Source organism: Pholis gunnellus, assembly GCF_910591455.1.
Source record: "Pholis gunnellus genome assembly, chromosome: 6".
In the NCBI taxonomy this organism is placed as follows: domain Eukaryota; kingdom Metazoa; phylum Chordata; class Actinopteri; order Perciformes; family Pholidae; genus Pholis; species Pholis gunnellus.
In genome coordinates this window covers 20241022-20312796 of record NC_136532.1, presented here as the reverse complement: position 1 = coordinate 20312796, position 71775 = coordinate 20241022, and the positions used below count along the sequence as shown (strand labels likewise).

The window sequence follows — 71775 nt, the reverse complement described above, 5'->3', positions numbered from 1 at the left end:
AGCGGGGATTCGGGATTGTATAAAGTGGGTGCCCAGTGGGAACGGCAGAGGAGCCACCAGAGAGGTGAGAGTTAAAGAGCTCGAGCAACAGCTGAGGGCTCCTCCCCCTTCTCTTTCCATTCATTTTTTATTAACTGCGGCACCAGGCGGCCGGCATCCTCCCAACGACATCAAACACAGATGCCGCCACCGATGCCAACAAGCCACCAACCACAACTCGTCGTCCCATGCAGGGTATCGATCCAGTCCAGTTACCTGGTGCAAGGCCGAGTCCGGTCATGTTCACGGGCACATGCGGGGCGGTAGAAAGCAGGACACACAGTGCCGAGGCAAACGTCTGCTAATTGTCATTAATTAGAGATGAAAGCTGACAAGAGTGCAGAGCCTGGCAAGTCCCTATATATTAATAAATATACATTAAAACGTCACCTGAAATCCCGTGAGGTTTTATGAGATGTAAATGTGTTCAAGTCCTTGGGGTGTTTGTCATAAAATGGTTCTTTTAGAAGGTGACAACTCATTTAACATGATTCACTGTAGATATAAGAGCTGCCTGGTGGCAGCCGACTCATCCTGGGTTTGCATGCAGGGTTGCAGTTGAGGTTAAATTGGTTATGACAACTGTTCACATTGCACGTAGCTCATATAATCAGTGCTATCAGGCTGCTGAAAAATCTATGTAAAGATATAGAAGTATCACGTTAAGGACACGGAATAAATTAATGCTTTTCTGGACATTTTTGACCACAAAATACCTTTAATCATAATCCAGTATATTTAAACAAGGAGTATTATAGGAGAATAAGATGCGTCTTTTAACATCTAACTAAATGTGAGAGATAGTCAAGACCAAAGCAAGATGACTCCAAGATCAAAAAGGAAGATCTGTGCATCTTGAGACCCAAAACCCAGATAACTGGTATAAATGTGTATATATACGTCACGGTGAAATCCATTCGATTACTAGTTGCGCGTCAAGGCACACGGGAAACAAAGCTGCAGTTCTTTACTGACTGAGTGGAAACCTCACAGAGCAGTAAATACATCGAAAGCCAACGCTGAATGGAACAGGTGATGTCAAACCCTCCACTTCCTGTACTACATACCAAGCCACTTACTACACACACACACACACACACACACACACACACACACACACACACACACAGACACACACACATGTGGTAGCCTGCTAGTTGGTCACGTGACCAACCTTGGACGGCCCGGACTTGAGCTAAAATTAAAGCAATGATATCATCAGACGTTCAGTGTTGCCACGGAAACTAGGTCAGTGTTAACCCTTAGCGAGCGGGGATTCCACGCGAGGCTGAACATATGATGAACAAACGTTCCATCTGCCGTCACGCACGGTTCGAGTGTTTCTGCTCTGCTTCTGACTCTTTCCCAGCATTGTACTGTGTGACGTTCATCTCGCGTAGAGGAGAGGAAATCCTGTGTATATAAAAAAAAAAAAATCCCGCGAGTGCAGTCTGTCTGTTACCTGTTGTGGTAAACTCTTAATTCTGCTTCCTGAACAGCAAAAAATGATTGAAAGTGCAGCCCGACTGGCTTTGCGCCGTGTCTACTGTCACACAGTGTTTAAATGTTCCAACATCTTTGAGCTGACGTTGAGATTTTATGAAAATACTGTATGACTGCTTGTGAAAATTGTCAGAAATAGCGCCGGTCCCACAAGACGGACGCTCCATCAAGGACCATGACCTTCTACAAAGAGGAGCCTGAGAAGGCCACAAAGGCAGAGAGCACAAACTTGTTAAACACAGTCTCCAGCTTTTCTCACGAATGGACAGTTGAGTGATTTTCTTTCCCTTTAACTTCCCAGATGGTCGTATGTATCTTGTAGATAAAGAGATTGTCTACACATGGACGGGGATCAGAGCCGGCTTAGAGGTAAGTCAGAGTGTGTCAGTGAGCTAAACCCATTCAACCCGCATTTGAAACTGATTAACTCATGTATATATTTCCTCACTGTAGAGACACGGCTGCATGTATCTGCTGACATAAATGTCCTTGAGTCATATCTTAACACTTCCACCTGTCTAGGTTTACAACACTGAACAACGTTTCGCTGCGCTTGTGCCGGCAAGTCGCATCAGAGCCTTCTTTCATCTACTTGAGGAGCACATCGCACCATTGTTAGAACTCGAACCGCTTGTTTGGTGCTCAATAAATCTTTTCTCTATGAAGCCTCGCCGCTCAAACTTCCGTTTCACATAAACACACACGCGTGCCCCGACTCGGCAAGCTGTAGAACAGCAGCTCTCAGCGGCCACACGCCACAGGTTACTACGCAATCAAACACGTACGCATGCGTGACCCACTAACTTTTACTCCCTTTACCTCATTTGACTCCAGAACCTACGAGAAGAAGGACAGCCCCCCCTGGCTCCTGAGCCAGCACGAAGGCTTCCTCTTCTTCCTCCTCCTCCTCCTCCTCCTCCCTCCTCCTCTCCCTGGTCGCTTGTATCTACACATGCCTGGCTCTGGCACCAATCAGCGGGCAGCGTGGGGCGCTTTAAACTGAGGATGCCGCCACTTCCTCACTGAGGCACTCAGCTCGCTACGGCTTGAAAATAAAAGCCGAAGTTTACTATCGCCAGCTTCCGAGCAGGGCGACTCAGATGGGAAGGCAGATGCCTAAAGAGGTCTACTACACCTTTATTCCACTCCGCGATGATAACCCGGTGAATATAATGAGCTCGTGTGTTCGCCGGAGAGAGAGCAGCAAATACACAAATGACAACCTAGCGACACAGCGGTGACAATCACAGCCTTTTCTGTGTAATATGTCTTTATGCTTAAACCTATTCACACACATACATAACATATTTAACAGAGCGTTGAGGTATTATAAGAATGCACGCGCAGACAGACGGACAGAAAGAGTCGTGCACCTGGTCGTTGATCAACCGCCACATTTACACCTCGCAAGAGCCTCGCTGCACGGATGATCCTACAGCTGAGGGTCACAGCATCACGGACAGAGATCACACATAGATGACAGAGATGATGTGACACATACGCACAACGAAACAGAGACCCAGTGGGCTTTCTTACCTCAGCTGCCAGTTCAGGGTTTCCCAAGCAGCCTCGTCGGTTGTCTTCAAAATATTCCACCTGTATAGCCATTCAACAGAACAAGAGAGGGGGGAGAGGAAGAGAGACAGAGAGAGAGAGATGGGAGGGGGTGAGAATAACAATCAATAGAATAATGCGACAAGGGCCTTTTCAAAAAGACTCGTCATTAAGGACAGTAGAACCACCTTTTGTATGCCTTTTCACACACAATTCCCTCATCGTTCCTGTCATCCTCCACAACCATCAAAAAGCAGCCGTGCGCAAAAAATGTCTTTTCTTTCATTTGGGTTCAACCAGTGAGCCGGCACTTCCCTCTACTGCTGGGACAGAGAATGAGAGACAGCATAGAGACAGATTCAAATTTCAATTATAGAATTATGTAATGTCTGTGTACCGACCTGGCGCAGCCTTCCTAATATATGCATCAGACTAAGTCTGCATAAGCCAGTTTTTTTTAAAGGCTAAATTGGCAAAACATGCACAAGTGTCAGTGAATAGGTTAGCTGAGAGTGAGATGCAATAGATGGTTCATCAAAGCAGGGCTGACTATTGTAAAACAACAGCATCCTCTTATTTGGCACAGCATGTCCCCCTTGTCTACATGGCCCTGGATGTCTCAATGTTAAATTATGTGTTTTGTCTCGAGCTGTTCCCCAGTCCCGCCAACCTAATCTCTCCCCCTCTCCACCCCCACCCCCCCCCCCCCCCCCAACCCACCCACCTATCAATCCTAAAATAGTCTGGAGTGATGAATATTTACCCTCTAAGCCTCTGAGCTGCCTCGGTTTGTACTCCTCCGTCCGCTGGCCGAATCCCCATCAGAAGACTCAGGCTTCCTCTTGTCCTCACCTCTATCCCTTTATCCCTTTCTTCTCGCACTCTCTTTCTCTCTCTCTCTACCTCTCCACTCTTCTTTCTCGGTCTCTCTCTCTCTCTCGTCTGTGTTCCAGCAGCCCATTCAGGAAGCCATCTTGTGTTTTTAATCTGGTTTTACATGAGCCCTCGTACACACGCTCTCTCTCTCTCTCTCTCTCTCTCTCTCTCTCTCTCTCTCTCTGTCGCTTGCTCTCTTGCTCTACCCCCCTCCCTCTCTCCTGCTAGTATGCCAATAGGTCTACCGCACACACGCTCATACACACACACACACGCAAGGGATTTTTTTCTTCTCTGTGATCGCTATCACTCCTTCCTCCCACTCGTTCAGTTCTTTTTCTTTCGTCCTTCTGCATACATGATGTAAATGCACCATCAACCACATACTCCCCCCCTCTCTTTCTTCAAACAAATACAAATGCACACACACACACACACACACACACACACATACACACACAGAGCTCGCCGGAGAGACGTCACGCTAGAGATAGCACACAAAGGCAGTCCGTCCACCAATCAGACGCCGGTGCTGGGCTCTGCTGCTAGGGTGAAATAGAAGGAGAGTGAGGGCGGCGAGAGAGAGAGAGAGAGAGAGAGAGAGAGAGAGAGAGAGAAAGAGAGAGAGAGAGAGAGAAAGAGAGAGAGAGAAAGAGAGAGAGAGAGAGAGAGAGAGAGAGAAAGAGAGAGGAGAGGGGGAGAGAGAGAAGAGAAATTGAAGCTAGTAAAAAGAGGAGGTTAAAATAAAAAGAGAAAGGGTCTGTGCATGTGTGTGTGTGTGTGTGTGCAGCACCATAAAAGAGAGGCTGACATAAAGGGACGGAGTGAAGGTGGACGGGAGGTGTATGTGTGTTGGGGGGGGATGGGTCCTCTCTATGCCTGTCAATTATCTCCTCGAACTCGCCTTCCCTAAACAATGCCTCTGGTATGTGGTATCACTGAGCACCATCTGTGTCAGGGCTGCCTGCAATAACTGGACTGGACTGGACTGCACACATGCGCACACACACACACACACACCTACACACACAAATGCACACAGCCCCTTTCAAACTGCCTCCCAACCACTGACAGGCAAAATGCACAATTACACAGCAAAGCCCAACATGCTGACTCAAAGCAAGTGAAGACACCAAAACTGAGCACAGTTCCGCTAATAGGAGTACACACTACAGCTACACCAGTGCCACAAGCAACGTTGTCATGTCACAAATCATCAGCTGTAATCACGTTCATGTATACAAATCAGTGATCTCCGAGGCATACACGTGCATGTACACCATCTAAGCTGCACAGTCTGTGCGAGAATGACACACGGAGCATATTGTGGTTGATAATGTTTTACATTCTGAGCGATAGAGATCATCTGCAGCTTGTACCTTTTCAAACCAGACATCAGCGCTTCACGTATTTTTTTTTTGCCAGCGTGCTGAACATAAACACGAAAGCCAAAGGGAAATGGTTTTGTCCAAAACAGCAACCGGGTGCCCGCTGCCTAGATGCGTTTCCCATTTCTAACGAAGCCCTCAAATGATCAGCTTATGTGAAAAGGGGTACGTTTTTAAAAAAACAAATTAAGATTAAGATGTTAAAAAAAAAAAACAGCAAAGACTTGCCCGAGTGCATACGGCAGCTGAATTAGGAACCGCCGCAAGACGGGACAAAGTCAGCGAAAGTTCATGCGGGCTGGCCAAGACACGGCGGATGGAGGCGGAATGGACAGACCGCGAGAGGCACAGAAACAGAGAGAGAGAATCGAAAAGAGAGAGGGAGCTGAAGAGCGGCACGGCGAGGCGAGGCGGCCACAGGGTGACACAGCATTTGTGGTGTCTGTCTGACGCTCTCGTATGGCTTGGGAAATCCCCTCTGCTGACGTCAGATGGGGGCACGTGTGTGTATGAAAGTGTGTGAGTGTGTGTGTGTGTTTATGTGTGAGCAGAGGCGTGTTTATGGTAAGCTGGTGAGCGCGAGCGGCTGCTTGGCTTCTATGTGCTTCGTTACAGGTGGCCGGGGTAGTCGCCGGCACTTGAAGCGGTAGTCGTACCGACATTGTAGTCGCAGCAATGGTTTCAGCAAAGGCAGCAGCAACACTAAGAGTAGTTGTGGATTATAATAATAGTTGTGTAAATCTAACACAGCTGGGAACCACCTGTCAAGGGAGGATGGTTAGAAATAGCTGCCTTTGCGGGAGAAACTGATGCAAAATGGAGAGGAAGAAGCGTAATCTAGCGCATCGCACCTTCAACCAAACCTCATCATTCAGCCACTCACAGCCTTCAATGGACACTTTGCGATCAGTGACGGAGCGCGTTCCCTCACAGACGCAAATCCCATCTACTCCTCGCCGGCGTCATAATCCCGACGTACACGTGCCTTCATTCAACCTCATTTCATTCACAAATACGACTCATACTCAAGACATTCAACAAGAGTCTCCCCACAGACCTGCAAACTAACTAACGCCGCACACAAACACTCACAAGGGAGGGAGGCTCATCACAGCCGGTCTGATGGCGTGTTGAGAAAACGTGCATTTGGTTTCAGGAGGATGGACAGAGGAAGAGGATGCTGGGGAAGCTGGCCTGCAATTGGACTATTTAGTCTAAATAATTGTATTGATTAAGCTAGTCTGCCCTGCTCTTTATACTGCACTGTCATTCACATGAGCAGTTACAGACTCATCTTGTCTGTATGGAATCTCACCCTGGCTGATAAGTAAGAAAAGGATGTAAAGGCTCGTGAGTTAAACACATATTTCACGGTCATATTTAGGCCGTTTACTGGGCATTTAATAGATCGCATGAAAGTGGATAGTGGTGGATATTTTGAACAGCCAGAGGTGGAGTTGCTGCCCATATTCACAGCAGTGAGCTGTTGTCATGGGAGAAAATGGAGGATATAGTTGCCAGGCAATAAGGGACTCAGCTGCTTCATCCATACAGGTCGGAGGGCAGAGATGAAGGGAGTGTGGGGGAGGGTTATGGATGCATGGATAGACGGAGGGACGCTTAGTTAAGAGCTTATGGAGATAAGCTACTGAACGCCTCCTGATGCTGCAACACTATATTCACCGTTGTCAATAGTGGACCAGTAAAGATCTTTGTCGGCCATATTTGGTATTGTGGAATGAAGCTGTAGATAGTTATCATTCTGTAACAATATCTAAATAAATACCAGTACAGTGTCAGAGGCAGGGTGAGGCCACAAGGAGGTTTGGCCTCAATCTCCATTATGTCCAATTAATTTTTTTAAATCCCTGTAATTGCAATAACCTTTGCTTCACTGCCTACATTTATTGAATTTGGGGATATATGGTCAATAAGAAATATGACTGACTAAGGGTCTAGTGAAACATAACGACAACAAATTTGGTAAAATGCCTTTTGCCCATGTTACATTTAGGTTATTTATCTGACTGCAACGAAAAATAACCCGTTCCTATGTTGCTCCAATATTATAAATGACAATATTGACATGCTGATCTGTAGCATGGTATAGTGTTTACCATGATAACGATCTTAGTTTAGCATGTTAGCATGCTAACATTCGCTCATTAGTGCTAAACAAAAAGTACAGCTGAGGGTGGTGGGAATGTCTATAGTTTTGCAGGTATTTGGTCATAAACCAAAGCATACTAATAGAAAGATTTGATCTGATGACTGTCTGTACTACATTTCATGGCAAACCATCCAATAGTTTTGAAGACATTTCACTCAAAACCAGACATGTGAACATCACTAGCGCTAGAGGAACAGTCAGAGGAACACTATAGTCTGTAGGGTTCGTTCTCTGGGCACCATGAATGTCTGTACAAACTTTTGTGCCAATCCATCGGGTAGATGTTGTGTACTATAGTCGGACTATTTGGCAAATCAAAAGAAGGGTTAAACTGAGTTTGAGTGGGTTTGCCCTAAAAAGCCACAGCTAGCTTGAAACAGCAGTAACAAACATCCCTGCATCCCTAGAACGGCCTGAGAGGCAGTGTAGATAGATGCTGCTTGAAGAATAAGAATTGGGGGGTAAAGGTTTGGTTGAATAGGGGTCGAGGTTCCCTCAGGGGTCGGGGGTTTTGAAATATGGCGGCTGTAAATGTCTATTACCACTCAACAACACAAGAGACTTTCTGTCCCATAAACCACAAATGTAATACTAAAATTGTGTTACTATAAACTATTCTCACTTTGCAGGAGAACCCTCTTGTGTGGTTGCTGTCACTTAAGAAACAAAAGACAGTCCTCAACAATGCCGTCAGAAACCCTGACTTCCTGTTTGTGGCTAAACAAACCGTGCGCCTGTTCCTCTTGACTTTAGCTTGACTCTTCAACACCAACACGTCATGTCTCTGCAAAGTCATCTGCATCTCTGATCTTCTTCTTCTGGGCATACTAAGTGGTGGGGAAGGTGTCCAGCATGTGTCAGAACAACAGTCCAGACCACTTCACAGCAACTTCTGATTTTGCTAATTGAACACAATGGCGAGGCAGGCAGTAAATGGCCTGTTATCACAAACCCAGGTGATGGACAAGATGCAGCTTAATGACTACATTCTGATCCTTGTGTTTACTTGATCAATACCACTTTAATATGAGACGCTCTGAATCTGAATTGATTCTTGTAATACAAATTTGAACCAGCATTTTATTGTGGCGTTGTCATGGTCTATATGGGTTTTCCGAAGCATAACTATTTAGAAATTCTTTGCAAGACAGTGAATAATTAAAAAAATATTTTAGCATGGAAATTGTTGTGCTTTGGAAACAGTTTCAAATGTCATGGCTTACACGTTTCATTTCAGAAATATTAGAAATATTATTTCCCCTTAAATAAACTCTCACAACCCTATAAATATCATATAGCAGCTCCTGCCCTTTGAAGTTCTGGGCATTACAAAGAAAGATTGAATACCGTTTAGTCCTAATTTTGTGTGATAAAGTCGGTAAGTATAGGAATATTGGTAACAGACACAGTGGCCATGTGTTGTGCTGGCTGACAGCCCTCTGAGGAGCAGTAAGCGTCCATTTCTCGGTCATGCTTTAGAAGCAGAGACTGGTTCTTCCTGCTTCCTTCTCCTCCTCCAACACTGCATCTTCCCGTCCTCCTCCTTGACTTTACAGCCCTTCCCCCGCCTTTAAGACGCTGATGCACGTACAAACACACAAAGCCACACACACACACACACACACACACACACATGCACACGTGCACTTCCATTAACACATAAGTGCACAACCTAAAAAAGAAAAGCACTCTTTCTCTATCTTCACACACCCACACACACAAATACACACACTGGCCTAAGGTTAACCCCCCACTCTCATTGGAAGCCTCAGAGGTCAAAGGACAAAGCCCAGGCAACTGCAGGAATTCTCCACTGCTGCTGTTTGGGAGCCCTCGCACTCTCTCAACCATGCAAAGCACACAAACACTCACAGTCTGTCCAAACAGACGAAAACTCTTCCACCGCTTTATCTTGAGGGCAATATTTAAGTTGGCTCGATAACCACGATTGGAAGGTTACCCATCTGTATCCTCAGCACACAAGCAAATACTCTCTTTATTTATTAACTACATTAACCGCATCTATGGTTTTCTGACTGTTCAAGGCAAAGTTCAGATTCTTTCAACACATTGAAGTGTGTGGGGACAGCCTCACTAGGGGCTTTAGTACACAGCTGCAGCTCTGTGCGGGACATCGTCATAGCCTGCAGAATATACGGATCCATTACTGGCAGCACTCAAGCAAGACCAAGATGAACCTACATAAAGGTGAGGTGAGTGACTGACTATTTTCATGATTTGACGATTTCTTTCGTTTGATCTATAAAATGTCAGAAAAATAGCGTGAAATATTTTACAATCACAATTTCCCGGAGCCCAAACGGATGTCGTGTTTCGTTGGAGCAACAGTCCTAAACCCAAAGATACTCACTTCACTGTGTATTGAAAACAGAGACGAGTAGAAAATCATCACGCTGGAGAAACTGGAACTTAAGAAAAATGATAAATGGATGGTCCAAGTAGTCGGCAAATTGTTTTCACAATCGACTTAATCGATTAATTGAGCTCTAAAAGAAACCATTGAGAAAGGGAAACCATTCAATTCCCAACATAAGTGTTTCTCTTTGGCAATCCCATCAACAAATAAAAACACTTCCACAAAGCTTCACGCAGTTCAGTGAACTATCCCCAGATATCACTAAAGGCATGTTGCCTTCCTGCTGCGAGTGTTTGCACTAGACAGGATTTAACCTGTGATCGTAATCAGACAAGTGTAACTCCAGGAGTCAGATCAGTGACAATGAAGCTGAAGCATGCTTTATAATTGGATCTTCTAATGTACTATTTGTTTTAGCAGTTATAATATAACCAGTCGTTGTTTAACTAATGTTTGTAAAACACACATTGTATAACGAGCCCTCTATGAAGATATTTTAGTTGGCAGAACGTTGTGGTTGTTAAACAGAAGTTAATGTTCACATGCAGAAGCTGAGGAGAGTCAAATATTAAACTTGAGTTTGGGAATCTAACACGTTATTTGCCATTTGGGTAAATACTATATATATATACACTTTGCACACATGGCACGTGTAACTGACACGCCCTCTAAACCCAGCCTGAGGACCAACAGGTCCAGACTTGACAGATTAGGAATGCAATTAGTGGCAGCAGCAGCCACAAAGCTTGATGCTATCTTTCTGAATGGACATCTCCAACAAGGTGTTTGTGACATATCTGTACGGGCCTTGAGCATGGCACTACAACCACAACCAGCTGACCATGCAAACACCTCCAGTGTGAGTCTCTGAGACAGCGTGGGCCATGTGACTCCAGAACTACCTTTAAACATAAACAATAAATGTACTATGGTTGTACGATAAACATATCAGTATCCACGCTCACCTCCCACTCCTCCCGTCTCCTCTTCAGCTGATCACATTTGCGCAGCTTGCAGATCTGCTTGCCCGTCTTGCGGTTCAGGCAGTTTGCGCAGCTACCGCAGTTCTCTCTGCGGAGGCAGGGAGTGCAGTCGCCGCATTTCTTCCTCCTTCTTTTCTGCAGGTCGACGGCGGCGTCCGGGGAGCCGTCGAAGGGGGGCAGAGAGAAGAGCCCCGCTTGCTGGTGTTCAGTGTCAATGTATTTGCTGAGAGGAGACGTCTTCTCTGAGGATTTCCTGTGCTGGTGTGGCGACTGAGCCTCCTCCGCGTCCATGGACAACGTGTCCTCGGGTGGCGGACCAGGCCCTTCCCTTGGCCTGGGCATGGTAACTGTCCTCACCTATGTCTATTCTGTCTGTTAATTAGCAAGATTGAAAAACACAAATAAACACATTGGGAGTTTTAAAAAAAATTGAGCTAAAAATCAACACCATCCAAATATACGATGAATATTTGGCTGCACTTGGTGGAAGTTTGGCGGGTCTTAAAAACAGGTAGATAACTTGTCTCGGATCAGTCTGTGCTGTGGACTATACCCAATCCATTTGACTCTGTGGGCTGTTACCAAAGAAAGTTAGCGTTTATCTTGTCTTGTAGTCTGAGCCCTCCAGGGACAGCTTGATTGTCATCGTGTGTTCTTGGTCACCCAGGTGGCCCTGGAGAATCCTGCTTGTAACTTGCAGTATGGAGACCATTTTTCCCAGCTACCCTTTGGGATGGTACACGGTCCACGAAAGTCTGGGTAGCATAGCTGGAGCCTGGGGAGTCATGGAGGCTTCTGCACAGGCTGAGCGCAGTCTGTAAAGACAAAGGGATGAAACAAAACATGTTTTAATCAATGCTAAAATGCCCAAAATAAAGTATTCATACACATTTCTTTTCAACACCATTTTTTCTGAGTGCATGTAAAGGGCATATGTTTTTGATGTACCCCACATTAAAGATCCACAAACATAACACTACTGAAAGTAGTCACTATGACATCAAGATTGCATCACCACTTATCTTGTGAGGAGATCTGACAACAGATTTCTTTCTGTGCCACTTGCTGGTGTGGGCGTGTACCATAGCTTGTGTGTCCGTGGAAGCGAGTCTTTAATGGCAGACTTCCACATTAGTTGCTCATTTAGATTACACCCATCAAATACATTTGGTTGGTTTGGGGGGGTTGGTTAAATATGCATATCTTTGTCCACTACAGGCCTCAGGGTAAACGTGTTCTATGGCCATTTTTCTAAAACTACGTGATTAAGAAAGACCGATAAGATTGGAGGCACTTGTAGGGAAAACCCCTCATGTGTCCATTACAAAGGTAATAACATCCACTAAGAATTAAAGCTTAAGCAAATTTGAAAACTCACACAATGGACTATTTAAGGCAATAGTTTACTGATTTATCATTTATCAGATTGACTAAATATTATCTGGATGTACTTTAAATGGTGTAGCAGTTGATAAAACTAGATGCTTTTGCCTTAGAGTTCAGTCTGACGCCACTGATCGCTGTCTGGATACTGTCTGGTTTCCAAACACAGCTGTCAGTGCTGTGCATGCAGTTGGCTCATAGCCATGCAGGCCTACGTGAGCAGTTTGAGAAGATAGTGTTTTAATGGCAGAGCCCACATGGACGGGAGGCTTATGTCTCCCTGAATGAAAGACGGGTGGGGGGAGTGGGGGGGTGATAAGTCGATGCCAGGGACAGTCCTCTTTGTCTCGTGGTCACACGCTCCAGTCAACCGTCAATAAAGTGAATTGTGCTCAGAAAACCCAATGTTTCTTTGCTACTGCCTGGTTTTACAGCCTGCACTGAAGATTTCTCTTTTTTTTGTCAACAGCAATGCAGAGGAGGGCAAAATCCACTATGAAATATGAAGGCTACTTTAATTCACTTTAATATTACTCTATGGGCTGCATTAACATGCATTTAAAATGAATATGGGTTTAAAAATGTAAACCTTGCAGCTCTGGCGGGAAAATCACGACTTGGCTCATATTGCAGTAGAATTAACTGTTGCTAATGTTTGGGGTTGTTTTACTTTCTGATGAAAAGAGCAAAACTGCTACTTTGTAAAAGAATAAATAAAAGAGACTTATTCAAAACAAATAATCTCCCCAAAACGCTGGGATGAAACAAACTGTGTTAACACCAGCTAATGTTAACACTTTTACTTTTACTTAACTGTTTGCAGCTTTGCTAGTAAGCTAATGTTAAGGTGTGACCTGTTTCAACAATTAGCAGCATAGCACTTTTGCCTCACGACCTTAATTTTGTTTGTTTGTAACGTTACATGTAAGTATCACTTATCTTACCAAATGGCGGTCCATGGTGTAATGCTAGCTTATTTGAAGTATTTTGCTGTGAATATGAAACGTTAGCCGTTCCTAGACCTGTTCACTGTGACACTGCTTCAATTAAAAGGTGACCTAAGCCCACAGATAAAGTAACGTTAGCTAATGAAATCTCTGAAACATGTATGTTCCTATTTGTCCCTTCACCACGTGGCTAATTGCACAACTAAACCTCAGCTAAAGTTATCTTCAGGAAATTGACATTGCCTAGCAACAGCACGCGCTCTGCCGGCTCCGCACGTGGTGTAATCGCGTGGCAGTAGTGTAAACGAGCTCCCCTCTGCCTCTGTTGTGACTTTTACTGTATGTCCACGTGGTTACCCACGGGGGAACTTCTAAAACGTCGCGAGGTGAGCCCGGCCAGGCCACAACAATCAAAAGCAATCAGATAAAAGCTAACAGGCTTAGATTTACATTAAGATAATCCTCATTAAAGCACAATACACAACACACATCAGGGCTGTGAGGACACGGGATAATTGCTTTAGGTGACAAAAACAGCACTTCAACCAGGTGTTGAATACACACTTTAATTTACATCCACGTGACAATCCTCGAGCTATTGCAGAGGTGTCTCTCGGTGGTTGTCCTATACGTCAGATGGCGACCAAGAAAAGTCTTCATATTCATATTTTAGTAAAATAATTGATGATTTCATCCATAAATAACACCTTTACTTAACTTACAGCTGTTTGATATTAAAGGCCAATGGCTAAATAATGCAGCTCAGACACTTTTGTTACTTAAAGTTGTGCAAACAAATAAAGAAAAGTGGGTCAATATTCGACTCAATATGTCTGAAAAAAAAAAAAACATTCATAATATTCACAAGGAAGAGAAACAACGTACCACCCGCGATGCGGTCTCTCAGCTTCAGCCTTCAGACCGCTTTGCAAAATGAAAGGAAATTATAAAAATCTAACAAAAAGAACCTGCACGGCACAACAACACAAACGGAGAGCTAGAAATGCGCACATTTCCACTCGTGCACCAACGTGGAGACGACGGGGTAAAAAGTTCTACCATAGTGACATAACTGGTCAATGGAGCCAGAGGTGAGAGAGGGAGGGAGGGGGAGGGTGGGGGAGAGAGAGAGCGAGAGAGAGGTCGTATCGTTTTTTGGGGGGGGGTTCAAGTCATCAGTAAATTATGGAGTGGAGTCCTGCTAGCTGGATCAGAGGGTGGGGTTAGGGTGGGGTTTTTGTGGGGTAATTATTTAAAACTGCTCTTAAGATGTTGTAATGGCATTATTTATTTGGTAGCTCGATAGTTTAAGAGCGGGTTATAAATAAGATTCCTGTGATGTCACGCGTGGGGTCTGAACCAGATGTTGTGACATCATGAAGGGACTGAGGATCAGGACCTCTTTAGGTCTGAAGTCCCGTCTCACTCCTGCACACATGTGGGTTTCCGTGCTCCGCTCAGGAGAAGGGGGAGCAGAGACCCCGGCTGACAGAGCTCCAGTATCTCTGCTGCCTTTTATCTCAATACAAGTAAGGGTCGGTGTTGTGATCCACTGCTCTCCACTGTGTGGGGCTGTGGAAGTGCAATAGATGGAGGTTTAGATGAAGACATAAGTGCCTGTGTACATTACACAATGAAGAACCAGAGACAGAACCCAGACAGCCAACATTGTTATTAATTTGTGACCAGTCTATAGTCAAAAGTTATTCTAAAAAAAACAATATTTCAGCCATCACTAATCTAACAAAAGGTTGTAAATAGTTCCCCGCATTATAGCTGAAATATGTTCCTCTTTATATTCATATGAGAGTTCAGTTAAGAACCTGTTGTAAGTCACTGTGTATAAAGTTTAGAGTCAGAACGAAATAGAAACCATTGTGGCTTCACTTGTCTGGTGATTATGGCTGCACATTAGTTCCCTGGTGGCGTATTAGATCATAACTCTCAGATGGGTCCTCACACCACAAGGTATCTGAGGCTCACAGCCCGCTTTGCATCCATTTGTAGTTCTTTGACCAGGAAACGTTTGTGTGTTTCATCTCACGATGACTCCTCAGACATGTACAGGAAGTAATAACACATGACATTAGTCTGTGCCTAAAAACATAAAAAAATACACATTTAATTGCAATTATGAACTTTCATTAAAAATGTTGCTTCACAATATGTTTAAATATTGAAACTGAAATAAAAAATACTTCACAGCGTCACACATTGAATAATTATCACTCAGTTTTCACACATCAAATCTTTATTGTTTTCACCAGTGTAACACTCCATTGGAGGCTGTTGAACAAACAAACAAAATGCTGTAAACACAAAATGCAAACCGTCAACATTTCTTCTGAGGTACCTGGCCATTACACCATAATATACATATATATTCTGTTTATTTTGAGTTGTTTTAAATATATATTGATGCACAGTGTGATGCACTGAGGAAATCATGTTGGATAATTTGGACCACATTGACGGGATTGAAAATATTAATTCTTGGCCACGTTTCTATATGTTGAGAACAAAACCTGATACTGTTTGGTCATAAAATGGTCAAATGACAAGCTGCTGTAGAGTTGAAGCTTTGAAGAAGAATGTAATGTCAGTATGCAGAAACAAGAAACACTGTAAGACATTATCCTTTGTTTTGATTCATAAATAATAATAAAAACAGGTGAACATGTACCCGAAATTCTCTCAGAAACCGTCATAGTAATAAATAGATAAAACAGCTCAAGTGGCTCTACATCAATCTCACTTGCTTTAAAAAGGAAACGTTAGTACCAGCAGATTGAGGACGGTTCCACATGTCGGTGTGTGGACTCCAGTGCTGCCGACAGAATGATCAAACTACTGAGACGAGGAGGAGAGGAGCACAAGAACAGAGCAAAACAGGAAGCAAACAGAAGACAGGAGAGGAATGAAATACAGTGATATCAGTGTCTGTGGGTAGGTTGCAATGAGAACTCTTTAATAAGGATCAGAGAAAAGTAGCGCAGGACCAACTTCTATTCCATTTAGGAACAAGTTTTGTAAAAAAAAAAAAAAGGTAATTTGTTTCTTTAATATAGCTTCTTTTAATCAATTGTTGAGGTCCTTTGACATGGAAAAACACAGAGTTTCTGCCATTCCATACAGCTCAGGCTATCTCAACATATTAAAAGGTCACGAAAGCAGTCACGAGCGCACATCTTTCCAGACAAACATGCCACAGACGATGCCGTGTGGAGAGGTGGAGGATCCCTACAGCTGGAGCAGCAGATTTTGGCCTGTTGATACTGAAAGAGTTTGAAATGTTTGAACCCGATGAAGGCCGTATTAACACAAACGTCTCATGTAACTGGGTTTTGATTTGGGCTCAAGATTAGAATCATGAGTGGAAATGTAAATGGGAGGAGAGTCGTGTTGGGCCTGAGGTTCACACTCTCTCGACGCTCTCACTGGTCCATTCTTAACCGCTACATGGAGCCTCCTTTTTGTTAAATCCTGAAATGCATATACACAGGGAATGTACCAACTCCCCCTTTCCCCCGTCACGTCGCCCCCCTCAGTCTCATGGTGGTTTGGTCCAGTGGTCACAGAGCAGTAGTCTTTATGTCCGCACCTGAAACTTGCCGGCCTTCGTCATGTATTTGATGCCTTTAAAAGGTTTATACTTCTCACCGTACATGTCCAGTCGATTCACCTTCAGCCCTGTTGGAGGGAAATAAAATATGATTTTTTTTTTTCTCCATTTACATTTCACAACACAAACTTTGTGCACCGTACTTGTGTTATTGGACAAGAGCAAACACCGGCACCAAAACAAATGTGACCTGAATGTTTGAGGACGGTGGGAGGCTCATTTATGGACCTTTTTAGGCTAAAACTACTACAGAACTCAGATCAGTATGACAGCATCAGGCATCGGATTGTCCTATAAAGATATACCTGGTGAAATATTAAAAAGATGATTTAGTTTTATACTATCAACCGTTCTGAAGGCATTTCCAGAATCCTTAACCCTCGTGCATCCCTTTAAAAAAACTTCAGTCCTGATTATAACCACCAAATATACATCATTTTCTAAATGTTAACCCTTTAAATTCGTTAACGTTTGTTTACGTAATGCCGCTGTTGTTATGGAGAAAAGAAAATTATTTTCTGTATACTAAACACAACATTCACTTTGATGCATTTTTATTTTTTGTGCATTCTCAGATTAAAGAAAAAAAAAATCTAACTGGACACCTTAGAGGACATAAAAGTTCCATTCCTAAAAATATAATGTAAAATGCTAGACATTAATCATATTTTTCCACTTTCACCGACTTAACTACCAAATATTCGACACCTTACAGAATATTAACCCTTTAAATGTTTACATACTAACTGTTGTTTTTGAAGACATCAAACACAAAAGTTGAATTATGTTCTGTATAATAAATAAGAGGGGATATTTTCTTTATACACGTCAATTATGATCAACGACATTGATTTTGATGCATTGCATCAAACACTGCAGTGCTCCACAGTACAGCAGCAACAACCCTAGTGGTGAGCAGGGAAATAACGTGTGTGAGAAAACAGCTCAGTCTGGTGGAGAACAGGAAAAACTACAAGTTATAAATCCGGCTCTAGATTGAAAGTCTGATACAACAGAATGCTTCATGTCATGCTGTAATGGCCGTGGGATAAAACATTGTGGTTTCAATGGGAATATCTTGAGTGCTTGTATTTTGGCTATACAGTTTATTATAGACTTATTTTAGGAGCTGAGGTTGAACTTACAATATTTTATTTTAAAGAGACAAAAATGTCCCCAAAGGTTAAAGACTCCGAACCTTCTGGATCAAGAAATATTTTTATCTGCTGCATGATCACAAAAGATGGTACTTGTTTCCCAAATTCTGCCACTTAATGCTAACAGAGGTAGTAGCCGGAAATGACATACGTTTGTGACGAACAAAGTATTTGCATTAGCATTTTTAATCAAGAAATGTTGGGAAATATTGCTTTGATGTATACTAATACATGTTAATACACTAAGTTAACAATAATGAATACAATGAGTACATAAATCTGCCTACAGAGTACTTTCTGATGTCATGTGAGGAGGCGTATTCATGCATTCGGCACCACCTAGTGGGCATCGTGTCACTGTGCTCACAGACAGTCAGGTGGTTGTCAGCTGAGCCGGCCATGTGATGAAAGCTTCTGTTGTGTGTTGGGGGTTGAGGTCAAATATTTATCAATGCAAAATATAGAAACATGACTCTAACTCACTGAAACTGGCCACTGAGTGCGACAGGCTAGCAGGATTGTAAACGTGATATTTCACAGAGAATCTCAATAATGAAAAACTATTCCAGCAAGAAATTAAGGAATCCTTTGAATGATGCAATTATGACCGCGTGAGGATAAGCGCTGTCACGACACCTCGGTTATGACTTTAATACGATGCAATGCCTAAATGTCTACGACACTGAAACAATACCACAGCAAAAACCTAAAACATCAAAGTGATGGAATAATAGAGGACAGAACTAGACGGTATAAAACATGGACGTGGTCTCCGGGACTTCACCCAAAGGTTTCTGAGGAGCCTAAGTGAAGCTTATAAGCGGGTGGTTCCGGCAGTCACCATCTTGGTTTTTCAGAACCAGAAGTGACCATATTTGGATGAGAGGGTGGAGTTGTAAAAGAGCGACTGAACATTTGCAAAGAGCTCCTCACCTCAGTGGAGTAGTTTCTTTCCCTTTCATGAGTCTGGAGCCAAGAGATCTCCATGTTTAAATCTTGAATAAGATGTAAGTAGTAGTAAAACAGCACCCTGGACGGGGCATCAGTAAGAGTGGTACTGAGGGTGGTACTGAGGGTGGTACTGAGGGTGGTACTGCAGCACGGGAGCTGGTAAACTAGTGAGAGTGAGTGGCGAGGATAGTGAGACTAAATGTGTGAGTGTGTACCTGAGATGGCCATCTGTTGGATCTTGAGCTGGATGTTGATGGTGGGGTTCTCGTCAGGTTTGGAGGCCCCGGCCTGCAGGCTCATGGTGCCTTTGAGACTGGGAAGCTTCTGTGGGTTGATCTTGCCGACATCCCATGTCAACATCTAGCCAAAACAACAAAACATTTAGACGCCAATGTGGGATCACTACAGTGCATCAAATCAAATGACGGCATCGTTGAACCTGGAGAGGATCGCTGTAAATTAACATGCACACTTCCTTTCTTCCAGGCATTAAAAAACACACTCAGAGACAGTTTTGAGGTACCTTTGTGACTGGATCAAAGGTGTGTGTTCCCTGGGAGGAGTTGAGGTTGGCGTTCAGGACGCCCCGGGGCAGCTGGCTGCTGACTAGGACCGCCTCCACGGCCTTGCCCATGGTCTGTTTGGGCCCCAGAGTCAGGTCAAAGCGTCCCTGGGAGCTTCCCTCTCGGAAGGTGATGTTGTGCTTGACGTACACCGGGATCGCCACCAGGCTGAAGTAGAAGCAGGCCAACAAACAACATCATAGTGGAATACATTTTATATATACCGTATTTTTAACTCTTGAAAAAAAAACACATGGATAAATTTAATTGTATGCGTCTTTGCCATTAAGAAACTTAAAATGATCCTGGAGGAAAAAGTACTGACTTCTGAGAGCTGACGTGGTAGGAGAGCAACCGGAAGTTTCCATCCGGGGGAATGAAGGAGAGGATCCGCTCAGCTTCCCAGCGCTTGAACCGAACACACGGGTGGAAGCTGACGTCATCCAGCAGCCGAGGATTCTGGGAAAGCGGGGCAGAGGGATGGTTTGGGGATAAAGATCATTACATTGCTTTGGATGGCTTTTGTATTTCCTGCTGTTTGAACAATTCTGACTTCTTGTGCAAAGTCATTTCTTTTCTAAGTAAAAAGGATTATAATAGCTTTATAGAAAGAAATAAAATCTTCTCAGCAACACATGAGGTACTCTCTAGATTTGACCTGCGGTTATGTATCTATTTACAAAATGAAAATGTGAGTATGATGTGGATCCACTGAGTACATAAAAAGAGTTAGTGCATTTTTATAAAATTACACAAGAGGCTTGGAACTCACCATAAATGAGAGAGTGAGGTCGGGCATGCCTGTCAGTTTTACACAGGCGTCAATAACTCCCTGAATTTCTGCTGTAATAGTGGAGCCTGAGGAGGAGGAGCAGGAGGGTTGATATAAGACATTTACAGAGAGCAAACAACTTAGCGCATTAAATTAGACATAACTAAGTTGCAGAGTGTATTATTTGACCGGCAGGATGTTCAGAGCAAATACCTGATTTATCGATGATGGCGTCGATCTCCTCCACCACGTCAAAATAGGCCTCGTTGTTGGTGTATTTGACTCCGGTACGTCGCCACGGCACCACTGACAGCTGGCCTGTGGGGAGCTGTTCACCGACATTGGTGCTGCCTGAAAAACAGACATAAAGTAAAATAATAATAAAAGAAGTGCTTTTACACCAGAACCCATTCACACACGTTGTTGCAATAGTTCTGCCATAACACAGACTGATGGCCGATGCTGAGCTACAGTGTTGTTTTGGTGCATTTTATTCTCACATTATGTGAACGGGATCACAGTCTAGGTACTTTGAATGGATGCTAATAGATTAACCCAGGTGAACAGGGTAAAAAAATAAATAATATAGATACAGTATCACCATCAAGTTTTCTGAATAATGCATGTTTAAATATGCAAATGAGTAATTCTATGGGGTAATTTTCATGAATGTCCTGAACAGATAAACATTGGATAAAGTCAGATTAAAAACTCTTATTTCATTTTGATGACATATTAGAGTCAAAGGTTTCTACAGAGGGAATCAGTATCACTCCATGAATCAGAAAATAAGCCATACTCAGCATGTTTTTAGGGGTAAAATGTTTAATAAATGTTTAATAAATGACACTATGAATGATCCATGAACAACCCTCTCTGTAAGAACCTTCAGGTTGTAGATAGGAATGAAACTGGAACGTTTGGTTTATGTATTTGCTACTGAAGAAGAGATTTATGGCTCGGAGTGAGAACAAACTAATTATGAGAAACGAGCCTTTAAAGATATGTTTTATGAAATTCCATTCATTCTGAAACACCCTACAGGTGAATAGGGTAAAAAAAAGACTAATAGATATCACCACGAGACTTCCCCAGTTGATTACGTACATTAAGAGAATTATATTTCTGTATTTAAGTTATGTTAATAGAACACCTTATGTTCTGAACTCCAGTTATCCGGACTAATTTGTCCGGCACACATTATATCTGACATCACTATCATTGTTTCACGTAATGCTCGGACCGTTTAGAGGACTACTAAATGTTTAAAGTGTTTTTACAGGCCCTGTGGGCAACACAAACATGGATTGTACCTGTGATGGTGTTGACCATCGTGCGGAGGATGGTGGGAGGCTTTATGAGCTCTTTTAGGATGTTGGACTCTGTGGCCAGCGGAAAGCCGTTGTCCAGCATCTCCTCCAGTAGCTCGTAGACCACCACCACATTGTCCTTGATAGCAGCCTCTGTACACACTCCAAAATAGTCCTGAGAAGAAAAAACAACAGGTAGGATATGGGTATTTAAAATCAGATATGAATTATTTAACTGAACTAACCGCTAAAAGTGAGACTGGGAGTCCAAACCTGGAACGTGTCAACGACTCTGTGCAGAAACTCGATGACGAAGAGCGGCGGCACTTCACTCTGGATGACGGCAACAAAGTAGATGCGATGCCTGAGCACGCTGATAAGGTAGTGGTGCGGCGTGGGGATCACCGGCGGGACGTTCTCCGGCTCGGTGGCGCGTTCCTGCGCCTCAAAGAAGTAGTCGCACACGGAGCGGCTGACCACGCTCTTCCAGTGCTTCTCCAGGAAAATGTCTCCGGAGGAGTTGACTAGGAACAGGCTGTGGATCATGTTGGCTGGAGGCTAACGGAAAAAAAGAAGAAGAGAGAAAACCAAAGCAGTTCAAATGAGAGAAAGTTGAGATAACGTTAAATAAACGGTAAGAAAGTGCTTCCAGAATTAAGGGTTAAGCTTCTAGCGAAGAAGGGGGCTAGTGATGTGGAAGTCTTTGTCACAGCAGATATTTTGACTATCATTGTAGGCAGAGCACAGGTGTTACTAATAACATTAACGACAGCTCTGTTTAATGTAAGTGTCCCAGTGAGCCAGCACGCATTCTACCAAGACCCTGAAACAGAAGCAGCTACATCCAATACAGCCATTAACAGTTGTATCAGTTACACTTGTGCTTTTCCTGCTTTACGATGACAGAATGGCTTCTGTGAAAAAGACCTGTTGTCTGTATTTGTCTATGGACCAAGACGACTGGCTAACAACATAATCCATCTTTGAGACATTGGCCTCAGGTGCTGGTGATTCTTCACAGGAGTAGAAATGATTGAAAAATGAATGTAGTTTATTGGAGAAAGCAAAGGGGCATTCTGACTACTGCTGTTGTCTCCACTTTACTCATCGATATGAAAACATGAAAGAAATTAATTTAGAGATCCTCAAGTTTAAAAAAACAGGTAATTAAATCAGAATTGTAGCTCTCTGTCTCCTCTGCAACATAAGGCACTCAGTGTGCTCCAGCCATAAACGCACAACTTTAAATTCATTTTGTATCTATCTATCTATCTATCTATCTATCTATCTATCTATCATTACTGTATCAACCTTTAACATTCCACTATCGGTCGACCTGTAATTTGTATGCTTATATTTAGCAATTTCAGGGAGACATAAATGTGTGAAAATTTCATAATGAGTCTCCGAACAATAATGTTTGACAATCTTTGAACAGGACCTAAACTTTAAGACATACAATATAACCCAACTCAAGTCTGTGTGTTGGGTCCAGAATTAAATGAATATCAACAATAAGTCCACGCCCACCAATGAAACGACAGCCCTTCCTCCCGTCACATGACACATATGTTGGTGGAGAACAGTCATACTATGCGCTTAAGTTAGCTTACTTCAGTAGCACATACTTCAATGGGTCCGTGTGCATAATGTAGGTAACTGTTATACTATGTAAATAATGTAAAGTGTAATGGGTCAATTTAAAAGTGATGTAAAATAATGTTTTGCATACTGCTCTCTCCATTCAGGAGGCAACTACGTTTCAAGATTTAACTTTGAAGTAACACAGGACTATTTAGTTAACGTTAAGTCTTCTTTACGTCAACTTAAGGTTTGCTGGGAAATATGACACCGGAGCATTCATTAAATATGCGTCAACGCTATCAAGTTCGAAACTCAGCGCCACGAGAACCTGAATATATTTCAGCTACATACATTTACTACAACCATAAGACATTTAAACGAGGAACTAGCTAGCTAACGTACCTCTATTGAATAGCAATGTAAGGCCTCCGTCTCCACACAAGATGCTACATCAGTACCTCCTCCTGCCTCTCAGTCTCATGACAGAGGAAAAGCCCCGTCACCCGGTAAAGGGGAGGAAAATACTTTTAAATAACGATGCTTATTTAACTGAAAACGTACCTCTTACCACTCGGGGCAATCAGTAAAATACAAATGACTTACCGAAGACAGTTATCAACGTTTTCGTCTCGCCTTTCGCCCTTTTTTTCCCAATGAAAGATTAAGCAGCCGTCGTCGCTTCCCGTTAGGTGGAAAAAGCTCTCGATGCGAGTGAGGATACAATACAGCGAGCCAATCAGAGTCAAGGGGAGACTACAACATCCCGCCCACTTAAAGAAGTGATAGGTCAATAATACGGAAGCTGGTGGCTCGTGACTTGGCTGTGATTGGACCGCGGAGGGAGAGCTACAGTAAACACCAGTAAAGCTGCTCGCTGATTGGCCGTAAGATGTAGCTGGTCTGACATTTTGTTTCCAGTATCAGATTTCATCTTGAGGCGTTTAGTCTCCATTCAAACATTAGATATGGTTTAAATACAACTTCACTGACAATAACACTGTCAAAATGAGTTCCCAGTAACCTGTGGCATAACATTAATTAGACATCTTATATTTGTTGTGTACATAGCAAATCTAATTCTACATTTCCCCCCTAAACAAGGTTAAAATTAAATAGCAAAGGCAAACAAGAACATTGCACAGAATACTTTGGGATGCTGATGCTGGAGTCATATTTATTTAAGACTGATAACAAAAGCCATATTGAGCATTTTTCTTGTTGGTGACTTGTAATTGTTGTGTAAAGATAACAGCATGTTATTTGAACATATAAAGACACGGCATGTAGATGAAACATGGAGCTTGTGTTCTATTCAATTTCTATAATTCTTCTCTTTTGAAAAAGTATAACAATATTTCAAACATACTGTACAAAACAGTGGTTCCTTAATGGTGTCTTCTGCACAGTATATTGAATATACGTAAAGATTGTAAATAGTATGTTGTTTGCTGATCCCTGATGGGATTCAAAAGAAAGCCAAAGAGCATCAAGTAGTTAGATTTTATTCACAAACAGAACACATGGAGGGATGAAAACTATAGGTGCACACAATGAATAAAATGTCCTTTCTCACAGTCCGCAGTTCCACCTTCTTTCCAAGTGCAGCTCACACCCTTAAGACAAAGTTTAAATACACATGCAAACAATGAGGTGGTGAGAAATCCTACCCTCAGTGTCAATAAGTCAAACCATTGCAGTAAATGTTAGTGAAACTAAAGAGCACAGACATGTAAATACTAAGCTATCAGAGATCAGCCTTATCCATCTGATACGATCATAAAGAAGCTCTTGATGAAGCGAGTACTTTGAGTTGCAGTCGTGATCGAATCATTAAATACAGTTTGGGGATCTCAATTATTCTGCATAAGTAATTATTGTCCAAAGTGGAAATATGTTACAGTAAGTCATTGACCGACTTGTTAGTTTCTCACAATGTGTTTTATTGAAAATACTTGTAGAAGAAAACATTGTTACACTGTGCAACCAAACAACACCTTCAGTAAATCAGTAGTGTGCCAACGTCAGCGACTTGATAATTGAGCTTTTACATTACAGATCTGAACAGTGTGACTCCTGTGTTCAGAGATATGACTTTGAAAGTGAGACCATGCTGTTCACAACCCAGCAAAATTCAACAGTCTGTGTATTTATATTTTGTGGAAGACGTATGGATGCTGGAAGAGAACACTCATTTCCACAGCAATACTCTTTAAACGAGCCATGCTCACACTCTTTGGGGACATCTAGTGGACACAAGTGGTCAAAGCTAATTCATAAATGTCCAAAAGTCCATTATAAATGTTCGCCAACAATGGAGTAAAATGTATCAATTAATTACTGACGGTACGGAGCTTTGTAAAACCGAATTTCTTTAAATAAAATGGAACTTAAAAGGCCCTGAACAGCTGTATGATTTTAATCAAGATGTGACTACAGCATTCTCTACAAATTAAGACTTAAAATTGGTTTAAATTTCCACTTTGAACAAGAATGTTGAAATAGCATTTAAAGAGCGAAAACTACTTTATGCTAAAGTTGGAACAGTAACTATTTGTGTTTTAGACCTTCCTCTTCTCACTGCTTTGAAATCTGTAGGAAAAAACGTGACGTCACACACGTCTGTGCACCAATAAGAGGTCAGCACTGTGTGTGTGTGTGAGAACTAATGACAGGTGTGTTTGCTTATGTTGCCAGCACCGTCAGTCAAATGTGATCAAACCACACACACACAGCTCTGATGAAACACACAAGCAGAGTATAAATGTTATGAATACTCGGGGGCATTTAAATAGATGTAATAAAGCCTTTGTTTGTTTTGCAGGACTAGTGCCCGACACCACTAACCTGTTTGACATATGCAAGGTTGTCACAATTGTCGTCTACCTAATGTGCAAAACAAATATGAATAAAGTATAAAAATATAATGAAAGCATCTTTGTTCCTTTGGAGTAAATGTGGAAGTTGTGGGCTGAGGTGATGGATGAAACTTTAAAAAGCTCAGGGAAAACATGAATGGCTCAACATAATTTATTTTCATTTTATGTTAAAATGTACAGAGTTCTTTGAAAGTACTTGCTAAGAAAGAAAGAAAAAAAAACAAAAAAAAAACAGAATAAATGGAAATACATACAGGGACAGAGTCGAGAGTTGAGGCCGCTGAGCGCAATGCATCCATCACTGTGTGCCCAGCTGTCCCTCCTCTCTGTATTTTGCGCTCTCTCTTAGCATACAACGCAACATGTACAATTACAAAGGATACAAAAAGGGAAGCGATATAAACAGACAGAAATATACTGAGCTCCTTTTTACATGCCTCTTAAATGTAAGGAAGTCATCCTATACACACACAAGTAAAAAAAGAAAAGAATGCCGAGTGACCTTTAGATATTTGTAGTCCTTTTTGTTTAAAATAGCATTAATAGAACTACACAAAGATAGAAAAACTCTAGAGATGATATGGAATGGAGAGGTTAAAGGCATCTTAAAGTCACTAAAAGTGAGTGGTAATTTTTTGTAAATTTTGAATTTCTTAGTAATTATTATCCGAAGAGGCGAGCTAAAAAATATGTATTGTTTTTTTTTTTTTTTTTCCTGAAACAGAAGTGAAAAAAATGACAGTACCAATATCAATGTCAGAGTTTCCTTTTTATATTATAGAAAAAACATTTTCTCTACAATAAGTTTTCTAAAGTCAAAAAGAGTCAGCTCGTGTCATAAAAGAAAGCTGCCCAGTCTGATAAAATTCAGAAACAAACAAACAAAAACAACATAAGTACAGAACAGAACAAATACACACGAGTAAAGTATGCAATGTCGGGTCTGTAAGAAAATGAAAACTCCTCCTTTGACTTTGAATACTGGTACATGGAGCAACCGCTTCACAGAACCTCCAACACGTTCTCCCCCCTCGACCCTGCTTTCATGTGAGTGTGCCTCTACGCGAGGGCCAAACCATGCACTAGATCAGGCGTTCAGGCACACCTTTTACAAAGGATGGCCGTCTACTGCCGCATCTCTAGCCAATGGAAGTGCAGAATTTTGCAGAAAAGTAAAAAAAAAAAAAAGAGGAAGAAACACAGTTTTAAACAGAAATACACCATTCAGAAGCAGACTCCTGGACCTCTTTCAGTCACTAACACGTAAGTAAGAGACGTCAGCTGGAGCTAACCGACTTTCCTTTGAGCAGTCAGATGGAAATGGCACCGTTTGTTCTGCACTCCCTAAACTGCTTAAAAAAAAAGAAAAAAGAAAGGCTGACATAGTACACCGTCTGTCAGTGGAGTGTGGACAAGAACAGCTTAATGTTGTACTTTCCTGAGCTAGCCACCGTTTGGCGATAGCTAGCCAGCGTCTGTGTGTGTGTTTGTAGGTGCGGGTGTGTGTGTGTGTGTGTGTGTGCTTGATATTGGGAAGTACCAGAATATTTACATCTTTTAACGTTTTCAGAGTGGCGGCAAACTGGAAAATAATGCTACTTTGTTTTTCGTTGACGGACATGTAATAAGACAGCAACGCGCTCGTCTCTTCTGTGTCTTTGCGGTTTAGTTTTTTTTTTTTTTTGGTACAAGGTCCCTCCGGGAAGACAGAGACTCTGGAACCAGCTCGAGGCCCCGGCGCTCCCACCGCTGTTCTGGAACGAGGTGGAAAGCCACAGAGATGTTCGGGTATTTCTGAGAGAGCAAAAGAGGGCGCATCACCGTTTCAGAATGCCACACATATAAAGACCAAAGCATATAAGAGGTCGGACTGCACACGAGTATTTCAAAAACAATCGACAAAAACAACAACAAAAATAAGATTCAACTTTATGTTTAACAAAACAATAGTCCGCCTGCAATGTTTCATTGTCTCTTTTTTCCAAGGTAAGGCTCCCTATATCACTTAAAAGATTGTGTGCATTGTTGAATATATTCAGTTAGCCGCTGTTTTTCACCGGCGGTCTGACGAAGCGAGGCACTCCTGTATTGTCCTTCTCTGTGTGTCGTTCTCGTCATTCTTTGTCCCCTCCTCTCTGAATGCGCATCGTGGGGGGGGGCGAGGAGCCCCGCTGTGTAAAATCACATGACAGAGGACTGTGCAGGCCTGGCCTGAAGCAGCACGGCAGAGGTCCATGTACACACACACCCCCCCTCCCCAACCCGGAACCCCACTTGTTCCCATACACAACCAAGCTGGGAGGGGAAACGAGCCCAAATTTAAAAAAAAAAAAGGGACAAAATGACAACACAGAAAACCAGGAAACCCAAAGACCCTCTCTGTCTCCAACCACCGACTCTCCCTGGTGCCTGCCGCAGCACTGGAGAGGGTGAACAGGAGTAATGGACATTTAGAGTACAGCGAGTATCAGCTCTGGCCTCATGTCTCCTTTCTCAGTTCCTTGGCTGCTCATCTGCTCATGTACGGTGACTGTTTAGGGACACCAGCATAGCTGTGATGGGTGGGGCCAGTGTACATCATGTTGCCGTGGTGGTTGGGCTGCATAGGCTGCTGCGGGTAACCCTGCCCTCCCATCATGCCCATCTGCATCTGCATGGGGTACTGAGCTGGCTGATTCATGTAAGGGGGATTGCCGTGATAACCACTGTTCATCATGGGTTGGGGCATTCTGTAACCGGCCGACATGGCGTTGAGGGGCGTCATGTTCATGGAGTTGTACTGCGCTGGCGTGGGCATGAGGTTCGGCATCATGCCGCGCTGCACGGCCAAGGTGCGCGACGTGCCCTGCATGGCCACGGCCCCCGAGCTGCGGCCGTAGAGCTGCTGCTGGTGCGGGGCCGGGGCCAGCTGCTGGGTGGCTTTGGACCGGATGGAAATATGGCCTTTGACTGTGGCCATCTGGCCCTGTAGCCGCTGCGTGTGCGGCGGGGGTCCCAGACCGATGTTGGCGGTGGGCATGTTGCATTGTAGCTGCAGGGAGCCCAGGTTCATGGAGCCGGAGCTAAGGTTGGGAGGCGGGGTCATAGTGGGCTGGCCCTGAGGAGTGTGGGGGGAAGGGGCCAGCCCCGGGTTGGAGAGAGACACACTGGTGGCGTAGGAGGTGACGGAGGCGGAATGAGAGTAGGGCATGGCGTGGGGGTCCATGATGGTGTTGGTGAGCTGTTGGAGTTTGGCCAGGCTGAAGGTTGCCGAGGGCTGAGGGTAGCCCCCCGTGCCAAAGTCCTGACCCATGCGCTCGTACAGGGTGCGGCCCCCTCCTCCACTCTCTGGGATCTCCATTATCATGGGTGTGGAGGCGAAGCCGTTGCCCATGCTACACTGCGACAGGGCCTGCTGCTGCTGCTGCTGCTGTTGTTGTTGTTGCTGCTGCTGCTGCTGCTGTGGTGGTGCTGACGGTGGAGGCTGAGAATTGGAGGCTTGTTGCTGAGGAACCTTTTTTTGGGACTGCTGCTGCTGCTGCTGCTGCTGCTGCTGTTGTTGCTGGTTGGTGCTGGGGGGCCTCTCGATCACACCACAGCTCTGAGGAGACTTAATGCCACAGCCGGGGGTGTTAGACCGTGGTGGGGGTGGGGGTGGCTGGGGTACAGCACTGCCTACATTACTGGCACCTGGTCCGCTGTTGGGCCCTGGCCCCGTTTGCTGGATGAGGCCACAGTTGCCCATCCCTAGTTGGGACCCTCCTGTTCCTGTGGAGGACGTGAGGCTGGGGGCTGGCACGAAAGAGCAGCTGTTAGACTGCGAGGACGGGGTGGCCGAGCTTGAAGAAGAGGAGGCCGACGATGAGGACGCCGTGGTAGCTCCCGCAACTACAGCAGCTGACATTCCCCCTCCATTCCCATTACCGCCTCCGCCCATGGTGGAGTCGTAGCTGCTGGGGTTGTCGTAGTTCTCCGTCGTGCTCTCGATGCTGCCGAGGTCACTGAAGCCGCTGTCCACCACCTGCTGCGAGTGGTCCGACACAGACGGTACGTCCATCATCGGCGACGTCTCCATGTTCTGCTGGGAGGGGGCAGACAGAGAACTGGGATGTTCCGGCGTGATCTGGGTGTACCCACCTCCAGCTCCTCCACCACTTCCCCCTGCTCCAGTGGGGCCGGGCGTGCCCCCCCTCTGCCCTGCCGGTGTCGTGTCCATGATGCCAGAGGGCAACCCCGGACTGTTGACCGAGCGCACAGATTGATTGGGAAGGGGCGGCACCGGGGGATTGGGAAGGGGGCTGCTGTGTTGGGAGGCCCCACACTCCTCCACCAAGGCCAGAGCCTCGTCCTCGGCCTCCCCCGTGTGGCTGTAACTCTGCAGGGTCCGGCAGGCAGCTAGGGTCTCCTCACAGTCCTGGTAGGCCCCGTGGTGTGGCTGGGGTTCGGTCTCTTCGTCCTGGGCTTCCCCCTGAGTCAGGGACTGGACGGCCTGCATGGTCTCCAGGTCCAGCTCGTTGGAGTGGTGATGGGGGTGGTGCGGGTGATGGTGGCCCAGCTCCTCCTTGAAGTCGGAGTGCTGGTGCGGGTGGGAGTGTGGATGTGGGTGCTGGGGTTCCATCAACAGCGTGACGTCCTTGTCGTCCGGGTGCAGAGACTGGAGCTCCATGGGCTCAGAGGGAACAGACATGGCCGTCACGGTTTCCACCGCCGCTGCTGCTGCGGCGGACTCCTCCTGCTCTCTGCGCCGCCTCTCCTCCTGCTGCGGGTCGGCCGAGGAGGGCCGACACTTGGCCTCCTGCACCTCCTCCTCAGCCTCCTCCTCCTCCTCCTCTTCTTCCTCCTCCTGCTTGCTGACGTAGTCTCGGGCCACGCTGTTCTCCATGTCTAAAAAAGCCTCTCCACCTTGGGGTTCTTCTTTGACCGGAGGAGAGCTTGCAAGGGAGGCCGGCTCCTCCTCCTCCTCGTCTTCCTCGTCATCTTCATCTTCAGAGTCCGGACTTTTTCTCTTCTTGCTGCTGCTGCTGCTGCTGTTGTTGTTGTTGTTGCTGCCGTTGCTCTTGTCCTCCAAGTGTCCATCGCCTTCATCGTCTGCATCATGGTCTTCACTGCGCCTGCTTCCTGAACCGGGTGTAACTGCTGCTCGCCTGTTGACACTCCCGCCACCGCTGCCCATGCTGCCACATTCCTCTTCCTCCCTCTCCTCATCGTCATCGTCCTCTTCCCTGTCCCCCATATCTGTGTCCTGAGGCCGGGACAGTGGGGCCCGGGGCCCTGAGGTGGAAGACGAGGACGAAGGGGACAGCAGGGCCCGGGACGGTGGACGGCTGGGTTTGTCTTCCTCCCAGGCCCTTTCAGCCTCCTCCTCCTCCTCCTCTTCTTCCTCTGGCTCAGAGGTGGGAGGAGGTTTGGGGGCCGGCTGTGGTGGCGGGAGGAGGGCGCGGTTCTTGGGCGGTCTCCCTCTTGGCCTCTTGGCCACCTTCTGCTCCACAGGTTTAGGGAGATAGTCATCCTCTTCATCAGAGTCTTTCTGTTTGGTGTCTCTGTCTGTGTTGGTTCTGCAGACTCGCTTGCTGTTGCGCTCATCAGTCTGCAGCAGCTGAGGATCCTTGTCCAGCTGCTGCTCCAACTGCCTTTGTCTTTCCTGCTCTTGCCTCTCTGCCTCCTCCTGGGCCCGCTGCAGGTACCAGCTCCTGGGCTTGCGGCCAGGCTTCATCTTGATTTTGGGGGGTGGCGGATCCCCGCTTTGGGCCTGGCTATCTGCGGCTGTGCCACCACCAGGCGGATTTCCAGGTCCTCGTTTCTTCCAGTGCAGTGGTTTGCGGCTCTTTCCCTTGGGCCAGCCTTTCTTCTTCTTGACTGGGACCTCAGGGTTGGCCGCTAGGGTCTCTGATGGAGCTGCTGGCAGAGCAGCCGCAGGCTTCAGCATAGGTGTTAGCTCTGAGAGGGGGGAGGAAGATAAGTGTTAGATAAAGCTGCACACAGTATGTAAAAAAAACATCACTGAATCCTGCCAAGTTTGGCTTCAAAACTCGGGTCTGCTCACCGTCTTCCTCCGAATCGGTGAGGTTGGAGTGCCGGCTCCTTTTAGGTGCTGGGTCAGACAACCTCATGACAGAGCGGGGTGGTGGGTAGCGGTGCAGCGGGTGGCCCAGTGGCGTCTCCTCCTCCAGCCTGGGCATGGGCCTCTCCGAGTCCGAGTCTACAAAAGGCTCATCCAACACCTCTGTGGTTTCAGAGATGGTCTCTGTCACCACGCTGCTGTGAGGGTGGCTGCGCTGACGAAAGCGACGCTTCCTCAGCGGCTTCTGGGTAGAAACAGGACAGGTTATTAGGTGTTCCTGACCCACACATCAAGAAGACTACAGTAAAAGACATGAATCCACTTCTCAATACAACTAAAATGCTAATTTATTTAAATTAGCATTCACGGTTAACAAGACACCGTTCGTTGCTTACCTTGCATTTGAGCCCCAAGGCAGGCTTGGTGAGGATGGGTGGGGAGCATGTCCTCCTCTCATCATCATCATCTTCATCATCGTCATCCTCCTCCTCTTCACTGCTTTCACTGAAGCAGCTCTTCCTGACAGGAAGAGACTCATTCAACCTGGAAACCAAAGGAAGCTGTGGCAGCCCCACCCCAGGCCCTTCCATGGATCTGGGCTTGGGGCCTCTCTTTTTCCTTGGGGGCCGCCCTCTTCTCGTGGGAGTTATGGAGGGGTGTCTGGTCATGTCCAGTGAGTGAAAGGCTTGGGATTCCGCTTGTCTGTCCAGGGAGAAAAGGGAGGGGGGCCCGGTGGCAGAGCCTGTGGTCTTTCCTCCCTCCGTTCTCTCCTCGTCTTCGTCGTCCTCGTCCTCCACTGGGCGGATCTTAGGTGGCCGTCCCACCCGCGCGCTGTCCTTCACCTTGCCCCAAGGCCAGTTTTTGGGTGGGCGCCCCCGTGGTCGGCGTTCTCCATTTGTTGGGGGAGGGGGGCGTGGTGGCTCTGGGACAGAGGGCGGACAGCGAATGGGAGGGGAAGCTGGAGAGCTTTGGCTAATGGGAAACCCCAGGAAGCACTTTCTTTCCTCTTCCTCCTCTTCATCCTCGTCCTCCTCCTCAGCCCTCTTCTTCCCTTGGCGCATGTGCCAGGAGATTGGTGGGACCTTGTGACTTGGTTTGATCTATTAAAAGATGAAGTAAAATAATGAATCAATAATGTACAACAACTTTGACATCGATCTGTTGCTCTACATAAATTCAACGTATTTACCTCCTTGCGGTTGTGCTCCTCTGGTTCATCATCCTCCTCGTCATCGTCGTCATCTCCTTCGCCATCAGAGACCACAGTGTTGGTTACGATGACGGGGGTCCAGCGAAGACACTCGGGGTCGACATCCAGTTGCCGTGGCCGGGCCTTGAGACGAGTCATGTGGTTGGACACCAGCTTCTCCCGCCGCACCAGGACCAGCCTGACAAAAAACAAGAGCGTTAGAATTCTGCATGTATGTTTTTTACATCCAATAGGAGAATCTGGCTGTGTATGTCTGTGTGCATTCACACCGATGTGTTTGTTAGCTTGCGACGCCCATGAAGTGTTGTGTACATATGTGTGTGGTTACGTGTGTGCACATGTACATTTACGAGGTGTGCAAATGTTTCCTTACACTGTTAGGCTGATCAATGTTAGTGTTTTAAACCAAAGCTTAATAATGTTGCCATTTGGTGACATTTTGCCAACTTTTTTCTGGTGCTGCCACTGACTTCTGTCTTTATCATTGTAACCTAATACTGACAACACATGAATCACTGGAGTAAACTTTGCTGATTACACTTAATCAACCAGAACAGAAAGCGTTACCAGGGTTTCTAATTGAATAAAGTTTCAATGAATTAGGCTGCAGCAGGGTACCTAACCTATGTTGATAGTCAGTGGAAGTTCATATTGATATGGTGACTGTGTGAGCAGTGATCTTACTAAAGTCTACTTTAAAGGATTGCTTTGTTTACATGCAAGGTGTAACCTGGCTACAAGCCCTATACTGTTTCTTTTGAGTTAGGATCAGATCCTCCTTCGTTTTTCTCACTGCACCACAGTAAGTTATAGAATATGCTAATGCAGAAGAAATAATAAAATAAAACAAAAATAACAAGGCCAGCTGAGTGAGAATGATGTTTGCCGACACCCTCTACTAACACTGTGCAATCTGCAGGAACTTTAAACTCTGCGTGACTACGGCGTGAACCACTGGAGGGCATCACTGACCCATTCAACACGGTACTACACAATGTGGAGCGTTTCACAATGTATCCCAGTCCCGCCTCTGACCTGTCTCCTCGCTGATCCAGCATGTTGAGACTGTGCAGGGTGGTGGTGATGTCCTGCGGGCAGATCCCGGTCAGCTTGCTTAGTTGTCGTATGGTGATCTGCCGATCGCGGACGTCGTGGAGACACTCCAGCACCACACTGCGCCAGTAGGCCATGTAGGATAGTCGGCCGAGGTCGGACAGAGGCTTCTCTGGAGATCCCGGCTGGCCCTCGCGCTTGGACAATAAGTAGCCTGTAGGGAGGGAGGAACCGAGGACATCTTGAGCCAAAAAAAGACATCTTCTATTTTGTCCATCAACAGAAACATTTCCCAGTTATTGGTGTTGTCACTTTGCGTGTGTTTTGTGTAAAGCTGGAGCCCTTACTGAAGTCGATGAGGAAGCGTCCGTAGCCCCTGCGCTGGTACTGTGGAAGAATCATGATGCATGACACGTTGTATTTCTGTTGACAGTGCTTCTCCTGGAAAAGAGGGAAAGAAGCAGACACATTAGACCATAAGAACAAAAAACACACACACACACATATATATATATATATAAAATGGAAACTACATCACAGAGCAGGCCTGTGTGGGTGTGCAGCAGGGTGTTGATGGTGCTGCGTCCGCTCACTAACTGCTGTGTTTTGGCAGCGAGGAGGCATGTTAATGGGAGCACCTGCAAAACGCTACAGAGGGGCAATGGCGCTCACAGCACCCACTGTGTATCTGGGACACATTTGAGCTAGGAATGCACCTGTGTGGGATGATGCCATTGCATTTCAATTTCGTGTGAATAGATTTTGCTCCCCGTTTTGGTGTTGCAGGGGTGGTTATAATTTATAGAGGTTTGTATTCCTTGAAAATGACTTCGCTGAGAGGCTGTGGGCCAGAGGGACTGAAATCCAGCACAAGGACGTGTTTAGGGAGCAATCCCGTACCTTGGAGAAGTAGCCAACAAGGTGGCAACCTTTGCTGTCGTTCTGGGTCAGGACGTAGAAAAGGAAGGGCTCCACATCATAGTAGAGGGTCTTGTGGTCCAGGAACAGCTTGGCCAGCAGACACAGGTTCTGACAGTAGATTGTGCTCACATTCCCATCAACCTGTTGCGGGATTAGAGAAGAAATACATCAGCACAACGCAATAACAGTTTTCCTAAATGACTACCATTCATTCCCCCGACACACTGCTGTCCAGCAGTGCATCTTTAAGCTGCTGTTAGAGAGCTGTGGAACAAAGGGGAGGTGAAAACGGAGGAGACGTTATAGAGTCGGGCAATGATCTCAGCCGTGTGTCCCTTGAGACCCTGACTGATAGAGAGGGTGGAGGCGAGAAACAAGGAGCTGTAAAGAGAAAGAGAAGGAGGGAGGTTCAGCTTGGCAGCTCGCCAGTTATATCGGCTCTCCTCCGAGCGGGGATGGACTGCAGAGCGGGGAAACGGGAGCTGCAGCGGCCATGGCCTGCAGACAACAATCCACTGAATTCATCTTCTGCTGCGCTACGAGACCCAGAAAAGGAGCTTAACAGTACACGGGTGATTAGGAATTCTTTCTGATAATAACAGTCAATTCCCTGATGACATAAACATAAGAATATTCCTCTATGGTAGGTAGGGATGTCAATGTATCACCATTAGGAATTTGGATGGATCAACATGCTGTATATTCATGACGTTGGTGGGCAAAGTATTGGCACGCATATGGTTAACCTCTGATTTTATACTCCCACAGCCTGAATAAAAATGAGTGGGTCTCGGTAAAAGTCTATAGAAAGCGTTGAATACATTTTTGAGAAGGGATCCGTTGGTCTGTTCAGTGACGATACAGGACTATTGTGTAGAGCACGGGGTGACTACCAGGGTTATAGCTAGTATACTTTGACGGCGCTGTGCTGTGGTATGGTCTCTCTGCTACAGTGTCATCCACAATCACTCGCACTCTTCCGGTCTTTCTGTTCTTTAACTGCCACCATCACTCAGCCTGAACAGTTCCTCACCTCATAAACAGAGACGTCCTCCTTCCTGTAGATCTCGTTAGCAGGCGGGTGGAACCAGTTGCACTTCTTCATGTGCTGGTAGAGGATGCTGCGACTCTTCATGTAGCGCAGGCAGAACTCACACAAGTAGAGCTTGGGTAGTCTGGAAAGGGGGAAATAGGAAGGGGAGGACAGAGGAAGAAGGAAACGTGAGGAATGGTAAAACTGTCATAATCGTCAGATTTTCCTCTTTCCGACGGTCCTTAAACACAATGTGTGTGTGTGTGTGTGTGTGTGAACGGTTCTGTCAGAAAACGCAACCGAAACTTAGCTTAAGAAACTTGTGATGGTACGTTTTGATTTCTTTGTTTGCCAGATTAATCAATGATGAAAACAGCTCTTGTTTTGAAATAAGCAAAAAAACAACAACTGCAATGCCTGAGACACACGTGGAACCAATGGGATTTGAACAACAGATTTGTGGGGGCATATTTTTTATTTTTAACGGTTATATGCATGAAGAAAATGAATACACCCGTGGCAAATCAGAATCAAATTGCCTCCCTGGCTCTGGCTGGTTACCTGCCAAAGTAGGTGGTACTGTAAACAACCTTATAATTGAGCTCCATTACGCCGCTGGTAATTGCTATGCCTACACACAGGACTGTGAGCTAAGTACATTACGCTGGTGTGCTTCATTAGGGTAATTAGCTTACCTGCTGTACTCCTGGGGGTAGGGAGACGAATACCACGTCTGGATTTCAAACTTGCCAAACTCGATGACTGACGGACAGCGCATCTGAGGATCCGGTGGACCCGTCACCCCGACTTTCTGTGTTGGAGAGCGACAAAAAGAGAGAGGAAGAAAGGGAGGGAGAGACACGGAAGGTCAAGTTTACTGCTGGAGTGATCAAAGGGTGAGTAGACGGATTACACACCTACTGGATTAGGATCTTACACTGAGGCGTGAGAGGGAGGCAGGATACGGTCATCGGTAACACGCTTTTAACATAAATCGGTTAAGTCGGTGACCGAAAGCCACTTCTCATTACTTTGGGATTCTCAGAGATATCGGGCTACCTGCTAGCATGACAATGGAGCTTTAAGTGGAGCCGCTGACACAGTTTGGACATCTCTGCCCGTCGTTTACGATGGTAATGGATTTTCCTCCACGGCTCCTCAACCTAGATAATCTGCCCTTTCCACACAAGCATGAGGCCTTACCACTGCATCAAACACTTAAACACTGCTGTGAATACTCCAGCGGGATAGTGTTTTAATATCACTCCCCCGACACTGGCCGAACACCGGCTCTCTGGTCATTCTGCTGCTGTGCCGCATGCAAAGGGGGCGTTAATGGAGCTAATTCACATTTCCTCTCTGTAACTACACTGGCACTGGGCTAACCAGGCCATTAGAGCCGCCCCCTGCTCAACATTCACTCCACTAAACATCAGAGGTTCTTTTGACACCAACACCGTCTTTATGTGCCTGACTGAGACATGGCGGAGGCCTCACGCACTCAGCCACGCTGGGCCTCCATGGTGTGGCTCCACTGAGCAGCCCTGTCCGTTCAAACACGGGCATATCATAAGCAACTTTCCAGAGACAACATTATACTTTAATAACCTTGTAGTGAAGCTGTTGTCTCTCAGTTACCTCTTATTATTGGAATCTATTGGCCATTTAAAAACCAAACCTTTGATCCCCACTGAATCAGACGCTCATGCTGCTCTCCTCCATGCGCCCTGCATCTGTGGTAATTGATGACTTTAACATACCGGCTGAATCTGGGAAGAGTTCCATGGTAAACTAATTTATTAAACAATTAATAATCAATAAAGCTAATTGACTTTACCACCCACAAACGTGCCTACATCCTCGAGACCTCGCCTGAGCCAGCGACTTCATGTTTTATGCTCTGGGTGTTGTTGACGCTGCTCTTTCTGACAACATTCTCATCACCATTGACATCCAGCCCCCCACCACCACCACGGGTTATCATAACACCACGCCCCATAACTCCAGCCTAACAGTCTGACAGCCTGAGTCATAGCCTCATAGGTCTCTCCCAGCTTCCCCTGCCGACGCCGTCTCACTCTACAACGTGGCCGCTCTACTCTACCCTCGTCTCAATATCGGCCCGTTCAACTGTTAAAGACGCTTCATGTTTGGTCTCTTGTGTCTGTGTACCTGCAGTGCCAGCTCCTGGATGTGTCTGAACAGCTCGATGTCTTTTTCCGTCAGGTTCTCGTGGCCGGGCAGTTTCTCATCTTCGTCACGCCAGTCGCTGCCTTCCTGATTGTCTGGGGAGAGAAACGCAGAGTCGACATTAATGAAAATGTATTGAGAAGCCTGCAGGGACGGAGTGCCAGATGTGTGCTGATTGATTTTGACAAAAAAGGTGCTACAGTCACAGCGGGCAGACATCGAGGCATCTATACATAGTAAACAGTCTTCTAAAAATAAACCCTGAAAAACAATTTATTTCTCAAGTCGGGGGAATTTTGCTAATTTAACATAAAATAAGGGATAAAAGACCAACATGCAGGTCCTACATGATGCCACCTTGCTCTTTTGTTTGCACACTTTTACTAAATGGTGCAACTGGAGTTGCTCAAAAACATTGTGCCACTTCATTTAGATACATGTTAACCAGTGACGGTGAACATACTACCTACTGTGCATATTTATCACATGTGCACAAGTAAAACACATCATAGATATAGATGTATTAAAGCCACATCACCACAGATGCATGTATGTGTACAATGATAAACCTACTGTTCTTCGTTTACATATGTCGGGCAAACTGGTTTTGAATCATCATAAAACTCGTACAGGTTGTATAAACCTGCTTCTCCATTGTACAACTACATCTTCAAAGTGGGTCAAAACACCAGTGAAAATTGAAGTGAATGCTGCATGAAGATACAGTATGTCTGCTCCGTCACATTTATTCCCTTCTGCTGCGCTGCACTCCAGAGGTTCAGTGGAAAGAGAACTGCAGGTGGCCACTTCATATTACAAAGCAGTTTCTTTTGATGCACAAGCAACAATTTCCAGAGGCAGAAAACAAAAATATCAACGCTTACACCATAATCCATCGGTCTATAATTTCCAAATAAGTAACATCACGGCTGTATCATTATAATGCTGGAAGAAAACTGAAGCGCCGTCTACGCAGCACGACATGAGCCGGTAGTACAGAGTCCGTTAGTTAGCAAAGCATCTAGCTGACGGCCCCTAATCGAGTCTGATAAGAGTATTGGGAAAAGATGCATGAAGATACAGTATGATGTTTAATGTGATGATGCTGATGGCTCATTAAAGTGCAACTAATACCAATGTATGCTGTGGAGGTTTCATAGCTTATTTCTTTATGTTTTCGCAGATACTTCATTAACAACTTCTACTCCTTGCGGACGCAAAGTTTAACCGTCTGTCCGAGGCTGTAGCAGGCTTAGCTTTTACAGCTAGAGTGAATGCACTGGTATCATATGAAACCAGAACACTTAAAGAATACAACCATGTCACGGTTGTCGGAAAGGAAGCTAAATAATGTGTTATATGCTCTTATTCTAACAATGGTTTACACATACTGCGGTCCCTCAGCAGTCTTGGAAGATGCATCAATTGGGTATGACTGGAAAGCTGAGACTCTTGAGGATCCAATGAGCGTTAAATGAACCTTCACTAAGTCCCGCCCCTCAAACACATGTGCAAACGCTTCTCTAATTGATCTTCAGGTACACAGCATTCAGATGATGTACACCACTTCTATGTGGCATCTCCCTCTTAAGATCCCCTGTTCCCCCTAACAAAAGACAAAAACGAGTCTATGCATGTCAAGTACATGAACTTTATGAACGTATTTTGGCCGGTTTACAATAAGATATTATAAGCGGTCTATCTTGTACTTTTAAAAATCGAATATCTTGCATCAACAAGAGATGAAACGAAAGTCGTACTGCAGTGGTGGTGGAGCTAATCCTCACCTCTATCATCTCCTTCTTCTTTGCGATTGGCTTTCTTTCGGATGCGGCACTGCTGTGAATAGTCCACCACTTCCTGCCGGGCCTTGCGGCCCTCGGGCGACGGCGTGAAGAACTTGGTGAGGGCGTCGATGAGGCCCTTGGTCTTGTTGTTGAAGCGCAGGCTGCCCTGCGACATGTCGTCGTCGTCCCGCATCGAGAAAAGCAGCCGGTCGTCCCCAGGGTAACCCTCGCAGGAGGAGCTGGAGGACGAGTGGGCCGAGGCCGAGCGCTTCCGCCGACCACGCCTGCCCAGCTTCTTAAAGGGCCGGCCCGGCCTGAGGAGAAAGTGAGCGGTCTGTTTGAGACTCTGGATATATACATTTACAGCCTATATTTATATAAAGACAATGATAAATTACACAGATAAGTGAAAGAAAAAAAAAGTAGCTGTGAGCTCATTTTAGCGAGTAAGCATTGTGGCCGTTAGCTCGTCGGCACTCTGGTGAGGCAGATACACGACACCTTGCTCTCATTGAAGAAGGCGCCAATAGCTGAAGGCATTTCTTTTCTCACCTGTTCTTGGGCCGCCCCAGCGGTGCGTTGTAGCGCCGTTTGATTTGTGCTGCCTTTTCAAGTAAAAGCTTCTTTCCCTTTTTCCTGGGTTGGCAGATTTGACAAATCCACATGCCTGGAGAGAACAGAGTAAAAGCACAGGTTCACACACCCCGCGGTGGAGTCGACAAGACGGGCTACCAACCGGGCTCCGGGACGTATCGCATACATTAGCGCTTTAAACGGTGGAGCGTTGGGTGATTCATGAGGACCCGAGGCATCATTTAGTGCGACTATAACGACCGGATAGAGTGGTAATGTATGAGCTTTGCGTATTCCGTCAGTTGGATTCATGGGAGGGCCGCAAACATGAAGAGGTAAGTGATGAGTTAAAGCAGCAGTGCTGTGCTTACCTTTGGGCATACGCGTGAGGGGGGGGTCACAGCACTCCATGTGGAAGCCCCGGTCACAGGAGTCACAGAACAACATGTTGTCCTGTACAGTTAACACACACACACACAAGTATTGATGAGTATTAAACCCTTTAGATGTGTTCCACACAAAGTGAGTCTCATTGACTCATTGCACATGAAAGCTAGAACAATATGTTGGGGCATATTTCTTATTAAATATGTGTCACTCGTGTCTAATAAGACGGATATGAAGATCTTTGTTTGATGATACATTTATTGGAGGCTCCAGTGCTCAATCTGATGGCACATTTTGACCAGATTTCCACATATTCATGCCCCAAAAGTGCATTATTTATATTGAATTACTACGAATGTGCCTTTTACAGTTGGACTGCACTTTGACTGGTTTAAGCCACTTCTTTGTTTCCCTTTTATTCTCCGTATTCTATCACTGTGCGTGTTGGTAGAATGTGGTGCGTTTTGTCTCACTGTCAAACCTCTCTCCAAACATTTGAATAACAATCACTCCTCGCTTGATAAGTAAGAGAAAAGAGTGAAATGGCGCCGACGCCGACTTAAAATAGCTCAATCCCAGGACCACAGATGCGTCTATCAGCGTCTCTATCTGGCACCAAAGCAGAGAAGAAGAGTGCTCACAGGCGCTGATAGGCGGCCAATCCGGCGTATTCGTTCTCATCTACTCACCGCATTCTTCCCTTGATCCTGACAGCTGCTGCAAGTCTTGCATTCGATGCACTGCCACCACAGAGCCTTGACTCGCGCTGTGAGCTCTGGGGAGAACTTGAGACAGGACGGGTGGCCTGCAGGTAGACAGACACGCACACAAAACAAGTCAACGTCACACACTGACTGACAGCCATGACCCACTTGCATCATTGTTGGAGAAGAAGAAGGAAAAAAAAAAAGAGCTCCTTTTGGAATTGAAAAGGCCTCCCTGCATCAAACCTGGCTGCAAAGAGAGTGTTCAAACATAAATGACAATCTGTCAGAGCTCTGTTTGAAGAGCTGCAAACAAGACGCTCTCGTCTGGGACAGAAACCCACGGAGGGAAGAGGAGGAACACGATCCCTCCTCTGCTTTCACTAAGCGGCAGCAAAACCAGATTCATATCCCAATTTCTCTTAAAACAGAGACCGGTGCCAGTATGCGTCAAGGCATGGCACCCGAAAAATGGGCGATAAAAGAGATAAAAGAGTCTAAAATTAAACGCACAGTAATCGTTTTACAGGATGTGTGCTTGGTATTGTGCTTATATTCGTTTTTTAAAACAAAGAAATCAATACAGAATTTGAGATTACATGTATTCTAACCAATCATATCTATACTCTCCTCTTCTTCTGTGGTTGTTTGTACCACATAACCAGGAGAACTGGTGCTACAGCACTCACCACTATTGCCACAGTCGGCGCAGGAGATGAGCTCCTCCGGCCTCTTATCGCGATTCTGCTCCTTGGTCCCCAAGCAGAAGCTGCAGATGGGGATGGGCTCTGCCACCGGCTGGGGGAGGGACAGAAGAGGGGAGGAGGGGAGGAGGGGGGGGGGGGGGGGGGGGGGGGGGGGGGAGAGAGGAGAGACTGTCAGTCAACTTAACAGCCCGGTTGTACAAATGAAAGCAAACAAAGTGGCCTCGTGCGTCCTGCCACAGTGAGTGACTGCTGCGGTGTGTATTAACGGCGGACTGAAAACTACAAGGACACCACGGAGCACGTGGGTCTGTGAACAAAGTGTTGAGGATAATGAAGAGCACGAGAGCTGCACTGCGAGGGGACGGCTTGTATAATTCATGTCAACGTCTGCGCTGCCTGACTCCTGTGTCGTTTGATCAAAAGCTGTGTCTGCTTGTACTGGCTGAGGAGTTTAAATTCCACTTATTCTGAAAGACGCCATCAGACATTCATTTCCGGAGCGGCATTCATCTTTTAGCGTGTCCCCAAAAAAAACACACAAACCGTGTCGGCAGGTGTGTACTAAGACACTAAAACACATCACCTGATACGCACAGAAGAGCAAAACCCAGGACAGGTTTGTGTCCAGGAACACAAAAGGCAGGATAACACTTGATTATGTTGTTAGGCATCAAGTATGACTCGTCTGTCTGTGCAGGTGCACCTCACAGGTACTAAGACAAGAGGGAGGGGCCACGGGGGGAATCGCTGTGAAAGTGTATGGAGCCTGGAGGCCCTGAGGGGAAGTGGTGGCTCACTGCTACCTCAGAGTTCACCACAAAGCAACACATTTGGTTTACCGTTGGGTAACCTCCAGATATGAGTCAGTCAAATTTCAAATGACTGCCACAATGTCACCATAACAATCTTTATGCTCTGGCTGTGGTCACATACACGTCCTGTAAACAAATACATTTTGGTAGCATCAAATGCAAAGAGAGCTTGTACTGTTTTTAATAGTGATGAACTTACAGACAGCGCTGGGCAGATACCTTAGAAAATGTAAACTCTTCTTAACGAGTACATACTTTCTATTAGATAAGATAGATAAGCTGGTAGCTAGCGATGGCCGTGAGTAAAGCCTGGCCAAATGAGCTCGTGTGTCCTAAATACTCACTGCAAACCAACCACAGAGACATGTTCACGTTCACATTAAACTAGTGCTAAACTGGTTGAACATGTTTGGATTCTATAAATTAGCCTACGTAAAGAAAACAGTTTGTTTGCTTGCTTCCATGGCTGCTGTTTGAACGCCAATTTGTTTCATATCTGGCAACCCTGGGTATCGCAACGGGCCAAAGACCAAAGTAAAAACAGACGTTCTTCACTGGAATGGAAATTTGAAAGAAGAACATACTGGCTGCAGCATTGTTGTACTTCAACTTAACATGTTTCCTTATGTTTATTCTTGTTTTGATTTAATACAGTAAATATATTACATATTTCTCCATTAAATACAACCTGTTTCTGGAGGGTTCAATTGATGCAAAGGATATTTAGTTTCAAAAACGATCTCGTGAAGACGAAATAAACAAAAGAAATCCGAGGCAACACATTAGAAAGTACCGATCAAGAGAAGAGTACAAGAAAATGTCTCAAGTACAGTGTGTTTATGAGAGAAAAATGCAACTGTGGCACCTCGAGCGAGCCGTCTGCGTGTGTGAGAAGAGCACAAGTGATGGACACTCTGAAGGAGCTACAGGGCGCCATGGCTGACATGGGAGACACCGAGCATACGACATCTGTTGTCCAACTGCTTCCACATCCTCAGCTTTATGTTAGCGGTGAGGAATCCACTCGCGTGACATCTGGGCTGGCGTTTGCCTGCTGGCACGCGGGAGACTCTGAGACACAGTCGACGAGGGTTCTATGATCCGATGACACCAAAGCCGAGCCGCTTGGCGAGCAATCTAAACTCTTACGTCTCAGCACAAAACACTGCATGGAGGCGTCGTGCTGCTGAAGGTAGCGGGTAACATGGCTGCAGCCAAAAGAACTACAATAACAACATGCCGGAGTGGACAAGAGAATCCAAAACAGAACTCTTTGACAGGACGTGACCCCCCAGTCCTCCTGAAACTTGACCGAACACGAGCAGAGTCACAGCACTCAAATTAAAACGGACTTGAGGTGGAGATTTCTTTCAATTTTGACACTCTCTAATTGGGTTAATCTGTGTAAAAAAAGCCTAATTATCCTACTAATTATTTAAAATTGTTACACAATAAACCAGAGAGAAAAAAAACAGGGAAGATGAACGCTTTTATAGACACAATAAAGCCAAATATTTTAACACTTGAGACACTTCCTGTTATATGTGATAAAATGTGACATTCAAGTCAGACACTGAAATCCCAAAAAACAATAATAAAAGTATATTTTCCTCAAAACACCCTCATACTTGCATACGGTCCATCACGCAGCCTGCTATTTATTTACAAAGGAGCCGGCGAAACTCAAAATTAAAAAAGGAAGTCTATTCTCAACTGGTGACCATGATGAAGAGAAAATACTAATCCGTACGTTTTATATTATTCTGAAATTCAAAAATACTGAAACACTTTGCAGGAGACACACACCTGAGGCGGGTAACATGCTCACAGGGGACAGTCCAATAATTCATTTAAAATGGGGAAAACAACAACGTGACATTCACCGAAGACGGCGTCGCGACAGCACAACAGCGTCGGTGCACACGGCTGCAGAGAGCTGGGGAGGCAGGGAGGAGACGGGGACTAGAGAGCTTGATTTATTGGGTTCATTTCCTTCTGACTCAGGCTACTTCCAACACCCCCGCTACCCCTCTGCACACCCACCTTACACCACAGGGACAGAGCGAGAAACAAAAGGTACGAGAGAGAGAGCGAGTCAGAGAAGAAAGAGGTAAAGAGAGAGAGAGAGGAGGGCTGTAAAGAATGAGCAGTGGAGAGAGAGAGAGAGAGAAAGAGAGAGAGAGGCAGATAAGCACAGAGGAAGATAGAGTCTTCCGTGAGGATGAACGTACAAAGCACCAGCTCTCTGTTTCTGAAACCATTTCACATTCTCACAGGTAAAAAGGTGATCGCTGGGTTATAACGTTTTAAGATTCAAAAACTGGATGCGTGATGAAAAAGAGCTATATTGGGCTGCAAAACACTGAAGAGAAATGGAAGCCGGCGGCGAGGAGGAAGAAAGGAGGAGTGTTAAGACAGAGCGGGAGTCGAAAATAAGAATCCAGAGCGCGGGGGGGGGGGGTGAAGGAAATGGGAAGTGTTAAGAAAGAGAGAGAAACGTGCAGCAGCAGTCCTCTGAGCGGTCTGCGTGCGACCAACACCTCAATCACTGCTGACGCTTAACCCTTTCCCCGCCGCAGGAGGTCAACCGCTCCCACTCGCCCTGTGAGCGCTCGAGTAAACACGAGCAGAGTGCTTCACACACACACACACAAACACTCTGTATAGTGACGCGAGTTACAGTGAGGCTTTAGTTACTGGCTGCCACCGTAAATTAATCCCTGACAGATACTAAAAATTGAAAAGCTAATCCTCCCTCCATGACAGGGATATTGGAACAGTGAAACACACTCCTCAGATTTCTCCTGAGAGCTGTTTTCTCCTCACCGTTTCAGCTCCTTTTCTACCTCGGCCAGCATTAGCTGCCAGGACTGCTCTCACACCACAACACCGCTCGAGAAATCTCCCACATCTCCCGACTGTTAAGTGACACGGACGACTTTCGACTTAAGATGCGCGTGTGTGGGTGTCTATTTTAAGCCTGCGTGTTGCTGCGTTGGCATTCACTTCTCCCCCCCCCCCCCCCCCCCCCCCCCAACATAAGAAGCGTTCAGGAACAAACCGTTGTTCGGAGCCAAAAAGACACGCCTTGTGGCAACTGTTAGCGGCTAGCTGCGTCTACTGGGTGGACTTGAAATGCCATACAAACATGTCTTACAAGTTACAGGTTGCTCTATAAATACACGCCTACACCCACACACACACCCACACACACACACACACACACCCACACACACACACACAGACAGACAGGTGATGGTACCCTAGTCTGACCCGACCGACATACCCGCTCGTGCTTTATGGATCACTTGAGCACAACAAACACACTCCATACCCAGTGTGCTCCAGGGTTAGCCTACTTTTAGGTTTAGTTTTCAAATGGTCAAAGTTAATACTTGAGGAAGCCTGCAGCGTTGTCTGAGACCTTGTGCGGAGAGAGAGATAGTTGGTTATAAAAAAAAAAATAAAAAAAAATAGTGATGGCCTGGTTTCCCCTCTTTACATAAATTGGCTTCTGTTGTCCAAAAACAGAGGACAGGAGAGTGAGACAGGAAGGAGAGAACAATGGAGCAAGGACGAAAGGAGAATGGAGAAGAGGAGGAGGAGGAGGAGGAGGGAGGAGAGAAGATAAAAGGCAATGGGAGAAAAGGGAAAGAAGGAAAAGCGTTGCTGTTGTCCTTGTCTCGTCTCAAGTCAAGGATCTCATTAACATGGGAGCCCAATCTCAGCAACCCCCACACCCAACCACCACCACCACACTTCCCTTATGGCCGCCCCCACCTCCAACACAAACTCATTGATCACTGTTACAGAGCACAACGTGCAAAGCAGACACAACACACACACACACACACTTGCAGTCATTGCATGCACGAAGCACAAGTGGTCGTGAAACACACCTCAGCACGCCATCGTCACATTTTCATTCAAACGCGTATGCATGGATGTTCAAGTGATGTCAGCTGACGGTTAGGGGCGCAGCCTTGACGTTTCAAATCTGAAATCCCTGGAGCCGCACCTGCCCGGAAATCACTTGACAGTAACTGGTCCACTGTCTACAAACAGCCCGGGGCAGAAGACCGTGTGTCGAGCCAACGCGCCCTCCCTTTAGCCAAAGCATCACCCTCCATTAACGTCGAGGTTAGCCAGCGAGCACAGAGCTAAATCACTGCATCAAACGGAGCGGGAGCTGGCGGCGCTCCAGCCGTCACTTCCACAGCTGCTCAACACATTGGCTCCATTTGTAGGGTGGCGAGGTTAGCCATACGCGAGGCCTCACACAGACACAGCTACACTGCGCACGCCAAATGCCATTCACGTCACAGTCACCGGTGAGCTGGAGGTAACTGCTGCTGCTGCTGCTCGCAGCGTCTGTTCCTGGTCGTGCTCCTGTAGCCAATGGGGTCAAATTTGAACACCATCACTGAAAACATTTTCTAGCTCGAGGCCAAGTCTACACACTGTTTAGGAATGGACACGTGCTGGACACAGTGTTCACACAGACCTGTAAGGTTGCAGATATTGATTATTTTAGTCATCGAGTATTGTCCTTGATTATTCTATGGATTATTTGGATAAGACAGAACAACTAATTGGTTTCCTTTTTTAGGAAAATCATTTGTTTTGCTGAAATTCAGTCAGTGTAAACCGTCCAAAATTCTAAATGTTGTCCTTCTACCTCGTTATTGTCATTTAGAATGACTTCAGAATGTAAGAATTCGTTAAAGGGCGGCGACGCGGCGAATTTCGATCCTTCGCCATGAACAAATAAACTGATGTAACTCGACTCCACATGGTCAGATCTATTCCAAACGTATCAAGTTTTGATGAAAAACACACAATTCAAATATTAGGAAATACATTTTTTTATTTTTATGTTAATATTAGCTTTGATAAAAATATATATATATATTATTACATAATTCCCTCTCTAATATTTATTTTATACATCTTCAAACAAAAACTATATTTTACCAGATTAAAGTTGAACACATCATGATAACATCAACTGTAGTAGTCCAGGTGAAAAGTGTTGACAGTGAGCTCACTGGACTGTCTTTAGTAACTCAGGGACTCAATTTCTGGAGTTCTCAAGTGTTTCACTACTCTGAGCTCCACAAATGAAAATCCATTCCTGCACGATTGTATGTGAGGTGGCAGCAGAGCACAACAATATGTTCGTTACGATTTCTGTGAACGGACCCTTAAATAAAATAATAAATGCTCCATTTCTCTGCCGGTGTGTAACTGTCTAACAAGAAGCGGGTCTGTGGTCGCTGTGCAGCATGAGCTGTACCATCAGAGAGAGGAACCAGCTCTTTCAACTTCAGCAACTAATAATGGTTCGACTGAGGCCAGAGCTCTGGCAGAACTGGAACAACAGATGCCCGACAAGAAAATGGAGGCAAAAAAATAAAGAATCTCTCCACCCTCCTCCTTGAGAAATGGATCAGTCCATAATCTGAAATTCAAGTTGACAATAAGAGTCATAGGAGACAATTTCATTGCATCCAACTTAGTCACTTTCCCAGCATTCCTGTGGTGTGATGCGAACCCTGGAGAATGTTTCCGTCCATCCAGTGAACACACAAAACCATCTCCTGCGACTGCACAACATGATGTAGCAGCAACGAGGAGGAATGGAAGAGGGGAAAAAGACGAAGAAGCAGGTTGCACCCATGGCATATAATCGATGTCCGAGGGCATTCTGTATTCACGATCCTCCGAGTGACGACACATGATGTCTTCACCTTGAGCCAACACAAGCAGGAGGATGTGTGTGATGTTAGAGAGAAAGGTGGTGGTGGTGGGGGGGTCGATCCAATACTGGGTAAACAGAATGAATTACAGGGGATAAATATAGCCGTTATGGTGCATAATAAGTGATGCTTAAATGCAGCAACTCTACAAACCGCTACCAGCTGCAGGCTAGCCTGTCACGGGGTCAGTGGGACGTTTTGGAGGGAAATCACCACGACATTGTGTACGAGCAGTTACTGTGTGTGTGTGTGTGTGTGTGTTGTTCATGGGCCGTTTTTTTTCACACGTCCTCGCTGTGACACTGCGCGTCGAGATCGAGAACTCTGGTTCACCCCACTCCAGCTGTTGAGGAGGGGGCAACCGCGGGGCAGGGAGATTGTTATTATGACAAGGATGAACATCATACACACACACACACACACACAACTACATACACACACACAAAAGCTCAGCGTCAAGCCCATCCCATCTAATGGCCGTAGCCTCATACTGCTAACGGGCGCTCAGGGAGGCAATGAGGTTTGCCATCTATATATCCATGACCCCTGGTTGACTTCACTCCCCCATCCACCTCCCCCTTCGTGACCTGGCAATGGCACCCTATCAGGGTGAGCGTGGGGGAGACAGAAATAGGGTCTGGGATCCCGTTTGAATGGAGCGCTCCGACACAAACATCGGCGCGTTGGGTACACAAATCTCCTCACAAATGGGGTCAAAGCCAGTGCTGAGCCATTTGTTTTGATTCCCCCCCCCCCCTGCCTTTACTCTCTCTCTCTCTCTCCCGCCTTTCCTTGGGAAATCATAATTGTTAGCAATCATGCAGGGCAATATGGCAATGATGCGCAACTTGGAAGAGTAGGAGAATGATCACGCAACGGCGACTCAGTCTACCGTGCGCACACGGTTTCTATCCCTTTGATGCATATATGCCTCTCGCGCCGGCTAACATACACATCAAGAAACACACCGACACACACTCGCAAAAACACACATGATTGAGCAGCAATAAGGTTACATCCTCTGGAGAGAGATAGAGAAAAGCAACATCACAAGCAGGAGCCGGGAGGAAGAGTAAACAGGCTTGCGTGAATGCCAGACACAATTGTCAATTTCCTCACTGCTGCAGCAGCTTCCCCATCTAGTCTGCAGATGAGGCTCACAAACAACAACACCCTCCCCCCATTCAGGTCTACGCGTTTAATTCATAATCTCTGACCGGTGAATAATTTCCCTGATGCAACAGGGTGGGCTTGATTGCTCATGCAAAAATGTACTTTGCCTTTCTGGTGCAATCTGAAGTTAAATGAAAAACAAATCCACTTTTGTACAAACAGTGTTTTCACACCGAGGCCGGCGTTACTTTGCGTCGTCATTGGGTTCTGTGAGGCGGAGTGGCGGGCCGATCACTAGCTGAGTCAGAGAGGAAGAGGAGGTTGATGTCGGTTCGTCTTAGGACAGGGCCATCTGCAGCCAAGCAGGTCACTATGTTAGGCAGACCCCCATGTGACTCCAGCATGCTCTCTAGGCTAATCCTACTTTGTGCGTGTGTGTGTCTGGGCGTCCATACCAGCAGCTTCTGTGGCTGCCCAGACTTGAACTCACCCCCACACAGAGGGCCAGATAAAGCCAGGAGCCAGTCAAAACAGTGTTTAGGGCAGATAGAGTGTTAACAACCTGAGTGACATACGATCCAAATGAAGGGCCACTAGGCCGGCACATAGCGGTGTGTCGTGCCAACAGGTTTATTTACATGCTGGTTGTTAGAGGTTTGCACGCCTGTGGTAATCAAAAGTAGAGGATTCATGAAAAGCAAACTGCTGTGTGTGTTGTCTTCTGTCAGAATCCACTCCGTTTGTGTGCCATTCTGTGTTTGCATGCAGTTGTATGGTTGTAAATGCGACTGTGTGTGTGTGTGTGTGTGTGTGTGTGTGTGTGTGTGTGTGTGTGTGTGTGTGTGTGTGTGTGTGTGTGTGTGTGTGTGTGTGTGTGTGTGTGTGTGTGTGTGTGTGTGTGTGTGTACACATAGCCCTGGCCCTTAGAAGCAGAGGTTAGCAGCCGCCTGCTCTCTGTGATCAGGTTACAAAAGTGGGTGTGTTCCCTCTCTCGTCTGTCGCCTGCATGTCTGCCTCTCCAACTTATTCTGTCTCTCTCGCTTTCTTGTCTCTGCCTCTCTCTCTCCCTTTCTGGAGGCCTGTAGCTTGCGTCATCCAGGCTTCTTCCTTTGGCACCACTACAGACCATCTCTCGCTCTCCCTCGTCTGTGTTCCTCCCCTTCCCTCTTTCCCTCTTTCTCTTTCTTTCTTCCACCCATCTCCTGCCAAGGAGCAGCCCTGCAGCTGGTCCACACTCCCTGCAGGAGGGTGGGAGCCATGTGACTCTCTCCCCCTGACCTCCTCCTCTGCTAAAAAAAAAAAAATTGGCCCACCAGACGCCCACCCAGCATCACCCTAGTATTGCTCGCCTGGGCCACATCGCACACACCTGGGGTTCTGTCACTCATATATTGCCCCAGCAGATGTAACGCTGACCAAAGAAGTCTTTCTAACATGTATTCTGACCCGATACGCCCGTTTTCTCCAAAAACACACCGATAACGTCTTCCACACTGTGATGCAGACTCCAGTTTGTGGATAAATCCTCACTCTGGCATCCGTCTGATCTTGCAAATGTTGCCCAACCCTTCTCAGCCGCTTCAAACAAAACAAAAACGTTGCAATGTGCTATCTGGTGTAAACTACTACGCCATATGCTGTAGTAAAATTACAGCCCTGTAGGCCCATGATGACCAATTTGAACAAGCAGAGAAAATGCAGCGCCAACGTCTCCGATATTGCCAACTGATAGCGCTGGACTAATCTGGGTGTGCATCGGCTATTATGCAAGTCCAATAAATGTTGTGTTGATTGCAAAGAGAGAGGGAGTTTTTCTTGTACGTTCACAGATCACACACTCTTCCTGTCGATCCAAAAAGTTTTGACAGGATATCCGTGATCTTATTCGACACATGTGATGCCAACAGACCAAAGTGATCTTCTCTTTTCACATGTGTAATGCATACTAAAACTTTTTGTGATCAGCAACATCCAAATGATAACGGTTATATGCATTGTCAATAATGCCCACAATGAAAGTGAGTAGGTTTAAGGTGAATGCACACAACTTTGTTTGTTTGTGACAGATGTACACGTGCAGAGACATTACCTTGTCTTTCTCGTGGGGCAACAACCGGACTGGTGGCAGTGATCCCAGAGACACCGTCCCGGTCCCGTCGTCCAGGCAGCTGCTGCGGCTGATGAGCTGGAACAGTGGACCCTGCTTGGCCACGCGTCCATGGGCCACGGCCCTCTTCAGGGCCACCCTCAGCTGCTGGTGGAAGAGGCCAGACCCCATAGAGCCGCTGCTTGACAAGTAGGCCGCCACGTCAGCCTGGCACTTGAGAAAGCGCTCGATGTTCTTTAAGGTGGAGCCACCGGGCTCATGGAGCCCCTCCAGTGCCCGTTTGAGCAACTTGTTCCAGTCCAGTCCCGGTTTCTTCCCAGAATGGGAGTGAGAACTACCACCGCCACTGCTGCTGCCGCCGCCGCCGCCGCCACCGCCACCGCCACCACCACCTCCTCCTCCACCACCTCCACTACTTCCTCCTCCAGAGCTGCCACTACCTTTGGGCTTGGGCAGAGCCAAGCGCCCCGGGTTGTCAGGGTCCTTGTAGGAGTTGAGACCTTTGTTTGTGACCTTTAGGATGGTACCATCCTTGACACTGAGCTCCAACTGCTCCAGAACCGTGTTGCGATCCAGACTATGGGACATGGAGACCGCATTGCAAATGCGCTCCTCTGATGGTCGCTGCTTCTGCTTCTTCACCTTCTTGATGGCCTCCAAGATCCATTGAGTGTACATTGGGTTGGCCAGTTTCACCATGGCTACGGTCTGGGTGGGTGCCGGGGCCTTGAGGCCTTACCACACACAAAAAAGGACTGTAAGCCAAGGAAACACCTGGCCTGCGCCGTAGCGCCGCCGCCTCCTCTTTTTTGTTGCCCTCTGCCTGCGTACTATCCCTTGTCCTGGGGTCGCACAGAGAGTCCCTCAGAAGCTGAGTGTGAGCAGCACGGTAATGAGCAGCTGACCATAGCACAAACCCTCTGAGCCAACTCTCCACCTGGTAAAATACAGCCCACCCACCTCCCACTCCCAGTCAGGTGAACGTCCCTGACGAGAAGCAGGGGGCGTGGAGGACGTTGCAGGTCAATTAGCAACTTAAACTCCCACAGCACACAATGTAGGGTAGATCTTGGCAATAAGAGGGGCTTGAAGAAAAAAAGGGTTTCCCACTTTCCAGAACACCTATTCACAAAAAATAAAACCTGCGCAGTCAGGTTCCTGTTCCTGGCAAACTAGCCAATTCTCAATGCGAGTCGGTGAAGATGATCATAGCCTCCATGACATGAAATCAGTGTTTCAATGATAAAGGGGAGGGCAATACAGTAATGATGTTTTCTGTAGATTCCACAAGCTTCCACGTTTCCTCGTTCTCTCTCGCTGTCCTTTACTCTTCCAGCATGCCGGGGCTTCTGGGACGGAAAAGGAATCTCAACCCAGGGAGCAGTCACAGCCGATCACCTTCACGCCTATTGCACTTCAGTAGCTGACAAACCCTGGAAGAAAGAAAAAACAAACACACACACACACACACACACACACACAGAGAGACAGAGGTTAATACAACGTTTGCTGAAAACATCTTTCAATAAAGTGAGAAAAAATATGGTAACACAGTTATGTCTTTAAACAAAGAGGAGTTTAAATGAGATGCAGTAAAGCTTACAGCACTGACACACCATACTTTTCCCTCACACGGATATATAAACAAAGCCATGTGTGCCCACAGAAAGCACCATGAGGATTGGCCCATGCACGACTAACAAACTGGATATTGGGGAAGAGGAAGGATCACACCCCTGGTGATTGTTACCCCCTGACAGCTTGCTAATCACAGCCAGAATAATAAAAAAATCGACAACTAAGAGGCAACGTTAAGACCATAACTTCTAACAACCACTAGAAAACGGCACAAATGTGTCATAATGATGGGAATGATGAGCTATAAAAGTGTAAACAACATCAGCCCAAACATCTGCACCAGCAAGTTGACCATTGGCTAACTTAGTTGGGTTGCTATGGTAAACATGATGCAGTCAAAACACAGACTGTTAGCAAACATTAGCTGAGGAGCTAGCTATAAACCAAGGCTTAGTGCATTGCCGCATTGACAAACTGTTTCCTACGGTGCTGTTTGCTCTCATCGACATGATATTAGATGGCCAAGCATCTGACAACAAGCCTTCCCGCTTACTGCTGTTGTTTAGCACGCTACATTAGAAGCTAGCCAACGAGCTAACGTTGCGATTATGTTCCTAACGTTAGTCGCTAACCCCGAAACGTAAACAGCACGAAACGAGGGGCTAGCCAGCGCTCCAGCTAAAAAATAAAGACACCGTTTTCCGTTCGACAGACGTTCCAGACAAACACTAACCATCACACCGCAGCACACACGGCAAATAATCTCATTTTGAATGTCATTCGGATATTAACGTGAGATCGCGGCCTTGTAAAAAAAGGCACAATGCAACTTGCAGACGGCCATCTCGGCTAACGGGCAAGTGCAAAAAAAATAAGACCTCATAGCGGCGGATTGTGCAGCGCGACATGTTCTCCGGCCTCCTACTCAGCGAGGAGCCTCTGCCCGCGGAGACGCGTCCCTACAAGCGGTCCCCACCTCGCTGACTTCCTCCCTCCACCAGCCGCCCTCCCACGTAACACTACAGCCTGCGGTGCGGAGAAGACAAGGCCGCTGGAGAAGCTAGGCCTCGGCTCCCCCCTCCGTACCCCCCCACACCCACCTCCGCGATCATCATCCCTCGCGTACCCCTCTCTCCCTCTACCTCTCGCGGTTCCCCAGAAAGCCCGAGCTGGTCCGGTTCTGGTTTCCGAGGGAAGCTCGCGGTAAGGCAGACCCGTGTTTAAAAAAAAAATCCCATGTTCCCCCCATCCGGCTTCCGCTGCTACTCACCGGAATTTCTTGTCGAGCCGCCGAGGAGAAGGTGCCAAATCCGTGCGAAACGGAGACAACAACAAGCCAAAAAATGCAGCCACAGACCAGGGGTTCTAGAGCCGACGCCATCTTTGAGTGAAACAGGAGCACGGCTGGTGGGGGAGGGGGGAACACTGAACCGTCAGGCAGGGCCAAGGGACCGTCTGCATGGTGCGAGGCGAAGATCCAGGGGAAGAAAAATCCACTGCAAGGCGCGGGGGGCGGCGGCGCTGTGCTGTTGCTATGAGAGGGGTGTGGATATTGCTTGAGCACATGAAATGGAAGAAAGGGACAGATGGTGGTGGTGTTGGAGGGAAAAAAAAAAGGAAAAGAGAGGATAGGTGTTCTCGCATTCTCTGCTGTACTACAACTAGGCCTACATAGGGGGAGATTCAAGGGAGCGTCTGCATTTTGCCCAGTAGTTGTAAAAAAAGAAGAAGAAAAAAAGAAAATCAAAGCCAATGAGCGTGCCTTAACGTTAGAGGGTATTTAAAGATCAAAGTGAGACACCCCTCCACACTGCAGTCTATTGTAGCCGCTGTGTGTGTGCGTGTGTGTGTGTGTGTGTGTGTGTGTGTGTGTGTGTGTGTGTGTGTGTGTGTGTGTGTGTGTATGTGTGTGTGTGCGTTTTTAAGCTAAAGATGGGAACAGAGTCACACAGATCCAATCCCCCAGAGATGATCAGATGTTACAGTGCAGCTATCCGGAGTATTACAGCACATGATAAAGCTTGTTATTATCTATTTATGCAGAGTAGTCTGCTAATGCATTGCTCGTCAGACTGTAAAACGAGTATTATCTTTCCATCAAAGAAAATTATTATGTAAACTGTCTGCAGTCGATCCACCTTGTTACATTTCATCCTATGACAGCTGAGCCTCACACCGTTTCCTTCTAATTTATGTTAGGAGAAAGGTTTTTTTTTAACAGCTCTCGGTGCAACATAAATCACAGCATGGTGACAGATGGAAGCAACATAATGTAAATGTATCACTGTGAATCTGCATTGTGCTCAATTTAAAAGTAATTTGCACTTAAAATATGCTTAATACAAGTTGTAGATACTTTCAGGCCTAATATATGTTGTGGAAAATTAAAAACTACATTGTGAATAGTGAGACTATTAATCGTGGCGGCTCAGAACACGCAGAGTTCTGCACAAGGATTGATAAACTATCACATGTTGCCCCGTATAGTTTATGAATATGCCTTGGGGAAATTTGAACAACTTTAGCACAGCCTTCTCATTCAGAAGAAAAACAATCAGAGGGACACCGGTTTTGCTGCTTCAACTTCATGATCATAGTGATACAGAGGCACTTGTGTTGGAAATCTGGCAGCAATCTTCCTTTTCTATTACAGGCTAACACTGAAAGCTCCCTGGGTGGAAATTAAATTATCTGCAGCTTTGTGTCAAATGATGTGTACAGCAGTCCTCAGAGGCAGATTATAGAGTGTCTTATAGGGAGCAATTAGACCTGAGGTTTTCCCATGTTAGAGGTGTCTTGTGAGAGGGTGAACTGCTGTCAGCGCAGTGGTGATCAAATAAAACCGGTAAGGTCACACTTTACTCGCTGTTTGTCTTGCACTTCTTCGGGGACGGATAAATCACGTTTCAACGACGAGGCACTAATTATAATCAGCGGCAGTGTTATTACACAGATAAATAGTGTGAAGCGTTAACACGTGAACGGCTATTAGTACGCCTCCTGAGGACTCACATATTACATTAGTGTGTACAGTAGGCCAGCGAACAGATGGACAATACTCAGGAGAAGCGTGCACCGCATCTATCGCATCCCTGCCATGAATAAATAATGTTGTGTGCCATGATCTACAGCAGAGGCCATGTTCAACAATACACAACAACAGAAACAAACTACCCGGGTGGGGTGTGAGGGTGGAGGAGTATATAGGGAGTCATTTCATTGTAATTGTGATCAGATAATATTGATTTTCTGTCAGAAAAAAATGGAGGCAGAGGCACAACTTGAAGACCTGTACTTATTCCAAATGAGTGCTGTCAACCTATACAGTAATTAGAGGAATGAGGACGGAGATATAAAGGAGGGTGCATTTGCGTAATTGAATTTACACACATTGTTATTGGAGTTAACTCATCTTTTAAAAGATGTTATAAATTGTTATGGGACAACTTTTAAAGCATACTTCATTTTGCACAATGTAATTGTTTTCACTTACCACTGCTACCCCGCATAAAGGAGAATCTAATTACATATAATTCCTGTTTTACGGCATTGGTTTCCCAAATATAAACAGGTTCTGATCATCTGTATTGTTGAAAAAAAAAGCCTTGGGTAATACAATAAGCCCACAACCACAAATGGATGTTTTGGTATTCAGACCCTTGGCTTGTATTCTATCCTTGGTGGAGAAAAGGAGACAAGTAATCCTTAGCTTACTTTCATCCCCTTAATCCCTACTCTTTTAATTTCTATTCTCTGAGCATCCACCTGCTAGGGGCCCTGAGCCCCCAGCACCAGTGTCCACCTGCCCCCCTGCAACCCTCCCCTCTACAACACACACACAGACACACACACACACACACACACACACACATTCCACCTGATGCACAGCAGCACCTCCTGCTCTCCAGGCCTGCTGTCGGGCCTGCTGGCTCCTGCTCTGCTCCACTTCTTCCTGCCTCGAATTTAAAAGCTGGACTTTTGCCAAGCCAAATAAACTTACAGCATCCCTTTCTGTAAAAAAAAATACCAAAAACGTTCACGCTACGATTACCATGCTTGTTTCGTTGTTGTAGCTGTTGTTACCATCTTTTTGATTGTGAGCGGGCCAGTTTCCACACAGCCTATACACCGGTTTTGCCGTTGTTTATATTCGTAATCCTTTTGCAGTTACGTGTATCCCCTATTGTGAGGTGTACTACTGTAATCTGATTGATTGCTTGTTTCGGTTCAGTAAATGAGGATGTTTATATAGTGAGTCCACCTGAGGGGACATTTTCCAAGTAAAGAAGGCCTCTTGACACATAACGAGAATAACCCAAACTGAATCCCTGGCAGCTTTCTGTACTGTGAAAAAAGGCATGTCTATATAGAACGGAAACATTATCTAGAAGTGACAAGAAGAAGAAGGAAAAATTGGAAACGCATTTTCTCTTGCTGATGCCTTTTACTTTCTCAACAAAATAAGGAAGTGTGAATGTTGAGTGGCGCTGGGAGTAAGTAGCAGTCAATCTGTGCCACCGACCGTGCAGACGACATTTCTGAGTTCCTGTTTTTTTGGGGTGATGACTGGAGTTCTGCTCTCCGATAGCCGGGCAGTGTCCAGGACGGCTTTTTTTTTTTTTTTTTTTGTCCGTGTGAAACTAGCAAGCTTCCTGCTGTGGCTGGCTGGCTGCCAAGTCCCCAAACACCCCTCTACCCAAACTCCAACTCCAAACCCCTCCCTTCCCGAAAAGCGCTGAAACGTACAACGGAAATTTCCAGGGCCTGTCCGCCCGAGAGCGTGCCCCCACCCATCCAGTGACCCCCACCACCATCCAAACCCCTCCTCCCAACCTCCCTCGCTGTGGCCCCTGCTCCCTCCCCTGCCTTGAAACCAAAGGGGACAGAGAGCAGCTGGAAGGTGAAGTGCAGCTTGCCGGCGCTGAGCTGAAAAGTCCAGCCAGACACCTCTCGTGCGCCCTCCAACTCCTCCCGTCTGAAATCTCCCTGAAAACACCACCTCCTTCACTTGAACCCAGAAGTGCTTCAGAGTGCCGCAGAGGACTCTTGTACGCCAGACATAAGCGGCGGGGAGGCAAATGTGGAGAACTACTCTGTTTGACAAATCAATTGTCCTGCTGTGGTTAACAGTCATTTTAAGTGTATGTACATCTCAAGCAGGGGCCTCTGACAGGGCCATTAAGATGCACAAATAGCTCTGACTTTAACACTATTAGGTACAGAAGAGGAAGAACGAGTCAGGGTAATCGATATTGCTCAAGCGAGAAAACCCCTGACACATCTATTTCTTAGTTTTCTTAGTTTTCAAGGCAAGAGTCATAAGGTGGCTGTGTTTAATGAGGTAGTCTCTTTGAGATCTAGGTTTTTAAGAGAGACCTGAAACTGTCATAGTAAGACAAACATGCAACCAGTATACAACACTTCTAAAGCCAGACAAATCAATCACAGGACAAAATCACACAACAAAATCAATTAAAGTAATTATAAGCATCCTAAAAAAACACCAGGTAGTACAACTTTCAAATCCAGCCTGAGGACATTTAGCAGTTTATTGCATTTAAAAGGTGCATTGAACCTGAAGATAGTTCTGCAAAAAATGTTTACATATGGAATATCCATAGTTATGAAATCATTGATTGGATCATGTACTGTAAGATTTAAAAGAGAGAAGAAAGGTGAAGTAGTTTGGAAGCTTTAGAACTGTATGGATGAATATCATTGGACTAATATTTCCATCAAACTCTGTGATGCAGAAATGATGACAGTGATGAGATATTTTTCAAATTGTACCCTACTCCCCCCATGTTTTTGTGGCTAATGGGGACAACAATTTCTTTAATTGGTCCAGTATTGAGGGCGTATGCTGCGGACGGCAGCTGCTAAACAGGCTGCAATGTAATCGCAACTTCCTCACCATCAATGTATGACCACTAGATGTGCTTGTGTTTGCAAGTGACAGGGTCAGATTGTTATTTTAAGTATCTGAGAACATTGTGGAACTTTACAGAGAAATAAAACATTTCTCTTACATTTTGCCTTCTGTTTGATATTGTGTCATGTCACTTGTTGCCGAGTTGGAGAGATGAGTGCCGGTGTTATCAAAGGTTGTTGTGTTGGAGTCGGTTGGACTACAGAAAGTATCTAAAAGATTTAGAGAACGTCTTAAATGACATTAAAGTTGACTGAACAATAGTTTTACAGTTTAAAAAAAGACTAAAGACATCATTTTGAGAAATACACATTTTATTGCTACGAGTAAGATGAGAAGGTTGAAATCACTCTTGTGTGTACACTACATTTAAGTACAGCCAGTTAGCTTAGCTTAGCTAGCAGTCCCGTACATAACCTCTTGCAAAACCACAAATTGTACTTTTAACACTTCCGTTTTTGTACACAAACAAAGACAAACATGTTGATGGGTGAGCTTTACAAATGCTGTAGGGTGTTACCCTTTCCATTCTTAATGCTAAGCTAAGCTAACTGTATCCTGGCTCTACTCGATATTCAGAACACAAAAACAAGAGTAATATCGGTCTTCTTATTTAACTCCCGGTATGGAAAGCGAATAAGCCTTTTTGGTAAAATACGTAACTTTGGGTAAAGTTTCTCTTTTTCATTTTGAATTGTAGGATTTTGTGGTCAATTCCTTTCTCCACTTCCTGCCTCCAATACACCCCCACCTTTTGTGTAGTCCCGATCCCATCTCTGGTAACACGAGCCATTGCTTTGCATTATTACTCACCAATGCTGTGTATGGCAGCCTGGCAGCCTAACTCTTCTGGCTATACGACCAAGGTACTGCCAGCGGCCGTTACAGGCAAAAAAACAACAACAAAGTCAAGACAGTGAAGAAGAAAACAGGGAGTCAATCTAAGTACTGTTCTTGATCCAATGAGAGTGGAAACAATAAAGATGGGAAGGAGGCCTTGCCTTTCTACTTTCCATTGGTACTGGAGGTTTGTTGTGTTCACCCTGCTTAAACAGCATCAAAGCACTTTGTCTTAAGAGTGAAAAAGTTAATCTATGGCGACACAGCTGCACCACAGCAACCATATCACATGATGCCTTGTTTGGCTGTTTAGTATTATGCAGACCTCCCTCATTACAGGCTCCTTCCCAAGTCCAAGCCACAGAGTCTTGGAGTATGGGAGCTCTGCCGCGTTTGCAGAGCAGGATGCACCACAGACAACAATCCCGCCTCCAGGACTCTCTCATACACACATTCCTGTGGGCCTGGTGGTGGTGGTGGTGGTGTGTGGGGGGGGGGACGACTTAACCTCTGGAGCTCAGCAGGCTTTGTCTACACCCCCCTCCCCACCTCCATCTCTCACAGGCTATCCCCGCCTTTTTACCGAGCGCTCACTTACACAACAAGCTTTTCTCACACCAGAAACAGAACATGAAGGCCTCCCTAATCAATTTCATTCAGAGTCAGGAGAGACATTTATGTCAAAAAGGATATGTTGGTTAATGGACGAGTGAACGCAAGCGATGTGATGCCTTAATTTCACCAATGCGAGCCATGCAATATATATTAAAACCCTTTCGGTTCGCAGTCATTTATATTAATGAATCCACTTTCAGATTACTGCAGGGTAATGGGGACAAAAAGTGTACATTTCCATGAATGATGAGCCCTCCATGGTCGTTGTAAATTGCATTACAGAGGCAGTAATGATCTGTGTTGTTATTATGTAAACTGTGTTGAATCACTTATTCATTCAATACGGACCCTAATTGAATAATTAGATCCTTGTCTGTGTAAAGACATGCATGTCTGTCTCACCCCCCCCCCCCCCCCCCCCCCCCCCCACCGCGCTACCAAGAGGCAACAGATGGAGCATGTTATGTAATCATATTGATGTAAATTAAAATCTCAGATTATCCTGAGAGACGTGTAACAGAGTGACATGATTATACATATCACACTGGAGGTGATAAATACCTTCAGTCCTTCGGGATAACAGTATCTTGCCCAGGTGACACTGACAGAGGGCTTGCTGTGTTTTTCATATGGAGAAAGACAACAGAAAAGGCTGCTGGGAGTGATGATAATATCGCATCTCATCCATCCAGGTTTTCCCCTTAAACATTTCCAGACTAGAACAGGCAGCTACAGGGATGAAGTGGAGGGTAAACTCAAGAGAAAATTGTTTTATAGCTTTTTTTTTTACATGTGGGATACATTTCAATAAATGTATTGACTGATATACATGAACATGATATACATGAACATTCTAAGAGTGATATATACTGGATTTTTATTCATTGATGTTTTTTTGCCTTGTGTAGTTTGCCTTACAAAAGACACATTTTGCTATGTCGAAATTATAGAACCCACTTACACACCGAGCCAATACACACAGTGGCATTTTAATATTAATGACATTATATGTATATTTTTTTAATTTTTGAATATTTAGCCATACTAGTGGCGTGGCTCTTTAAGGCATTGTCGGTCGCTGGGTCCACCACTTTGGTCCAGACTGAAATATTTTGTTCAGTCTTTCATGGTTCCCAGAGGATGAGTCCTACTGACTGATGTCCTGACTATTCCTCTAGCGTCACCATGATGTTGACGTTCATGTTTTTAAGTGAAATGTCTCAACAGCTACTGGATGTATTGCCATGAAATTTGGGATACACATTTACGTCCCCCTCAGGTGTCTTGTTATGACGTTGGTGATCTTTTGACTTTTTATTTAACGCCATCACAAGGTCAAAATGTGTATTTGTCATATACTTTGGTTTAAATACCAGCAAAGCTAATGACATTATCATGTTCAGTGCTTAGTAGCACATGTTAGCACGCTAAAAGGTTAAACTAAAATGAACATGAACATGAACATGAACATGAACATGATACCTGGTAAACATCAGCATGTTAACATTGTCAAATCTTTTAAAACCCGTATCCTAATTATAATTCTAATTGCACACTATAACCTTTTAAAACGAAGCCTCATTATATGCCACCATCTGTTTCTCTGCGCGTATTGTATTCATCTCTTTTCACCACAACATGTCTGTTCTCCGTGTACAAAAAATAAGTAAAAATGCAAAAGCTTGGATGTAACTTTCAGCTCTGACCATCAAGACAGAAGCAAGCAACAGCCGGTCCACACAGAGGCTGCCGCAGAGCTTCAGCGCCAGTGAACTTCCCTCTTTGAGGTCATCAGTCCAAGTAACTTAACTTAACCCCGCCTTGTCACTCCAGCCTGGCCCCCGAGGCTGTGAGTCCTTCCCTGACCCACAGAATCACAACATCCCCTTTTACTGCAGCGGAGGCCTGGAAGTCATCACTGATACGGGCAACACACGGGGAGCTCTGAGGTCATCAATAATGACTCCATTTACTTAACACCGACCCAAACACCTGCTCATATATCATGGCTGACACATGTCAGCCTAAACCCATTGCTCAAAGAGGAGCCAGCCAGCCACCGCAGATCTTGATCAGGTCACCTCCGGCTCTGAGAGGGCTTTAGTGAGTAGATTGATACACAGAAAGCACACAGAGTTAAGTGCTAATACTTTCACAGTCATGCTTGTAAATCCTGGACGCTGCCTATGTGTGTGCGTGGATGTCATGCCTGGATTTTACTCAGTAGAATGAAGCTGTTGTAAGCATATTCTTTTATAGCTCTTAGCATATTGTAATTCAAGCGATATGAGCGAAAAATTAGGCTTCAGAAAATCTAGCCCATGACGACAGATTTTGGCCAATCACAGGTCATTTCAGAGAGAGGGCGTTCCTATTTTCTATAATGATGTGCAGATGATGCATTTACTTCCCTACATGAACTGTTACAACATGTTTGCTCGATCTCTCTAATAGCTTAGCATTCTGCTTGAGCTCACCACTGCGGCGCAGCTGTGACGGCTAGCAGAAGGCTAACCTATTAGCTAAATTGTCTCTCCATCTCTGAAACCATTCTCCGATACTGTATCTCGCTAGAGCCTCCAATCGCAGTATGCTGTCTCATAGGTCCTTACAGGCCCACACGTTTGCATTTTACGGGCGATTATTTTAACACTTCTACGATTCTGTCCCATAAAAACAAATAAAAAATCCGCCTACGTCACAAGTGTGTTTAATATTCTGTCTTGATAGCAGCTTCTGCAGCGATACCTGAACTGTCACACTCTGATATCGACACTATATCTACGGATGGGTGACACATAAAAGGAAAAACCTGAATAAATAAGCGAGGAAACCAAATGAATGCACATTGTTACAACAGGAACAGAGGTTCGTTGAATGATTTGTTTTCCCCAGGAGAGTAGAGTGGAGAATATATTAGAAGGAACATTGATGATTCTCTGGAGGCTCGTGATGGCCAAACACTCTTTAGTGAGCCAAGTGTAATTATAAGTGAAATGTCACATATTATGTCTTATTTACATATTATTATTAACTCACAGAAAGTCTTTTACTACATAACTGTGACTGGTGTAATCTGTGGAACCAAACAGCCTAAACGCAGGTAGCTGTGTGTACTGTACACAAAGCGTTTGTACAGTAAAACATTGCAATATTCTAAAAAAGAGTGCTTGGTACAATGTGTCACTGTTACGTCTTTAATTGTTGACATATTCGTAGCTGATGAGACGAGGTGTTTTTAAATTAACAGGGGAAGACATACAGTTAACATAACTGGGTGTCAATTAGTGAAGATGATTCAATTACAAAAAACATTTTGTCTAACTTATCTCCCGCGTGATCTAGCCGTGAAGATAGCCATTTGTGGTTTTACTCTACCTCAATATACTACAGGTGAATGGAATTTAATTCATAGTACTCACAGCATTGAAACTGATTGCCAGAGCTACCAGTGTAAAGTCATCAGGATTCATCCTCTGGGGACGCTGAATGTCTGCACAAAACTTCATAGCAATCCATCCAAGGACTGTTGTGCGCTATTACCAAGCTGTGCTTCTTTTTTTTTTTTTTTTATAGCAAACTAGCATGGCTTAAAATATTCAGCACAATCATTGTTAGTGTATGTTTTATTTATCCTATCTTGTATTCTTGTAAATTGATGTTTGTCCTTGTGAAAATATCTGGTTCATGAGTGCAACAGCATCTTTTTTTCTTCAGTTCATAGCTTTTCTCAAGCTGAGTCTCCAAGGTCCCTTTGCAGAGCGAGTATAGCAGCTGCCTGCAGTGCCCTTCAGCTCGACGCTCACACAGTTGAACACAGACTTGAAGATGGAGCCTCCCTTCAGGGAGTCTTTTCAAGAAACAGCAATAGTTCTTGTCTTCCAGTTGCAATGGCAGCCTGCCCCCGTTCTCTGGAGACGCCACGTTGATGATGTTGGCTCAGTTGATTCCTCCGCCCGGGACTAGAATGTCTCAGATGGAAAGGATTTTGATTTCATTGAGCATTTATCATTTAGACCTGCAGTGTATTGGTCCTGTGTCTACTGAATACAGGGAGGGAGTGGGCCTGGTACTTTTCCCAGCATGCAACATTCAGAGGGGAGGGAAAACACCCCGGACAGGTCAACAGTACAGCGCACGGTTACGCAACACACACACACACACACACACACACACGCAGACAAAGAGGGATAGCTCACATCCACGCCCAGAGGGAATGCGTGTTTTGGGTAATGTAATGGAAACTCACATGAAAACATGAAGTCAGGGAGACCAGACTCTAACTCAGCATGGACATTTTTGATGTGTGTATCCCATTACATTTTGTTGTTGTGACCACAGTTTATTGTTTTTATGAGAAATAAAGGAATGAACTGTAAACACGAGGCATTAAGTCAGAGATGACGCCTCCTCTTAACGGCGTCTGCAACTACTAGAGTGTTAAAACGGCTCAAAAGCATAATTTTCTGTCTGGGGTTTCCCAGCAACAGAGAAAACTAACATATTATCACGAGAACTTCAGAGTTTTCTCATCATCTTCTTTTCGATTCCCACCAAACCGTTGTGATAAATCCCATGTTTCCTACAACACTGATACTAAACATGAATCACATCTTTTACCCAGTACGAGTAAATATGTCGGGAGAGTTGACGTTCAAGCAGACACTTCTTTACTCATCTGAAGACTGTGTTCCACATTGTATCAGTCAACACTGAATCGAGTTTGGACGTGCCCAGACAGTTTGGAGATGTGTACAGGTATGTTAGTGGGCAGCTCTCTGTGCCCTGAACACACCACACTGAATACTAACCGTTCTTCTAGACACAACCTCACCACATGATTGCTAACACATGTAAATGCATGCATCTGTATTCCTGTTTTCGATGAATGTGTCTGCTTCCAAACTGTTACGCAATATGTCATTGTCCAACTGATCAGGTTGCATTGATATGCGCATTCATTTTCCATAAGCGCATGAGACCGTGGTCAAGATAATTGGTAGCCTCTTTCATCTGCGGTGTTGTTAGCCAGAACACCAACAGTGTTGTTAGCACCTGTGACACAGAAGTCCTATTTAGCATAAATCCTGTTGCTTCCTGACACAAACGGGATGTTATTAGTTTTCTCCCTCTCTGGCATCGCTCTGCACGTGGTTACAAGATAAGGCAAAAAAAACCACCTGACAGCATCTTTTATAAAAGCCACTTTACATTCTGACATAAACTAACCTGATGGTGCTCACACACCAAGAGCGCTCTCCTTATAGGACAATACAGAAAGCTCTCAAGAAAATGTCAACCCACCTGACCCAAATGAAGGAACATCTTTTTGGAAGAATGATGTTCATTCCATGGCAAAGCTGTTGTGGCTGCTCAAAGATGAAACAACGCTGTAATCTGTGGGCGACACCGTCCTTCGCTTTTGTCAAGAGTAAATTAATTCACCTGCATGACTGTGACTTATGCAGCAAGAGATATCTTTTCCAATAATATGCCTTCTACACCACCCACAATAATCCATCTCCATCCACAGCATGGTCGGAATTCTGGGGGAGTAACGTGTGTAATGCTATATGCTAGTGGCAGCAGCTAATGTAGCCTCAAACAGAGGTCTGGTGAACCAGATTCTGGTTGTCTTCAGGATCACCGACACCGACATAGACAGCAGTACTCCCAAAGATCAGGCTTTCATATGTGAAGTTGGTGGAATTCCCCTTTAATGTGACAGAAGTATTGCACTAAATGCAGGTTAAACTTGAGGCAGATGCAATTAGATTTGAAGATACACGGTATGACAGTACAGAGACGGAGACCACCTATTAATGTATTGATGTTACAGATGAACCATATTTAATAAAGCAACTCAATATGCGTTCAGCAAGCTCCTTACATGTTGAAGTTTCTGTATCGGATCTTTGTGGCATTGGAGACCTATACAAATGTCCATGAAGCCAACTTCAATTGCCTTATATCGCTAAAATAAAAAAAGAACGTTTAATACACATTGTTCATGTCCTCATGCTGCTGCAGTAAGATTGATAACTCCAGGGAAATGATTCATGACCTTGTTCTACTGAAAAGAAAACACCTATACCGGCAATCTTGATCATTTAAGTAGATGAACAACTAAAGCATGGAATTTAGACACGTACGTTATTGTGCTAGAAAACAAAAAAACAGCACTCGCCCACTACAAAACGACTGACTGAGATTTCTGCCCCAAAGAACTGTGGAGCATTTCTAAATCAAACACTAGAAATGCAGGATGCAGCTGTTTGAAGCAGGTCTGAGCCAGCCACAGCTGGAGCACGCAGACAACACTGAAAGACTGCGAAGCAAACCGAGAGTAGCTGGAGGATCTCTTGTTGTTGTCCTGCCTTTGTTTGTTGCCCTCCTCCTGCTGTCTTTCGCTCCGTGCAGGGCTTAGAGAGCGAGCCTCGGAGCATCAATAATGGAGGGCTCACAGCATCGAGCACAGAAAAGACAACTTAATACCATTCAGCTACTAATTAACTAATTGAAAGACGAAAGTCTCTCAATCGCCGAGTACAAATAACTGATTATGCTGCTTTATGTCTGCACAGAAAGTGCTCATCCGTTTTAGAATGAGGCGTAAAATCAAGTGCGGCCTACAGCGGGTGTGAAATCTTGTGGCTCGGGCTCCATATTTGTCAATGAGATCAATGCTCTCTCTTATTACCGGCAGCAACAAGAGCCCATAAAGACCGGATTTATTGTCAGCTGTGTTTGTGTGGAGGAGCTGGATGTAGGTGGCGAGTCAAGCCCATGAGGTCAATCACATGAAGTTGTAAAATGAGATGTGGCCCACATTCATAAAGGGCCCCGAGTGGAGGAAGACAAGGGGGAAGAGGGAAAAGATGTAGAGCAGGGACGCTTCAGTAGAAAGAAATGGACTCCATTTTTTTTTTTTTTGGTAAGTCCTCTCCAGCTGTCAGGCCCGCTCCCTGTCCCATGGGGGGTTGCCACGGTGACAGGAGGCCACATGTCTTGGGGGGGGGGTGTCGTTTTGGTCAAAGGACCCCATTGTTCTTGTGTTAAGCCGTCTTCACTATGCCCGTCTGCCAGGGGACAGGGGCTTCACACCACACACACCCTTCACCCCCCCCCACACACACACACACGGCTGTTAAAAACAGCCCATTCACAAAGACGCTCCCAGTTACAAGTTTTAGAATCAGACGGTGGGACGCGGCACAGACATAACATGGGCACATGATGCTGTGAAAGAACAAACAGGACAAACACAGACACACACACACACACACACACAGGCCTTAAGTGATTCTTATTCGAACAAACAGCCTCTTTGACGCTAATGAATGTGCATCTGCTAAATGATTTCCTCTCCTGATGATAGCATCAGTTCCTGAGACTTCTTTCATCTCGTCACAGTTGTGAACTTGACAGATGAATGACGGGCGTCTGCAACTCTCCGAGTCCACCAGCAGATGGCACAGCAGCCCCACGGCATCCACCCAGACCTACAGCGGTGACTGTAAGCCTGTCCATCAGTGTCCTAATGGGGAAGCAGAGGAGACTTTGGCACACTGAGAGACAGAAACCTCTGGTGTCCTTCAGCCAAGTGGCTCTGACTTGTTGTAAAAAAAAAAAGAAAAAGGAGCGAGTCAATTACCCCGTGATGGATAGATTAGAGCCATGCATCATTCCGGGAGCCAATTTTCCAATGTGAACTGAATTTGAAACTCAATTTGTAAGCGCTCCCTCCGCTCCTCTCCGACAGATGGATGGAGCCAGTAAAGAGGAGCCCACTTGAATCTGTGACTGGTGGAAGCTGAGGTTAGAGGTCAATTTACTTCCAGACATTTGGCCGTGTTCAAAATGTAGATCAGGATGGCAATTTGTGTGGCGACGCGTTCGTTTATGGCGGAAGGTCCCCGGTTTATGTGAAAGGAAAGCTGCTGTACTTGAACTCAACTGAGATATCGGCCGTTTTATTATCTGGATGAATTCCTTTCAAATGAGATTAAATCAGCCGATTAAATGAACACAATTTGATCTGATGAGATGTCTTTACTTGCAACCAAGGCATTTAATCAGCATAAGAGTAAAGCAAGGTACATCTTGACATTCCAGGAAAGTCACTGAGAACACACAAACTTATTTCTGATTTGGTGCAACGTCGTATTCACATATTAAAAGCGTCCATTAAAAGAACAGATAATGCAAGGGGACGGGGCCCTCTTCTGGACAGTTACCTGTATGTCAACAGTTCAGATCACTGGGGGGGGGGAAATAAAAAATATAAAAAAGAGGAAACACAAATAAACACAATTGTTTGAGCCTATTCATTAGATTTCTGTGTGTTCCCCGCATTACTATTCCATTATTATTATTATCATCATCCCTTCCTCCTGCCCAGCCGTGCATGGCCGATGGTGAATGCAGAACGGCCATCTTCATCCATCCATGAAGAGCACATATCGACTTGGAGATGCTTGAGCCAATGACTTTGGGGAGTCTGAACATGCACGGCGATTACCAGCTGAGTGCTTGGATATTGATCGGGAGGTGGTCAGCAGAGATGATTGGGCTCAGAGCGTATCGACTGGCTTGGTAAGCGGAGGGGAAACCGGCTACAAATGACTGGTCAGCTCTAATAATTCACAGGGAACAAAGGCATCAATGTTTTTAGCTAATATTAAACAATCAGGCTGCTCTTTGGAAACTCCTCTCATCTAATCTAAAACAAACAGGATAGGCATGTATGAAGGTGTGATGACTGGATCAACTATCCCCCTTTAATCTTAGTTCATGTAGTCCATATAAAAGTCTCACGAGGCGTTGTCTTGTGTCTCCTCGTGGAGCGAAGGTTGGACGGGTGGAGCAGCACTGAGCCGCTGACGGGCCCGGGTCTTCCTGCGGGACTCTTTACTGGACTCAGGGGAGGTCCAAGCCAGCCAGGCGAGACCGGCACTGTTGCTGCTGTGCTCCGTGGTGCTCTTGTTCCTCAGGCTGCGGCGCACTGAGCGCTGCCTTCTAGCGGCAACGGGTTTGAACACATCTTCAAAATTAAAGTCAGCCTGCCAGGGGGCGAGGTGTATATCGGCTACTTCCACCTCTTCCTGGCTATCGGAGCATGGCCTGATGTTTTCCTGCTCAATAGCTGCTTGGTCTCCCTCTTCCTTCTCCTCCTCTTCCTTGTTCTCCTGCTCCTGCAGCAATAAGACGTTGTCACGTTTTCTCTGTGCTGACCGACTCAAAGTGTCGTTGGATTCTCCACCTGAAGGTGGGCAGTCTGAGGTGGGTGCCTCCAGACTTCCAGGGGATTCTAATTTTCCATCAAAGTCTGTGCAGAGTGCATCTGTATCTGCAGGAATCTGGGCATTATGTTCAGTGTCGACTTCTCCCTGCTCAGGTACAGTGCGGTCCAGCGGGGTTTCGCTTGACGCCTCAAGGTTTGTAGTGGTTTGGTCCTCGGTCTTTCCTCCAGCCTGATCCGGAGTCTCCTCACTGAGCAGGGCATCATTAGCAGCACTGCCCTTCCTCTTCTTCTTCTTCTTCAGTCCTCTCGGCCCCGGCAGCCTCCTGCCCTTCGCTGTGCCGTTTCTTTTACTGGAGTTTGGAGATGTGACGGAATCTTTGGAGGGATTTTCCAAAGCGTTCTTTACAGTGAGGCCACCTGTTGCTGTGTCGTTAGCCATCTCAGGGTTCGAGTGGGTCTCATAATTTGGGGCTGTAGGGCGAAATGACAAAAATAAAAAAACATATCAGGGAAATGAATGCCATTTTCAAGAATAAATAATACATTTCGTGAAGGGTTGTACATGGAAAAATGTACATGGGATATATGATATTTCAATGTTTCTGAGAGCATAAAAGCAAAAGCCATAATTGCCTATCAATAATGTAAAGATAAAGCTATTATCTGCATTCTTTTTGTACCTGAGCAGCTCGTACAGGACGTCTGCTGTGCTGCTGACTGGACGATGAGGGCCAGCCTCTCAGTGATGGGACTCAGGCCGGGGTTCTTGGAGGCGTACGCCCGGCAGCCGTACAGGGAGTGGTCCACGTCCCGGTTCCATCGCCGCGCTGCTGCCGAGCTCCTCTGTGGAAAGACAATCCTGCACCGTTAAAGAGGTTTGTATTGACATGTCCGCGTAAACTGAAATGTGATAGCACCTCATTATGTCATCCTCAGTAAGTACATCAATTAAGATGTTTTTTTGTGGAGGGGTTCCGTGTGCTGATTGTGTCGGCGCCATGTCAGAAGCTGTGGTTATTTGAACTAATAATAATTATTATCATAAATAAAACATATAATCAGACAGTTTAGTTAGAGCATTGCCTTCCTACAGGAGCTGGGGCCACTATTCCCTAAGA

The 71775-nt window shown here is 45.6% G+C and overlaps 3 protein-coding genes across 4 annotated transcripts in view; all 3 read right to left on the bottom strand.

The window, feature by feature from the left end:
* Positions 1–15475: 15475 nt before the first annotated feature.
* On the bottom strand, positions 15476–23883 carry ap3m2 (adaptor related protein complex 3 subunit mu 2). Its single transcript, XM_079161021.1, has 9 exons — positions 23783–23883; positions 21869–22153; positions 21599–21770; positions 20499–20636; positions 20286–20371; positions 19839–19972; positions 19474–19681; positions 19166–19310; positions 15476–16910 (listed from the first exon to the last, which is right to left on the bottom strand). Exons 2-9 carry the CDS (start codon positions 22139–22141, stop codon positions 16810–16812), a joined length of 1257 nt encoding a protein of 418 aa, XP_079017147.1. The 5' UTR covers positions 22142–22153; positions 23783–23883; the 3' UTR covers positions 15476–16809.
* A 2307-nt stretch (positions 23884–26190) lies between these two features.
* On the bottom strand, positions 26191–55410 carry kat6a (K(lysine) acetyltransferase 6A). Of its 2 annotated transcripts, none has more exons than XM_079161259.1 (17): positions 55300–55410; positions 52434–53884; positions 42643–42751; positions 41939–42054; positions 41234–41315; positions 40842–40956; positions 40290–40603; positions 38485–38597; positions 37008–37123; positions 36313–36454; positions 35259–35420; positions 34706–34799; positions 34341–34572; positions 33285–33483; positions 32491–33195; positions 32078–32339; positions 26191–31971 (listed from the first exon to the last, which is right to left on the bottom strand). In XM_079161259.1, exons 2-17 carry the CDS (start codon positions 53148–53150, stop codon positions 28565–28567), a joined length of 6885 nt encoding a protein of 2294 aa, XP_079017385.1. In that variant the 5' UTR covers positions 53151–53884; positions 55300–55410; the 3' UTR covers positions 26191–28564. The 2 variants fall into 2 exon arrangements, with proteins under 2 accessions (XP_079017385.1, XP_079017386.1); XM_079161260.1 differs by having other exon boundaries at positions 32078–32336.
* Positions 55411–69577: 14167 nt separating this feature from the next.
* The window catches only part of cdca2 (cell division cycle associated 2), an 11422-nt gene continuing 9224 nt past the window's right edge, over positions 69578–71775 (bottom strand). The window contains exons 14-15 of the mRNA XM_079161642.1: positions 71338–71500; positions 69578–71128 (exon numbers count right to left, since the gene is read on the bottom strand). Coding sequence (XP_079017768.1) covers positions 70227–71128; positions 71338–71500 — 1065 coding nt within the window. The 3' untranslated portion in view covers positions 69578–70226. The remainder of the gene's footprint in view (positions 71129–71337; positions 71501–71775) is intronic.

What these genes read in the sequence shown, in the direction of transcription:
- ap3m2 (XM_079161021.1), bottom strand. Translation starts at nt 22,141, where the DNA reads ATGATCCACAGCCTGTTCCTAGTCAACTCCTCCGGAGACATTTTCCTG. An exon ending in TACCACGTCAGCTCTCAGAA is followed by an intron (nt 19,682 to 19,838) that starts GTCAGTACTTTT and finishes CTTCTACTTCAG; the next exon opens with CCTGGTGGCGATCCCGGTGT. An exon ending in CCTTTGATCCAGTCACAAAG is followed by an intron (nt 19,311 to 19,473) that starts GTACCTCAAAAC and finishes TGTTTTGGCTAG; the next exon opens with ATGTTGACATGGGATGTCGG.
- kat6a (XM_079161259.1), bottom strand. Translation starts at nt 53,150, where the DNA reads ATGGTGAAACTGGCCAACCCAATGTACACTCAATGGATCTTGGAGGCC. An exon ending in CGCCGACTGTGGCAATAGTG is followed by an intron (nt 42,055 to 42,642) that starts GTGAGTGCTGTA and finishes GTCTACCTGCAG; the next exon opens with GCCACCCGTCCTGTCTCAAG. An exon ending in AGGACGTCTCTGTTTATGAG is followed by an intron (nt 35,421 to 36,312) that starts GTGAGGAACTGT and finishes ATCCCGCAACAG; the next exon opens with GTTGATGGGAATGTGAGCAC.